The sequence below is a fragment of the Salmo salar genome, chromosome ssa21, assembly GCF_905237065.1.
Source record: "Salmo salar chromosome ssa21, Ssal_v3.1, whole genome shotgun sequence".
NCBI lineage: Eukaryota > Metazoa > Chordata > Actinopteri > Salmoniformes > Salmonidae > Salmo > Salmo salar.
The window spans coordinates 10625226-10697314 of record NC_059462.1 but is presented as its reverse complement, the minus strand read 5'-3'; the positions used below and the strand labels follow the sequence as shown (position 1 = coordinate 10697314).

General features: G+C 42.0%; 1 protein-coding gene across 1 annotated transcript; it reads right to left on the bottom strand.

The window, feature by feature from the left end:
- Nucleotides 1-29453: 29453 nt before the first annotated feature.
- LOC106581870 (ATP-dependent RNA helicase DDX18) lies at nucleotides 29454-44124 on the bottom strand. Its single transcript, XM_014164304.2, has 14 exons — nucleotides 43924-44124; nucleotides 43209-43397; nucleotides 42880-43074; nucleotides 41672-41807; nucleotides 41338-41438; nucleotides 40114-40313; nucleotides 35236-35350; nucleotides 34973-35112; nucleotides 34492-34653; nucleotides 32931-33083; nucleotides 32674-32787; nucleotides 32483-32539; nucleotides 30209-30386; nucleotides 29454-30000 (listed from the first exon to the last, which is right to left on the bottom strand). The coding sequence occupies exons 1-14, from the start codon at nucleotides 44027-44029 to the stop codon at nucleotides 29855-29857; spliced, it is 1992 nt and encodes a 663-aa protein (XP_014019779.1). The 5' UTR covers nucleotides 44030-44124; the 3' UTR covers nucleotides 29454-29854.
- Between the last annotated feature and the right edge of the window lie 27965 nt (nucleotides 44125-72089).

Sequence of the window (72089 nt, the reverse complement as noted above, 5' to 3'; positions counted from 1 at the left end):
TGTAGTTTGTTTGGTGGATAGTGTAGTTTGTTTGGTGGACAGTGTAGTTTGTTTGGTGGATAGTGTAGTTTGTTTGGTGGATAGTGTAGTTTGTTTGGTGGATAGTGTAATTTGTTTGGTGTATAGTGTAGTTTGTTTGGTGGATAGAGTAGTTTGTTTGGTGGATAGTGTAATTTGTTTGGTGGATAGTGTAGGTTGTTTGGTGGATAGTGTAGTTTGTTTGGTGGGCTCTTTTTAAGGTGAAACAAATTTTAGAACGCAATAGGATGCAAATGGGGACACTGTCCTGCAGTCATGCACACCCCACTACTGGGGAGACAAGGCAACCGATTCCCACCTAGTAGCACCTCAGCTCAGTGTATTGGGTCATAGGGGTCGGGACACACAGGTTGGCCTGGTGGGCTTTTGAGGGTTTAAGACATCAGCATGCTTCAGTTCAGCTGGCGCCTAGCCAAACTTGGCTAGCCGAACAGAACAAGTGTGCTCACATATTCTTTTAAAAGACCTTCGCTTGAAAAATTAGAAAAAGCGGCAATAGTACTGTTTGTCCATTTTGAGACACCGTAGCCTCAAAATAGTAATTTATTTTGACGTTTTTGCTAAAGAGATCTTAGTCATGCAATTTTACATTTCATTTTTCAAAGAAAAATGTGCATGAAAACGTGTCGTCTCTCGTTGAATGTCCCTACTGTTGACCAATCACCGACAAAGGGGCGTAGACTTCGACTCCGAACTTCGGCTTGCCTTCAGATATTTTTTTGTGTGCCTGAAGAGCCGGAAAAACCCACACCGAAGTCCAAAACGAACAAAAACATCCCAAAATGTCATCATAATATATGCACAAACTGTTTCAGCTGGGAAGCATGCGGACACCTTTGGGGGATGGGTGGGCGCCTAGGCGGGCTTTGTGAGGGGGGATGGGGGTGTTGGTGGTAGTCAGCTGGGGGGGGGTTGATGTTTCTCCTATTTCAGTCCAGGCTCCTTTGCATCATCACCGTGTGCACGCAGGCATGCAAGCACACACACACACCAATCATTGTGGGGTTACACTCGGAATAGTGCATGGTGGGGCACACAAAAGAACCCACAACCCATATAGGAAAGAGGGGTACTGGGTTGCCATGGAAACAGGCGGCTCTACCCCGGAACAGATGGTAGGAGGTGAGGGGGATCAGGTTGGTTAAAGTGGCGGGAGCTAAAGATGATTATTTTCCCCCTAAACTTGAGCTTCTAAGCTGGAATTTCTTTAAAGTGTGCCTGCCAAAAACATACGGTAGTCATACAGTAGTTCCCTGAAATTACAAGAGGATCCTAATTTGCTGTTGTTAATACATGATAATCCTAATTGGCAATAATGTTGTTGATTGACCCAGGCAGCTTTTCAGTGCATATGTCACTCTGACCCAAACTAGACTGAGAATGAATTAAGAACTGGAACAAGGGACTTGAGAATGATTTGTCCTGACCCCAATATGAAAGTATTGTAGGCGACATGGACACTTGGCAATTTGTATTTGTTATGTAACCTTTATTTAACTAGGCAAGTCAGTTAAGAACAAATTCTTATTTACAATGACGGCCTACCTCGGCCAAACCTTAACCCGGACGATGCTGTGCCAATTGTGCGCAGCCCTATGGGACTCCCAATCACGGCCGGTTGTGATACAGCCTGGAATCGAACCAGGGTCTGTAGTGACTCCTCTGACACTGAGATGCAGTGCCTTAGACTGCTGCTTTAGTTGCCCTACCCTCTGCTCTGACATATAGGCCCCCCTAATGAACTGTATGTTATTTATAGATTTAGTAACGGTTACTTGTTTTTTCTTTAACCTATTGTGTCTTTACTTCAGATCACCCTCACACAACACAAACATGGTTGTGAAGAACAAGGACAGCTACTATTGGAATGGAGTAGCCTACACTTCAAGGATCAGAAAACTTGGGACACCCTCCCCCACTAGATCCCCCCTCTAGATCCCATCTGGTCTCAGATGAGCTTTGTAGAATCACTGCTTTGCTTTGCAAACAGCACTCCCCCAGTAGCTACTCCTACAGAAGCTAGTTTGTGTACTTTCTAATGTTTGCTAACTCCCTCAACACAGTCATTCCTTCATAGGGTGGAAACATAACTTTAAACCTGTGTTTAACTTATATATACAAAAGTATGTGGACACCCCTTCAAATGACTGGATTTGGCTATATCAACCACACCTGTTGCTGACAGGTGTATAAAATCGAGCACACAGCCATGCAATTGCCATAGACAAACATTGGCAGTATAATGGCCTTACTGAAGAGCTCAGTGACTTTCAACGTGGAACCGTCATAGTATGCCACCTTTCCAGCAAGTCAGTTTGTCAAATTCTGCCCTGCTAGAGCTGCCCCGGTCAACTGTAAGTGCTGTTAATGTGAAGTGGAAACTTCTAGGAGCAACTATGATCTCAGCTGCTAAGTGGTAGGCCACACAAGCTCACAGAACGGGACCACTGAGTGCTGAAGCGCATGGTACGTAAAAATCGTCTGTCCTTGGTTGCAACACTCTCTACCGACTTCCAAACTGCCTCTGGAAGCAACATCAGGACAAGAACTGTTAGTCGGGAGCTTCATGAAATGGGTGTCCATGGACAAGCAGCCGCACACAAGCCTAAGGTCACCATGAGCAATGCCAAGCATCAGCTGGAGTGCTGTAAAGCTTGCCGCCATTGGAGTCTGGAGATGTGGAAACTTGTTCTCTGGAGTGATGAATCACGGTTCACCATCTGGCAGTTCAACGGACCAATCTGGGTTTGGCGCATGCCAGGAGAATGCTACCTGCCGTAATGCATAGTGCCAACTGTAAAGTTTGGTGGAGGAGAAATAATGGTCTGGGGCTGTTTTTCATGGTTTGGGCTAGGCCCTTTACTTCAAGTGAAGGGAAATCTTAACATTACAGCATACAATGACATTTTAGACGATTCTGTGCTTCCAACTTTGTGGCAACAGTTTGGGAAGGCTCTTTTGTTTCAGCATGACAATGCCCCCGTGTATTCAGAAATGGTTTTATCCAGATTGGTGTTGAACTTGACTGGCCTGCACAGAGCCCTGACCTCAAACCCATCGAACACTTTCGGGATGATTTGGAATGCCGACTGCGAGCCAGGCCTAATCGCCCAATATCAGTGCCCGACCTCACTAATGCTCTTGTCGCTGAATGGAAGTAAGTCCCCACAGCAATGTTCCAACATCTAGTGGAAAGCCTTCCCAGAAGAGTGGAGGCTGTTATAGCAGCTAAGGGAGGACCAACTCCATATTAATGCCCATGATTTTGGAATGAGATGTTTGACGAGCACATACTTTTGATCATGTAGTGTATCTCTAATTTCAATATGAGTAGAGATTAATATAAAACTGAGGTTGCTAATTCAACAATTTTTTTTATAACCATGTACCATGTATGGGCAGCTTATTAAATTCATGATTTAACATTTTCAGCAGATGACAAATAAACACTTGTTTTTGTGACCTTGTATTCTACCTTTTCAGAGCCTTGGTGTATTTTTTTGCACATTTTTTTTGCTAAATAAATGTTGGGTTTTGAAGAAGTGATTAAAGTTTTGAGAAATATGCTCGAGCATTGGAGAAAAACGTCAGCATGACATAGACATAAAAATAATGTGAGGCTTGGCTGCCTTGGTGACTGGGACGGATGCCAAAGAGCTACATCAGCCCACGTATTTTGGAATTACTTTTCACAATGAACAATGAGATGGTCTAAAAAACACTATTCAGAGAATAAGCATGAATGGGAGAACACATCACATCTGTTCTCAGAATAGTGAATACTGAGGAAACTCACAGATGGGCAATCACTCACTTTTTTTTACATGCTGAGTGTCACGTCCTGACCAGTAAAAGGGGTTATTTGTCATTGTAGTTTGGTCAGGGCGTGGCAGGGGGTGTTTGTTTGTGTGTTTCGGTGTTTTTGGTTTATGTTCTATGTTATCTATTTCTATGTGTTTATCTAGTTTTCTATTTCTATGTTGGGTTTTGGCAATGACCTCCAATTAGAGTCAGCTGGTTGTCGTTGTCTCTAATTGGAGGCCATATTTAGTGGGGTTTGTTTTCACTTGTGTTTTGTGGGTGGTTGTTTACCTGTATAGCCTGTGTTGCCTTACGGAACTGTTTCGTTGTTTGTTTATTTTGTTTAAGTGTTTTTCTTTAATAAATTAAGAAGATGAGCACTTTACCCGCTGCGCCTTGGTCCAATCCTTACGACGCCCTTGACACTGAGGAGAGGACAGGGGCCAGAAGTGAGAGTGTGAAATTAACTTTAAGCTTTGGTTATTTGGTTATTTATACACTACCAGTCAAAAGTTTTAGAACACCTACTCATTCAAGGATTTTTCTTTATTGTTACTGTTCTCTACATTGTAGAATAATAGTGAAGACATCAAAACTGTGAAAAAACACATGGAATCACATAGTAACCAAGAAAATGTTAAACAAATCAAAATATATTTTATATTTGAGATTATTCAAATAGCCACCCTTTGCCTTGATGACAGCTTTGCACACTCTTGGCATTCTCTCAACCAGCTTCATGAGGTAGTCACCTGGAAAGCATTTCAATTAACAGGTGTGCATTCTTAAAGGTTAATTTGTGTAATTTATTTCTTTCCTTAATGCATTTGGGCCAATCAGTTGTGTTGTGACAAGGTAGAGGGGGTATACAGAAGATAGCCCTATTTGGTGAAAGACCAAGTGTATATTTAGGCAAGAACAGCTCAAATAAGCAAACAGAAATGACCGTGCATCATTACTTTAAGACATGAAAGTCAGTCAATATGGAACCTATCAAAATTCTTGAAATGTTCCATATTGACTGACTTTCATGTCTTAAAGTCGCAAAAACCATCAAGCGCTATGATGAAACTGGCTCTCATGAGGACTGCCACAGGAATGGAAGACCCAGAGTTACCTCTGCTGCAGAGGATAAGTTCATTTGATTTTTTTATTTATTTATTTTTATTTCACCTTTATTTAACCAGGTAGGCAAGTTGAGAACAAGTTCTCATTTACAATTGCGACCTGGCCAAGATAAAGCAAAGCAGTTCGACAACATACAAAAACACAGAGTTACACATGGAGTAAAACAACATACAATCAATGATGCAGTAGAAGAAAAAAAATAAGACTATATACAATGTGAGCAAATGATGTGAGATAAGGGAGGTAAAGGCAAAAAAATGCCATGGTGGCAAAGTAAATAAAGTATAGCAAGAAGAACACTGGAATGGTAGATTTGTAGTTTGAAGAAAGTTCAAAGATAAAATATAAATAATATGGTGCAAAGGAGCAAAATAAATTAAATAAATAAATACAGTAGGGGAAGAGGTAGTAGTTTGGGCTAAATTATAGATACGCTATGTACAGGTGCAGTGATCTGTGAGCTGCTCTGACAGCTGGTGCTTAAAGCTAGTGAGGGAGATAAGTGTTTCCAGTTTCAGAGATTTTTGTAGTTCATTCCAGTCATTGGCAGCAGAGAACTGGAAGGAGAGACGACCAAAGGAGGAGTTGGCTTTAGGGGTGACCAGAGAGATATACCTGCTGGAGCGCGTGCTACAGGTGGGTGCTGCTATGGTGACCAGTGAGCGGAGATAAGGGGGGACTTTACCTAGCAGAGTCTTGTAGATGACCTGGAGCCAATGTGTTTGGCGACGATTATGAAGCGAAGGCCAGCCAACGAGAGCGTACAGGTCGCAGTGGTGGGTAGTATATGGGGCTTTGGTGACAAAACGGATGGCACTGTGATAGACTGCATCCAGCTTGTTGAGTAGGGTATTGGAAGCTATTTTGTAAATGACATCGCCGAAGTCGAGGATTGGTAGGATGGTCAGTTTTACGAGGGTATGTTTGGCAGCATGAGTGAAGGATGCTTTGTTGCGAAATAGGAAGCCAATTCGAGATTTCACTTTGGATTGGAGATGATTGATGTGAGTCTGGAAGGAGAGTTTACAGTCTAACCAGACACCTAGGTATTTGTAGTTGTCCACAAATTCTAAGTTAGAACCGTCCAGAGAAGTGATGCTGGACAGGCGGGCAGGTGCAGGCAGCGATCGGTTGAAGAGCATGCATTTAGTTTTACTTGTGTCCAAAGAAGGGCCAGAAGTGTACAGAATGGTGTCGTCTGCGTAGAGGTGGATCAGAGATTCACCAGCAGCAAGAGCGACATCATTTATGTATACAGAGAAAAGAGTTGGCCCAAGAATTGAACCCTGTGGTACCCCCATAGAGACTGCCAGAGGTCCAGACAGTAGGCCCTCCGATTTGACACACTGAACTCTGTCAGAGAAGTAGTTGGTGAACCAGGCGACGCAATCGTTTGAGAAACCAAGGCTACTGAGTCTGCCGATGAGGATGTGGTGATTAACAGAGTCAAAAGCTTTGGCCAGGTCAATGAATACGGCAGCACAGTATTGTTTCTTATCGATGGCCGTTACGATGTCGTTTAGGACCTTGAGCGTGGCTGAGGTGCACCCATGACCAGCTCTGAAACCAGATTGCATAGCGGAGAGGGTGCAGTGGGATTTGAAATGGTCGGTAATCTGTTTGTTGACTTGGCTTTCGAAGACTTTAGAAAGGCAGGGTAGGATGGATATAGGTCTGTAGCAATTAGGGTCAAGAGTGTCACCTCCTTTGAAGAGGGGGATGACAGCAGCTGCTTTCCAATCTATGGGAATCTCAGACGACACGAAAGAGAGGTTGAACAGGCTAGTAATAGGGGTTGCAATAATTTCGGCAGATAATTTTAGAAAGAAAGGGTCCAGATTGTCAAGCCCAGCTGATTTGTAGGGGTCCAGATTTTGCAGCTCTTTCAGAACATCAGCTGAATGGATTTGGGAGAAGGAGAAATGGGGGAGGCTTGGGCGAGTAGCTGTGGGGGGTGCAGTGCTGTTGAATGCAGTAGGGGTAGTTAGGTGGAAAGCATGGCCAGCCGTAGAAAAATGCTTATTGAAATTCTCAATTATAGTGGGCTTATCGGTGGTGACAGAGTTTCCTATCCTCAGTGCAGTGGGCAGTTGGGAGGAGGTGTTCTTATTCTCCATGGACTTTACAATGTCCCAGAACTTTTTAGAGTTGGAGTTGCACGAAGCGAATTTCTGTTTGAAAAAGCTAGCCTTGGCGTTTCTAACTGCCTGTGTGTATTGGTTTCTAACTTCCCTAAAAAGTTGCTTATCGCGGGGGCAGTTGAATGCTAATGCAGAACGCCACAGGATATTTTTGTGTTGGTTAAGGGCAGTCAGGTCTGGGGAGAACCAAGGGTTATATCTGTTCCTGGTTCTAAATTTCTTGAAAGGGGCATGCTTATTTAAGATGGAGAGGAAGGCATTTAAAAAAAATAACCAGGCATCCTCTACTGACGGGATGAGGTCAATATCCTTCCAGGATACCAGGGCCAGGTCGATTAGAAAGGCTTGCTCGTTGAAATGTTTCAGGGAGCGTTTGACAGTGATGAGTGGAGGTCGTTTGACCGCTGACCCATTACGGGTGCAGGCAATGAGGCAGTGATCGCTGAGATCTTGGTTGAAAACAGCAGAGGTGTATTTAGAGGGCACGTTGGTTAGGATGATATCTATGAGGGTGCCAGTGTTTGCGGCTTTGGGGTTGTACCTGGTGGGTTCATTAATAATTTGTGTGAGATTGAGGGCATCAAGCTTGGATTGTAGGATGGCTGGGGTGTTAAGCATGTCCCAGTTTAGGTCACCTAGTAGCACGAGCTCTGAAGATAGATGGGGGGCAATCAGTTCACATATGGTGTCCAGAGCACAACTAGGGGCCGAGGGGGGTCTATAGCAGGCGGCAACGGTGAGAGACTTGTTTTTGGAGAGGTGGATTTTTAAAAGTAGAAGTTCAAATTGTTTGGGTACAGACCTGGATAGCAGGACAGAACTCTGCAGGCTATCTCTGCAGTAGATTGCAACACCGCCCCCTTTGGTCGTTCTATCTTGTCTGAAAACGTTGTAGTTAGGGATGAAGATTTCAGAGTTTTTGGTGGACTTCCTAAGCCAAGATTCAGACACAGCTAGGACATCCGGGTTGGCGGAGTGTGCTAAAGCAGTGAATAAAACAAACTTAGGGAGGAGGCTTCTAATGTTAACATGCATGAAACCAAGGTTATTACGGTTACAGAAGTCATCAAAAGAGAGCGCCTGGGGAGTAGGCGTGGAGCCAGGCACTGCAGGGCCTGGATTCACCTCTACATCCCCAGAGGAGTAGAGAAGAATAAGTATGAGGGTACGGCTAAAAGCTATAAGAATTGGTCGTCTGTGACGTCCAGAATAGAGAGAAAAAGGAGCAGGTTTCTGGGGGCGATAAAATAGCTTCAAGGTATAATGTGCAGACAAAGGTATGGTGGGATGTGAGTACAGAGGAGGTAAATCTAGGCATTTAGTGATAGTGAGAGAGATATTGTCTCTAGAAACATCATTGAAACCAGAAGATGTCATAGCATGTGTGGGTGGAGGAACTGAGAGGTTGGATAAGGTATAATGAGCAGGGCTAGAGGCTCTACAGTGATTAACATACACATCTCAACATCAACTGTTCAGAGGAGACTGTATGAATCAGTCCTTCATGATCGAATTGCTGCAAAGAAACCACTACTAAAGGACACCAATAAGAAGAAGAGACTTGCTTGGGCCAAGAAACACCAGTGTCCTGTGGTCTGGAGTCCAAATTGGAGATTTTTGGTTCCAACCCGCCGTGTCTTTGTGAGACGCGGTGTGGGTGAATGGATGATCTCTGCACGTGTATTTCCCACCGTAAAGGTAAAGACTGCTTCGACATGTTGTCTCATGGTTGTAATGAAGTAATTAGATGTGCTCAGAGACAATATGTGGTTGTGATTAGATATAATAATCATAATATAGTCTGAATGTAATTTCTATTGCGACCTCAAGAATGCAGCGCAATATTCCTTTGTCAGAATGTTCCTGCTTCTGTCTGCTTCTCTGTCCATCATCATTTGGGAGCTTTGCATTGCCTGGCTTGGCGGAGATGTTTTCTCCAGACTCCTGGAGAGAAAACAACCACCACACATTCTAGGTCCTTAAGTAGTCCTTTCTTATGAATGTGACACACTTAGTCTGAGTCAAAAATGGCATCCTATTCCCTATATAGTGCAATACCTTTGGGAATAAGGTGTAATTTGGGATGCATACTTATTATTATTATTATTATTATATAATTATTAGTACCCTTTGCCTTGATGACAGCTTTGCACATGCTTGGCATTCTCTCAACCAGCTTCACCTGGAATGCTTTTCCAACAGTCTTGAAGGAGTTCCCAGATATGCTGATCACTTGTTGGTTGCTTTTCCTTCACTCTGCGATTCAACTCATCCCAAACCATCTCAATTGGGTTGTGGTCGGGTGATTGTGGAGGCCAGGTCATCTGATGCAGCACTCCATCACTCTCCTTCTTGGTCAAATAGCCCTTACACAGCCTGAAAGTTTGTTGGGTCATTGTCCATTTGGCCACTTTGAACAATCTAAAACATAAATATATTTTGATTTGTTTAACACTTTTTTGGTTACTACATGATTCCATACAGTTGAAGTCAGAAGTTTACATACACTTAGGTTGGAGTCATTAAAAGTAGTTTTTCAACCACTCCACAAATTTCTTGTTTACAAACTCTAGTTTTGGCAAGTCGGTTAGGACATCTACTTTGTGCATGACACAAGTAATTCTTCCAACAATTGTTTACAGACAGATTATTTCACTTTTCCAGTGGGTCAGAGTTTACATACACTAAGTTGACTGTGCCTTTAAACAGCTTGACATTTTCATAGTGTATTATCTTAAACCAAGTAAAGTGATACAGGATGGTAATAATGCTTCTTGGCAGTGTCATGGAGTGTTTTTTTCTACAAGTTATTTAAAATGTGATGGGGAAAAAACATGACTAAATAATTATTTACAAAGGATTTAAGAAACAAACTTTCAAACAAAAGGGAACTTCTTGGGAGGGAAAAAAATGATTTGACTAAATGTGGGTTTTGACACTTCTGTAGGTGTCAAAACCAGCCATACAACTTACACAGGTGTAAATTTATGGGTTGTGACCGTGTTATGACCATATTATGACAGGTTATGACACAGGGTGTCAAAGTGTTAGCACAATATTACATGGTCAGGATATAGGTAAATAATTGTAGTATATGCTAGCATATTAGCAAGCAGAGCCGTGATCTCTAACAAGTTTTTATGGAGGTGCCAGTGGCACACGTCATATCCACCAACAAGTTATATTACACTATTCATGGTAATGTCTGAAAAACATTCAATGAAGATTTTCCATTGTGCAAGCCTGTTAGTCCAGGAAGAAACGTAGTCTGTGTCTGAGTAATAGAAGATGTTATGATGACTTATGCCCTCGTTTCTAACTGGTTGTTCCTGTTTCTTGGCACAAGTTTCATTACATTAGGTCTGACTTTTCCCCTAAAGGTTACACTCCCATCCCCCTCTACAGTATACTCTTGTCACGAGGGCAGCTCATCTTCATCAATGCCATGAACTTGTCATAACCTGTCAAGTCATTTGTGTTTGATGGAACATCAGTAATTTTTACATCTTTGTTACAGTGAGCCTGTGGCATGCACGTGCACAGATAGGAGTAAAGCTGTGGCCAGCACATGTCCCTTTGCCCTCTCACTTGCCAAGTCCATTTTTTTGGTAGTGTGTGTGTGTGTGTGTGTGTGTGTGTGTGTGTGTGTGTGTGTGTGTGTGTGTGTGTGTGTGTGTGTGTGTGTGTGTGTGTGTGTGTGTGTGTATATATGCACAGTTGAAGTCGGAAGTTTAAATACACTTAGGTTGGAGTCATTAAAACTAGTTTTTCAACCACTCCACAAATTTCTTGTTAACAAACTACAGTTTTGGCATGTCGGTTAGGACATCTACTTTGTGCATGACACAAGTAATTTTTCCAACAATTGTTTACAGACAGATTATTTCACTTAAAATTCACTGTATCACAATTCCAGTGGGTCAGAAGTTTACATACACTAAGTTGACTGTGCCTTTAAACAGCTTATAAAATTCCAGAAAATGATGTCATGGCTTTAGAAACTTCTGATAGGCTAATTGACATCATTTGAGTCAATTGGAGGTGTACCTGTGGATGTATCTCAAGGCTTGACATCATGGGAAAATCAAACGTAATCAGCCAAGACCTCTGAAAGAAAACTGTAGACCTCCACAAGTCTGGTTCATCCTTGGGAGCAATTTCCAAACGCCTGAAGGTACCACATTCATCTGTACAAACAATAGTACCCAAGTATAAACACCATGGGACCACGCAGCCGTCATACCGCTCAGGAAGGAGACGCGTTTTGTCTCCTAGAGATGAACGTACTTTGGTTACTAAAAGTGCAAATCAATCCCAGAACAACAGCAAAGGACCTTGTGAAGATGCTGGAGGTGTCACGTCCTGACCAGTAAAGGGGTTATTTGTTATTATAGTTTGGTCAGGACGTGGCAGGGGGTATTTGTTTTATATGGTTTTGAGTGTGTGTTTATGTAGAAGGGCGTTTTATTTATGTTTCAGGGGTTTTTGGTTTAGTTCTATGTTGTACAGTTCTATGTCTGTTTCTAGGGTGTTTTATTTCTATGTTTAGTATTTGGGATTGGGGCCTTCAATTGGAGGCAGCTGGTTATCGTTGCCTCTGATTGAAGGTCCTATAATTAGGAGTTTGTTTGTTTTGGGGGATTGTGGGAGATTGTTCTTTGTACTGCTGTGTGAGCCTACAAGGCTGTTTGTCGGCCGTTTTCGTGTTTTGTTTTGTTTCGTGTTAAATAAAATGAGCATTCACATACCCGCTGCGCCTTGGTCCATCCATTACGACGACCGTGACTGGAGGAAACAGGTACAAAGTATCTATATCCACAGTAAAATGAGTCCTATATCGACATAACCTGAAAGGCCACACAGCAAGGAAGAATCCGCTGCTCAAAAACTGCCATAAAAAAGCCAGACTCCCGTTTGCAACTGCACAGGGGACAAAGATCGTAATTTTTGTAGAAATATAATTCTAGGTTCTTCAGCAGTCCTTCCTTATGAATGTGGGTTGTGGTCAGATGAAACAAAAATGAACTGTTTGGCCATAATTATGTTTGGAGGAAAAAGGGGTAGGCTTGCAAGCTGAAGAACAGCATCCCAACCGTGAAGCACGAGGGTGGCAGCATCATGTTGTGGGGGTGCTTTGCTGCAGGAGGGACTGGTGCACTTCACAAAATAGATGGCATCATGAGGCAGAAAAATTATGTAGATATATTGAAGCAACATCTCAAGACATCAGTCAGGAAGTTAAAGCTTGGTCGCAAATGGGTCTTCCAAATGGACATTGACCCCAAGCATACTTCCAAAATTGTGGCAGAACTCTACCAAATACTAATTGAGTGTATGTAAACTTCTGACCCACTGGGAATGTGATGAAAGAAATAAAAGCTGAATCCTTATCTCTTCTATTATTCTGACATTTCACATTCTTAAAATAAAGTGGTGATCCTAACTGACCTAAAACAGGGAATTTTTACTTGTATTAAATTCAGGAATTGTGAAAAACTGAGTTTAAATGTATTTGGCTAATTTGTATGTAAACTTCCGACTTCAACTGTATGTGTTATTTCATAGTTTTGATTTATTCACTATTATTCTACAATGTAGCAAATAGTAAAAATAAAGAAAAACCCTTGAATGAGTAGGTGTTCTAAAACGTTTGACTTGTAGTTTATCTCTCTGTGCGTCTAAGTAATTTAGGGAATCATATCCCAACACCCCCTGAGACACCCTTGGAGAGAGATCAGCCATTTTCGACTGTGACCCTGGAGCAATAAGGGCTAAGTGCCTTGCTCAAGGTCAGATCAGCCTATTTTTTACCTTGTCGGCACAGGAATTTGAACTAGAAACCTTTCGGTTACTGGCCCAAAGCTCCATCCACTAGGCTACCTGCCGCCCCGGTGTGTGTGTGGTCGCGTGTTTAGAGGGGATGTTCTCTCCTGCATCTGGTGTGTGTCTATTCCATCCGGCTCTCCTCTCATGCTTAGGCAGTGGTATCAACTATTTAACGGAGGGGCTCAGAGAAGCTTAACAGTGTGAGTCAACTTACAGTGGTAGCAATGTCTTCCCAAACAAATGAGACAGCAGTCTTAGTCATGCGTTGTTGATATGTAGCTCGGAGTGGCAATTGCCTCAGATTGCTAAAATGCCCTGGAAAGAGAGAGCATGACTAGTTGTGTGGAAACATTGATGGTTTCTATCTGGCCCATGACAGGGGTGTGTGGGAGGGGGCGTTTGGGCTGGGGTTGAACAGTACTAGTGCCATTTTAGAAGAGCGGTTTAGCAGTGTACATACAAATGACGACGTAGACAGCAATTAGCAACTGTATCAACTTCTGTTTTATATTTTATAACAAATAAAAACGGTTATATTTGACTTAAAATTATAAGTAAGTAAGAACTTTGACAATGAATCAAAATATACTGTCTATTGCGTATTCTTACATGTTGCTTGATTTCTCACATCATCAGCTAACATACCATTGTGGTGCATCAACTATATTTCCTGCATATTGTTTTGCAATAAAATACGTTGGCCCCAAGTCAATCAATTGTTGATGAAGGTAACCCACACTGGTGTTAAAACCAGCCCTATCTGACCCCGCAAGCAGTTTCTTTCAGAAATATTGTAATTGGATATTGATGCGAAACCACACCTGTACTTCAAATACAGTGTTCATTAATATTATATGGGAACCTGTAGTGTGGTTTAATTTGATCTGCTTGTTGTCACTCATATCATGAAAGATTGAACAAACAGATCTCACGATAGCTGATAATCATCAACTGGTTTGAAAGTGAAAAGCACTCGTACATTTAGAGGTTGCTTGTACACTGCCCTTGCAGAGTATCACTTGTTTATTGTGCTAAAATTTCTGCCTTTTTCTGACTTTGGTCACATTGTGCAAGACTCCCTTTTCACGGTGCTTATCTGATAGAAGGCAGCCATTCTGTCCATTCTCAGACCCCAAAGGCGCTCACTGACATTGGTCATGAGAAATCCATAAATAATGTCAGTGCAGTGCTTTTGTGTTCGAGGGTTGCCACTCAGGACCGCTACCCCCTATTCCATGCAGTGATGGAAAAAGTACTGAATTGCCATACTTGAGTAAAAGTAATGACACCATAATAGAAAATCAAATCAAATCTACGGTATTTATAAAGCCCTTTTTACATAAGCAGGTGTCACAAAGTGCTTATACAGAAACCCCAAAACCCCAAAGCAAGCCTAAAACCCCTAACAGCAAGCATTGCAGATGTAGAAGCACAGTAGCTAGGAAAAACTCCCTAGAAAGGCAGGAACCTAGGAATAAACATGGAGAAGAACCAGGCTCTGAGGCGTGGCCATTCCTCTTCTGGCTTTGCCGGGTGGAGATTATAAGAGTACATGGCCATTAAGGCCCGATTTTTCTTCAATATGTTCATAAGTTCATAGATGACCAGCAGGGTCAAATAATCACAGTGGTTGTAGAGGGTGCAACAGGTCAGTACCGCAGGAGTAAATGTCATTTGGCTTTTCATAGCCAAGCATTCAGAGGTTGAGAAAGTAGTTGCGGTAGAGACAGGGAGAGGGAGAGAGAAACAATCAAAATGTTCCACTGTAATAGTGAAGGTGTAAACTTGACAGTAGAAAACCGAAACAGTATATTTGACCTCTCAGCTTCCATATCATAAATTAAAATTAAAAATTTGATTTGATTTGATCAAATCTAAACAAAAAACCGAAAGAAATTAACAGCAAAAACCTAAGAAATAAATTGAGAAACTATCCAGCCAAAAACACAGATACCCAGAAATCCTGAGTCTATGCCATCACTATGGTGAATCACTAAAACAATACACAAATACACTACGGAAAAATAACTAACAGCACATCAGAAATCAGCTCAATGTAATTGAAGAATCCATAGACTCTAACCACTTCTGGGAAAATTGGAAAACACTAAACAAACAACAACACAAAGAGTTATCTATACAAAACCAATATGTATGGGTAAACCACTTCTCCAATAGTTTTGACCCTATAACATAGAACAAAAAGCAAAAACATATACATGATCAAATACAAATCTTAGAATCAACTATTAAAGACTACCAGAACCCACTGGATTCTCCAATTACATTGAATGAACTACAGGACAAAATACAAACCCTCCAACCCAAAAAGGCCTGTGGTGTTGTGTGAAATTATAAAATATACAGACAACAAATTCCAACTGGCTTAAACTCTTTAACATCATCCTTAGCTCTGGCATCTTCCCCAATATTTGGAACCAAGGACTGATCACCCCAATCCACAAAAGTGAAGACACATTTGACCCCAATAACTACCGTTGGATAGGGCGTCGAAAGCAACCTTAGGAAAATACTCTGCATTATCATTAACAGCAGACTCATACATTTCCTCAGTGAAAACAATGTGCAAATGTCAAATTGGCTTCTTACCAAATTACCATAAGACAGACCACGTATTCACTCTTGCACACCCGAATTGACAAACAAACAAACCAAAACAAAGGCAAAGTCTTCTCATGCTTTGTTGATTTCAAAAAAGCCTTTGACTCAATTTGGCATGAGGGTCAGCTATACAAATTGATGGAAAGTCGTGTTGGTGGAAAAACATACAACATTATAAAATCCATGTACACAAACAACAAGTGTGCGGTTAAAATTGGCAAAAACCCCCCCCATTTCTTTCCACAGGGCCATGGGGTGAGACAGGGATGCAGCTTAAGCACCACCCTCTTCAACATATATATCAACGAATTGGCGAGGGCACTAGAACAGTCTGCAGCACCCGGCCTCACCCTACTAGAATCTGAAGTCCAATGCCTACTGTTTGCTGATGAGCTGGTGCTTCTGTCCCCAACCAAGGAGGGCCTACAGCAGTGCCTAGATCTTCTGCACATATTCTGTCAGACAAATACAAATGCAAATTCCATCTAGACACTGTTGCCCTAGAGCACATAACAAACTATACATACCTCGGCCTAAACATCAGCGCCACAGGTAACTTCCCCAAAGCTGTGAACGAGCTGAGAGACAAGGCAAGAAGGGCCTTCTATGCCATCAAAAGGAACATAAAATTCGACATAACAAAGAGGATCTGGCTAAAAGTTATAGAACCCATTGTCCTTTATGGTTGTGAGGTCTGGGTTCCGCTCACCAACCAAGAATTCACAAAATGGGACAAACACCAAATTGAGAATTCTGCAAACATATCCTCAGTGTACAACGTAAAACACCAAATAATGCATGCAGAGCAGAATTATGCCGATACCCTCTAATTATCAAAATCCTGAAAAGAGACGTTAAATTCTACAACCACCTAAAAGGAAGCGATTCCCAAACCTTCCATAACAAAGCCATCAACCTGGAGAAGAGTTCCCTAAGCAAGCTCGTCCTGGGGCTCTGTTCACAAACAAACCCCACAGAGTCCCAGGACAGCAACACAATTAGACCCAACCAAATCATGAGAAAGCAAAAAGTGAATTACTTGACACCTTGGAAAGAATCACCAAAATAACTGTGCAAACAAGAATGCTATTTGGCCCTAAACAGAGAGTACACAGTGGCAGAACACCTGACCACTGTGACTGACCCAAACTTATGGAAAGCTTTGACTACAGCGAGGGAAAAAAGTATTTGATACCCTGCTGATTTTGTACGTTTGCCCACTGACAAAGAAATTATCAGTCTATAATTTTAATGGTAGGTTTATGTGAACAGTGAGAGACAGAATAACAACAAAAAAATCCAGAAAAACGCATGTCAAAAATGTTATAAATTGATTAGCATTTTAATGAGGGAAATAAGTATTTGACCCCTTTGCAAAACATGACTTAGTACTTGGTGGCAAAACCCTGTTTGGCAATCACAGAGATCAGACGTTTCTTGTAGTTGGCCACCAGGTTTGCACACATCTCAGGAGGGATTTTGTCCCACTCCTCTTTGCAGATCTTCTCCAAATCATTAAGGTTTTGAGGCTGACGTTTGGCAACTCGAACCTTCAACTCCCACCACAGATTTTCTATGGGATTAAGGTCTGGAGACTGGCTAGGCCACTCCAGGACCTTAATGTGCTTCTTCTTGAGCCACTCCTTTGTTGCCTTGGCCATGTGTTTTGGGTCATTGTCATGCTGGAATACCCATCCACGACCCATTTTCAATGCCCTGGCTGAGGGATGGAGGTCCTCACCCAAGATTTGATGGTACACGGCCCCGTCCATCATCCCTTTGATGCGGTGAAGTTGTCCTGTCCCCTTAGAAGAAAAACACCCCCAAAGCATAATGTTTCCACCTCCATGTTAGACGGTGGGGATGGTGTTCTTGGGGTCATAGGCAGCATTCCTCCTCCTCCAAACACAGCGAGTTGAGTTGATGCCAAAGAGCTCCATTTTGGTCTCATCTGACCACAACACTTTCACCCAGTTGTCCTCTGAATCATTCAGATGTTCATTGGCAAACTTCAGACGGGCATGTATATGTGCTTTCTTGAGCAGGGTGACCTTGCGGGTGCTGCAGGATTTCAGTCCTTCACGGCGTAGTGTGTTACCAATTGTTTTCTTGGTGACTATGGTCCCAGCTGCCTTGAGATCATTGACAAGATCCTCCCGTGTAGTTCTGGGCTGATTCCTCACCGTTCTCATGATCATTGCAACTCCACGAGGTGAGATCTTGCATGGAGCCCCAGGCCGAGGGAGATTGACAGTTCTTTTGTGTTACTTCCATTTGCGAATAATCGCACCAACTGTTGTCACCTTCTCACCAAGCTGCTTGGCGATGGTCTTGTAGTCCATTCCAGCCTTGTGTAGGTCTACAATCTTGTCCCTGACATACTTTGGTCTTGGCCATGGTGGAGAGTTTGGAATCTGATTGATTGATTGCTTCTGTGGACAGGTGTCTTTTATACAGGTAACAAGCTGAGATAAGGAGCACTCCCTTTAAGAGTGTGCTCCTAATCTCAGCTCGTTACATGTAGAAAAGACACCTGGGAGCCAGATATCTTTCTGATTGAGAGGGGGTCAAATACTTATTTCCCTCATTAAAATGCAAATCAATTTATAACATTTTTGACATGCGTTTTTCTGGATTTTTTTGTTGTTCAAATAAACCTACCATTAAAATTATAGACTGATCATTTCTTTGTCAGTGAGCAAACGTACAAAATCAGCAGGGGATCAAATACCTTTTTCCCTCACTGTATGTACAGACTCACTGAACAAGGCCGCCGTAGGCAGACCTGCTTCTCAAGAGAAGACAGGCTATGTGTACACTGACCATAAAATGAGGTGGAAACTGAGCTTCACGTCCTAACCTTCTGCCAAATGTATGACCATATTAGAGACACATATTTCCCTCAGATTACACAGATCCATAAAGAATTCGAAAACAAACCCAATTTTGATTAAACTCCCATATCTACTGTGTGAAATACCACATTGTGCCATGACACCAGCAAGATTCGTGACCTGTTGTCACAAGGAAAGGGCAACCAGTGAAGAACAAACACCATTGTAAATACAACCCATTTTTATGTTTATTTATTTTCCCTTTTGTACTTGAACTATTTGCGCATCGTTACAACACTGTATATAGAAATAACTGTGGCCCCGTCCGACGATACCCCCGGACAGGGCCAACCAGGCAGGATATAACCCCACCCACTTTGCCAAAGCACAGCCCCCACCACAAGAGGGATATCAACAGACCACCAACTTACTACCCTGAGACAAGGCTGAGTATAGCCCATGAAGATCTCCTCCACCGCAGGAGCCTGAAATCAGACAGGAAGATCACGTCAGTGACTCAACCCACTCAAGTGACGCACCCCTCCTAGGGAAGGCATGGAAGAGCACTAGTAAGCCAGTGACTCAGTCCCCGTATTACGGTCAGAGGCAGAGAATCCCAGTGGAGAGAGGGGAGCTGGCCAGGCAGTGACGGCAAGGGCGGTTCATCGCTCCAGTGTCTTGCCATTCATCGTCGCACCCCTGGACCAGATTACACTTAAAATGACTCAAGTAAAAGGGAAAGTCACCCAGTATAATACTACTTCAGTAAAAGTCTAAAAGTATTTGGTTTTAAATATACTGAAGTTTCAAAAGTAAATGGAATTTGCCCAATATACTTAAGTATCAAAAGTAAAAGTATAAATAACTTAATTTTCCTTATATTAACCAGACGTCACAATTTTCACGTTTTTATTTATTTACGGATAGCCAGGGGCACACTCCAACACTCAGACATCATTTACAAACAAAGCACTTATGTTTAGTGAGTCTGTCAGATCAGAGGTAGTATGAATGACCAGGGATGTTCTCTTGATAAGTGCGCAAATTGGACCATTTTCCTGTCAAAATGTAACGAGTACTTTTGGGTTTCTGGGAAAATGTATGGAGTACGAAGTACATTATTTTCTTTAGGAATGTAGTGAAGTAAAATTAAAAGTTGTCAAAAATATAAATAGTAAAGTACAGATACCCCCCAAAACATACTTATGTACTTTACACCACTGATTCCATGTCACCCTATCCTATTAAAGACAAGAAAGAGTGTGGTAGGGTTGACAAATAGGACCCAGAGTCCTCAGGGCAGGTCATCAAATCAAATTTGGGCGGTGAGAGGGGGGACCTGACCTAGGGCTGTGGCGGTCATGAAATGTTGTCAGAATGTAACTGTCATGCAAATGATGACCGGTCTCAATGTAACTGACCGTTAAGTAACATAAACACTTTAGCATCTCCAGGCCTCCACGCATAGGCCTACAAGCCACTGATGCTCGACTTTGGAACATCTACATTTTCAAAAAGTATAAATAATCTAATTGAATATATATGGCCAATATACCACGACTAAGGGCTGTATCCAGGCACTCCGCGTTGCGTTGTGCGAAAGAACAGCCCTTAGACGTGGTATATTGGTCATATACTGCACCGCCTCAGGCCTTATTGCTTAATGATATGATTTTACAGTAAGAAGAATATAATTGAACTTAGCTGAAAAAAAATAGAAAGGATATTTTTCCCATTCCTAAGCAAGTGCGCATATGAGCTAAATTGAGCGACCTATCCACTAGATTTAGAGTTATTTGGCAAGTTTAGTTGTGAATCATACAAACTTTAGAATGTCTTAGAAATAAAAACATATATGGGCTGCATGATTTTGCTATATTGATAATTTGGAAAAAGTCGCAAAAAAACCTATCACACAGTTCCTTGCTTCAGGCTTCACATGCTGTGCTGTTCTCTCATCAAGTGATAATATTCTCGCCCATCAGACTATTCTCAATTGAATCTCGTCTTTACAAATAAGTGAAATTAGTTTAAATTTAGAATGGGCCATTATCAAATGGGCAGGAACAGGAAAAAATACTTGTAATCCGTATGCACTTGAATAGCAAATGGAGGCTGCGCTTTCCTGCGGTTCTTTTTTCAGTCATGCTGGTAATCTACTCCGGTTTTACAGCAGAGCAATGTGCTGAATATTAGCAGCTGAGAAATAAATATAGTAGCAGTAGAAAGATGGGATCATCCTCTTTTTAGTAGAAAGCTGGGATCATCCTCTTTTTAGTGGAAACCAGGTAATTGCCTATTAATTATGAAAATATTTAAAAAGCTATTCAAAATCAAATCAAAATATACCATAATTGTAGGCTAACTATACTCTGTAAGCCGCCCTGCACAATCAATGAACCAACAGCATCGCCTAGGCCTATACCAGGGTTCCCCAACTGCCGGCCTGCATGCCGAATTTGGCCCACAGGAGTTTTTATTTGGCCCCCCAAGTTTTCTGAGAACAAAACCAAAACATTTCGTTGGAAATAAAAAAGTGATTTTAATTTTGGAAATCTGTTCCTAAGTGTTCCCATGCATAATAGAGAGACGTGATCATATACAAATGTAAGCCAGGTTCGAAATGATTCTGTTTTAGTCAAATATTATATCTGTTTGGGCTAATTCCTTCCAAACCACTCATTGTTGAATTCGTGATTTCCTTCTTGTTGTGTAATGTTTATAAGTTTTATCAAAAATGTATCTTATTTATTTTCTTCATATAACAAGGATTGAAAAGGATTTCCCATTAGATTGTTGACTTGATTCATGATGATGACTGCTAGCTAAGATTGTGAAAGTATGATGTCCGATCAAAGCTACTGTAGATATAACGTGATTTGATGTAATTTTATCTATGGCAAATTACCTTTTTTAATTTTTTTATTTAACAAGGCAAGTCAGTTAAGAACAAACTCTTATTTCACAATGACGGCCTACCTGACCTTTAGCCTTCTTGGACAGGCACTTCTAATGTAATTGTATGGCAGCACCCAAGGGGCTTGAATTTTTTAGCTCTACCCATAGATTTTGTAGCGACATAGTGTCTCCATGAGTGACAAAACACTGAGCCAATCACGGCACAACTAGAGAACATTACCAAACCCTACGCTCCAAATTTTGTGCTGGCTGCCCCACCACCACCACAGAATTGTTTTATTTTTTGGGGTTTTTAACTTAACTTTTATTTAACTATGCAAGTAAGTTAAGAACAAATTCGTATTTACAATGATGGCCTACCCTGGCCAAACCCGGACAATGCTGGGCCAATTGTGTGCCGCCCTATGGGACTCCCAATCATGGCTGGATGTGACGCAGCCTGGATCACTGAGCTAGGCTGAAACACTTGCATTTAGGAGATGCCTTACTCTAAAAAGCAAAAAAGGTTCATATGCAGCTTTATTAACTCAATGATTTATTTATTTGTTTTACCGCCCCAATAGATCCACAGGCGATGCCATTGCTCTGCACACTGGCCTATCCCATCTGTACAAGAGAAATACCTACGTAAAAAGCACAGGCTTCAACACCATAGTAATCTCCAAGCTCATCATTAAGCTCAGGGCCCTGGGTCTGAACCCCGCCCTGTGCCACAGGGTCCTGGACTTCCTGACGGGCTGCCCCCAGGTGGTGGAGGTAAGAAACAACACCTCCACTTCACTGATCCTCAACACAGGGGCCCCACAAGGGTGTCTGCTCAGACCCCTACTGTGCTCCCTGTTCACCCATGCCTGCGTGGCCACGCATGCCTCCAACTCGTTCAAAAAGTTTGCAGACGACACAACAGTAGTAGGCCTGATTACCAACAATGACGAGCCAGCCTATAGGGAGGAGGTGAGGGCTCTGGTGGTGTGGTGCCAGGAAAATAACCTCTCCCTCAACGTCAACAAAACGAAGGAGCTGATCGTGGACTTCAGGAAACAGCAGAGGGAGCACGGCCCCATCCACATCGACGGGACTACAGTGGAGAAGGTGGAAATCTTCAAGTTCCTCGGCGTACACATCACTGACAATCTGAAATGGTCTACGCACACAGATAGTGTGGTGAAGAAGGCGCAACAGCACCTCTTCAACCTCAGGAGGCTGAAGAAATTTGGCTTGGCCCATAAGACCCTCACAAACTTTTACAGATGCACAATTGAGAGCATCCTGTCGGGCTATATCACCCCCTGTACAGCAACTGCACCGCCCGCAACCACAGGGCTCTCCAGAGGGTCTGCCCAACGCATCACCGGGGGCACACTGCCTGCCCTCCAGGACACCTACAGCACCCGATGTCACAAGAAGGCCAAAAAGATCATCAAGGACATCAAACACCGGAGCCACAGCCTGTTCACCCTGCTATCATCCAGAAGGCAAGGTCAGTACAGGTGCATCAAAGCTGGGACTGAGAGACTGAAAAACAGCTTCTATCTAAGGCCATCAGACTGTTAAAAAGCCATCACTAGCTGGCTACCACCCGGTTACTCAACCTTGCACCTTAGAGGCTGCTGCCCTATACACATAGACATGGAATATATCATGCAAAACAGGTGGGGCTTTGGCTCACCTTCCCTCAATGAGGGGTTGCTACTTAAAGAGATACACCATTAGGTTGTCATGCAACCGGTCAAAGATTTGAAATGGTTAACTTTACAGTATTTTTAACCTTCATTTAACAAGTCAGTTAAGAACAAATTCTTATTTACAATGACGGCCTACACCGGCCAAACCCGGCCGACGCTGGGCCAATTGTGCGCCGCCCTATGGAACTCCCAATCACGGCCGGTTGTGATACAGCCTGGATCTACAGTATCTTATCTATTCCACTACGAGTCTGCCCCACTCACCTACCTGATAGGGTCCTTAATACTGTCTTAAATCACGTTAAGGACGAGCTATAAACCTAATGTGTGGTCAGTTTTCAGAAGCCACGTCAGGAGTGTAACACACAATGTAAGCAGATGTGTAAAGTGTCTACTGCCTTCTTTAGATGGCGGCTGCCATGGGTTTCAACTCATTGTCCCATATTGACATGGGAACCCCTCTAAAAACTATAAAGTGAATACATTCCTTCAGACCTACCTCAATATAAAGTTGTATTACTCAATCTGGGGACAACTGACTGGAACAGATGGATTGTGCTGATGGAGCTGAATGCCTGTGCCTTTATGGTTGTTCTCTATTGGCTGCCTCTGCAGAACTGGTGCAGCAACTGCAGAATTGTCTATGCCACCTGTTATAAAAACTGGCACAAAAGGAAGAGGAACTTTACTCTTCAGCTCTTTGTGGAACAGCTGATTACTTGCATTAGCCAAGAACATGATTTGACTTGGTGTTTGCACTTTTAGGACAAATGTACGGGTTGCAATGTGTCACGCCATATAAAAGTATTGTGGGGCGGCAGGTAGCCTAGTGGTTAGAGCGTTGGACTAGTAACTGGAAGTTTGCAAGATCGAATTCCCGAGCTGACAAGGTAAAAATCTGTCGTTCTGCCCCTGAACATGGCAGTTAACCCGCTGTTCCTAGGCCGTCATTGAAAATAAGAATTTGTTGACTTGCCTAGTTAAATAAAGGTTAAAAAAAATTAATAAATGGACATACAGGTATGTATGAGACCTGGTATAATGTTGTACAATGACACTTGGTAAAAGGTTTTACTTGTAATACTACATCCCAACTCTTCCTTTTATGAATTTCTCAGTGTTCAAATTACACAATGTTCTTCAATCTTTTGGGTTGGCATGAACTGAACTTAAGTGGTGTCGAAATGGCTTAAGATAGGTCCATACATGTCTTTGCCAGTATGAGAGAATTACGACATGAAACAAAATCTGTGATTGTGACAGACTGGGCCTGAAGTATGTTCTTTTGAGAAACAGTATCCACTTTAGCATGCATTTTTTTCAGAAAGCCTTGTATGGCAGATACTGACAGGCTGAGCTTACATCTCATGATTGGGCTGGCAGCTGCATGGTGGAGAGAGTGCGCACTATCAGAAATATTATAAATATTATGTTTCCTGCCCAACGGCATCCTTCGTGGTACTGTAATCTGAACTAACCAGACCGGTGGTAGACAACATTAGTAGGTCTATTATGACGTCACCCTTATCGGTCCCACTTTAAACAAACAACAATTTATAAAGGCTTTATATAGCATAGTCTTCAAAAGCACTCCCCAATAAACATGTTATTTAAGCTTTTCCACTCACAGCAACATAGTGTTAATTAAAAAATGTTCTCTTCCAGCAACTACTCAGTCAATAGAAACTCAATCTGACATGGAAGTAATTATGTTGTAGGTATAATGTTAAACATGTATGCCACAGGCCGGGGCCGTGCACAGACCTTTCAGAGGGCAGGTGCTCCAACTGAAATAAGGGCACCCCAGCCCGCTTGAAAAAAAAATTGTTTTAATGGTGATGGTTTTAAAATAAAGTGTTCAAAAAAGTGTTAATCAAATGTTATGTTGCTGTGACAGTACTGTTGATATTAAAACTAGGTAGCTAGCCACATACACATTCGACCAGTGACTGCATCTCAAGCCATGCATGTTTGGATAACGGGCAAGCGTAATTTCAGTACAGGGCATGCTGGGAAACAGTGGCAATTGGCGCGCACAACCTCCGTACAGGGCAGACCAACAGATGCAACCAACGAATGGGGTGGGGGGTAGCAAACTTGACTTCAAGATGACTTGCGGGCAATGGGTTCAGCAGACCCAAAACATTATATACACTGAACAAAAATATAAACGCAACATGTAAAGTGTTTCATGAGCTGAAATAAAATATCCCAAAGTTTTACATGCGCACAAAAAGGTTATTTCTCTAAATTTTTTGAGGGAGCGCACAATTGGCATGCTGACTGTAGGAATGTCCCTTGAGCTGTTGCCAGATAGTTTCATGTTTATTTATCGACCATAAGCCGACTCCAATGTAGTTTTAGACAATTTGGCAGTATGTCCAACCGGCCTCACAGCCGCGGACCACGTGTATGGCGTCCCGCAGTGAGGGGTTTGCTGTCAACGTTGTGAACAGATTGCCCCATGGTGGCGATGGGGTTATGGTATGGGCAGGCATAAGCTATGAACAACGAACACAATTGCATTTTATCGATGGCAATTTGAATGCACAGAGATACCGTGACGAGATCCTGAGGCCCATTGTCGTGCCGTTCATCCGCCACCATCACCTCATGTTTCAGTATGATAATGCAAAAGGCCCCATGTTGCAAGGATCTGTACACAATTCCTGGAAGCTGAAAATGTTCCAGTTCTGCCATGGTCTGCATACTCACCAGACATGTCACCCATTGAGCATGCTTCGGATGCTCTGAATCGACATGTACGTCAGCGTGTTTCAGTTCACACCAATATCCAGCAACTTCATACAGCCATTGAAGAGGAGTGGGACAACATTCCACAGGCCACAATCAACAGCCTGATCAACTCTATGCGAAGAAGATGTTGCACAGCATGAGGCAAATGGTGGTCACACCAGATACTGACTGTATCCGTTTATTTTTTAAATTGTATTTGTGACCAACAGATGCATATCTGTATTCCCAGTAATGTGAAATCCATAGATTAGCTATGCAACTCATGAAACATGGGACCAACACTTCACATGTTGTGTTTATATTGTTCTGAGCCAAAATATAAACTGAACATGCAAGAATTTTGAAGATTTTACTGAGTTACAGTTCATATTAGGAAATACGTCAATTTAAATAAATAAATACACTATATGACCAAAAGTATGTGGACACCTGCTCGTCGAACATCTCATTCCAAAATCATGGGCATTAATATGGAGTTCATGCCCCCTTTGCTGCTACAACATTCTCCACTCTTCTGGGAAGGCTTTCCACTAGATGTTGGAACATTGCTGCAGGGACTTGCTTCCATTCAGCCACAAGAGCATTAGTGAGGTCGGGCACTGATGTTGGGCGATTAGGCCTGGCTCGCAGTCGGCGTTCCAATTCATCCCAAAGGTGTTCGATGGGGTTGAGGTCAGAACTTTGTGCAGGCCAGTCAAGTTCTAAGACACCAATCTTGACGAACAATTTCTGTATGGACCTCGATTTGTGCACAGGGGCATTGTCATACTTAAACAGGAAAGGGTCTTACCCCAACTTGTGCCACAAAGTTGGAAGCACAGAATCGTCTAGAATGTCATTGTATGCTGTGGCATTAAGATTTCCCTTCACTAAGGGGCCTAGCCCGAACCACGAAAAACAGCCCCAGACCATTATTCCTCCTCCACCAAACTTTACAGTTGGCACTATGCATTCGGGCAGGTAGCGTTCTCCTGGCATCCGCCAAACCCATATTCTTCCGTCTGACTGCTAGATAGTGAAGTGCGATTAATCACGCCAGAGAATACATTTCCACTGCTCCAGAGTCCAGTTTTACACCACACCACTCCAGCCAATGCTTGGCATTGTGCACGGCTGCTCGGCCACGGAATCCCATTTCATGAAGCTCCCAACGAACAGTTCTTGTGCCGATGTTGCTTCCAGAGGCAGTTTGGAACTCGGTAGTGAGTGTTGCAACCAAGGACTAACGATTTTTACGCACTACAGCACTCAGCGGTCCCGTTCTGTGAGCTTGTGTGGCCTACCACTTCACGGCTGAGCCATTGTTCCTCCTAGAAGTATCCATTTCACAATAACAGCACGTACAGTTGACTGGGGCAGCTCTAGCAGGTCAGAAATTTGACTGACTTAGCATACTATGACGGTGCCACATTGAAAGTCACTGAGCTCTTCAGTAAGGCCATTATACTGCCAGTGTTTGTCTCTGGAGATTGTATGGCTTGATTTTATACACCTGTCAGCAATGGGTGTGGCTGAAATAGCCAAATCAACTAATTTGAAGGGGTGTCCACATACGTTTGCGTTTATACAGTGTGTATGTGTATGTATGTATGTACAGTTGAAGTCAGAAGTTTACATACACCTTAGCCAAATACATTTAAACTCAGTTTTTCACAATTCCTGACATTTAATCCTAGTAAAAAGTCCCTGTTTTAGGTCAGTTAAGATCACCACAATTTAAGAATGTGAAACCTCAGAATAACAGTAGAGAAACTGTTTTATTTCAGCTTTTATTTCTTTCATCACATTCCCAGTGGGTCAGAAGTTTACATACACTCAATTAGTATTTGGTAGCATTGCCTTTAAATTGTTTAACTTGGGTCAAACGTTTCGGGTAGTCTTCCACAAGCTTCCCACAATAAGTTGGGTGAATTTTGGCCCATTCCTCCTGACAGAGCTGGTGTTAACTGAGTCAGGTTTGTAGGCCTCCTTGCTTGCACACACTGTTTCAGTTCTGCCCACAAATGTTCTATAGGAATGAGGTCAGTGCTTTGTGATGGCCACTCCAATACCTTGACTTTGTTGTCCTTAAGCCATTTTGCCACAACTTTGGAAGTATGCTTGGGGTCATTGCCCATTTGGAAGACACATTTGCGACCAAGCTTTAACTTCCTGACTGATGTCTTGAGATGTTGCTTCAATATATCCACATCATTTTTCGTCCTCATGATGTCATCTATTTTGTGAAGTGCACCAGTCCCTCCTGCAGCAAAGCACACCCACAACATGATGCTGCCACCCCCGTGCTTCACGGTTTGGATGGTGTTCTTCGGCTTGCAAGCCTCCCCCTTTTTCCTCCAAACATAACAATGGTCATTATGGCCAAACAGTTATATTTTTGTTTCATCAGACCAGAGGACATTTCTCCAAAAAGTACGATCTTTGTGCCCATGTGCAGTTGGCAAACCGTAGTCTGGAATTTTTTTATGGCGGTTTTGGAGCAGTGGCTTCTTCCTTGCTGAGCGGCCTTTCAGGTTATGTCGATATAGAACTCGTTTTACTGTTGATATAGATACTTTTGTACCTGTTTCCTCCAGCATCTTCACAAGGTTCTTTGCTGTTGTTCTGGGACTGATTTGCACTTTTCGCACCAAAGTACATTAATCTCTAGGAGACAGAACGCCTCTCCTTCCTGAGCGGTATGATGGCTGAGTGGTCCCATTGTGTTTATACAGATGAACGTGGTACCTTCAGGCGTTTGGAAATTGCTCCCAAGTATCGACCAGACTTGTGGTCTACAATTTTTTTCCCTGCGGTCTTGGCTGATTTCTTTTGATTTTCCCATGATGTCAAGCAAAGAGGCACCGAGTTTGAAGGTAGGCCTTGAAATATATCCACAGGTACACCTCCAATTGACTCAAATTATGCCATTTAGCATATTAGAAGCTTCTAAAGCCATGACAATTTTCTGGAATTTTCCAAGCTGTTTAAAGGCAGTCAATTTAGTGTATGTAAACTTTTGACCCACTGGAATTGTGACAGTGAATTATGAGTGAAATAATCTGACAATGTCCTAACAGACTTGCCAAAACTATAGTTTATTAACAAGACATTTGTGGAGTGGTTAAAAAACTAGTTTGAATGACTCCAGCCTAAGTGTATCTAAACTTCCGACTGCAACATGGTGAAGTAAATATTGTTGACACTTAGGCCATGGTGTAATGCAATGTTTTGCCTTGTGTGGTAGGTTTTGTGGATTGACACTTATGTAGGTGTCATAACACGTCTAAATATACGCGTCATGACAGTATTACGACCATATAACAGGTTGACAAGTCACTGCATGTCAGCTGTTATAACTATGTCATAACGTGTTGAGATGCTAGGTGTCAAGTGTTAGCAATATTATTGTGCACAACTGGACTGTCTTCAGCCCCATAACTTGAATACACCGCCCCCATGTGGAACTTATGTCACTACAACCACTTGCTCAGAGGATCTCTACAATGGTGATCAGTTCTTCAAATTACAGAAACTGTTCAGAAAACAGCATGCCATTGGTTGCAATACCCTACCTAGAATTATGAAGGACGCAAGTGCACTAACACTTAGGCACAATTTGTATCACCAACTGAAAAGGCTTTTTATTTATATATAAGTGTACTATAAAATGGGAATACGATGGTTGCAATGCTCTGAAATTCTGTGTGCCAACAACAGCGTGAGTTTATATAAATGTTTTAATTGGCCAGTAAAGTAGAAGGATGAAAATACATTTATCATTGTACAGTTCTGCATAATTAAATCAAAGATAGTCCATGGTAAAATCCACACCTGCTGTGAGTAAAGGACTGCAGGGGCTGTCCTCAACAGTTATTAGCCCACAGAGTCCTGTCACTACAGATAGAAAATATTTGTCCAGAAAGACACAGGTGGAGGCATTGAAGCGGAAATTGGGCCTCCTACAGGTGGCAAGAGACTGTTCTAACACATACAAATAGGGAGCGAGACACGATGCCCATTACAGGGTCATAGATAGGTCTCTAGATAAGAGAGAGCGAGAGGGGAGTGTGTGTGTCCAGGTCAGGAAGCCATTTTGAAGTGGTCCCCCAAGGATTGCAGGTCAGCGTGAGAATTGCCTCTTGTCCCCCTTGCCTTTGTTGACGTGCTTGAAGATTTTGGCTTTGTGAGCGGGCTTGCCCTTCTGGTAGCCGAAGCCGCCGCCTCCACCCCTCTTCGTCATCTTCAGTCCTCCTTTGCTGTGAACGTCTGGAGAGGAGTGCTGGGTTAAGGGAAACACAGTACTGCACTGAATTGACCAGTTGAGAAGGCTTTTATCGTTACAACCTGTGTGTGTGTGGGGGGGGATGGGATAAAGGACGTTTGACAACAGCCATTGACAAAAAAAGGCGATGTAACACTTCAGAAACGACATTGGTGAAAATATGCCCAGGCACTTGGACGTAGAAAAGGATACTGAGGTCGACGTAGGGAGGCACATTAAAGCCGAAAGACTGTGCCACCATGGGGAGGTTGAGCGTGTTGACACTGTAGATCGCTTTGAGGGAATGAGAGTCGTACGCCCGCACATAGGACTTGTAGGCCTCCTGGGCTGACTTGTGCAGGTAGTAGTTCTTCTCAATCAGCTTATTCAGCTGCAAATAACAAATTGAGGAAACTACATTTTAGTCATTTAGCAGACGCTCTTATCCAGAGCGACTTACAGTAGTGAGTGCATACATTTCTTCCCATACTGGTCCCCCGTGGGAATCAAACCCACAACCCTGGCGTTGCAAACATCATGCTCTACCAACCTTTCTGTGGATTTGTCATTGAGATTTCAAGGCTTGTCAGATAATTGCATACAGTCCACTGCGTATTTATTTGGACAGTGAAGCTAAAACTTTATATTTGGTTCTATACCACAGCATTTTGGAAGAGAGATCAAATGTTTATGAGGCGACAGTATAGAATGTCAAGTTTTATTTGGGGGTATTTTCAAATACACACAACACACTTTGAAAACTTTGCACACCTGGATTGTAAAATATTTCAATAATTTTTTTAATAATAATTAGCAAGCTCTGTGAAGTTGGTTGTTGATAGACAGCCATTTTCAAGTCTTGCCATAGATTTAAGATGATTTAAGTCAACTGTAAAAATCCTATGTAGTCTTTGTTAGCAATTCCAGTGTAGATTTTGCCTTGTGTTCAAGGTTATTGTCCTGCTGAAATGTGAATTTGTCTCCGTGGCTGTTGGAAAGCAGACTGAACATGGTTTTCCTCTAGGATTTTGCCTGCTGCATTCCGTTTCTTTTTATCCTAACAAACTCCCTAGTACTTGCCGATTACGAGCATACCCATAACATGATGCAGCCACCACCATGCCTGAAAATATGAAGAGTGGTACTCAGTGATGTGTTGGATTCACCCCAAACATAACACTTTGTATTCAGGACAAAAAGTGAATTTCTATGCCACATATTTTTGCAGTACTATTTAAGTGCCTTGTTGCAAACAGGATGCATGTTTTGTAATATTTTTTTTCCCTGTACAGGCTTCCTTTTTCCTCTAATCTAGGTTAGTATTGTGGAGTAACTACAATATTGTTGATCCATCCTCAGTTCTCATATCACAACCATTAAAACTGAAATCCCTGAGCAGTTTCCTTCCAGAGTTAAAGACGCCTGTATCTTTGTAGTGACTGGCTGTATTGATACACCATCCAAAGTGTAATTAATAACTTCACCATGCTCAAATGGAATTATTAGTATTTTTTTACACTACCAATCGGTGCCCTTGGTGTCCCCCCCGGTTTTTGTGATTGATTCTGTGCTTGACAATCACAACTCGATTGAGGGACCTTACAGATAATTCTATGGGGTGCAGAGATGGAGTAGTCATTCAAAAACCATGTTAACCACTATTATTGAACACGGAATTAGTCCAAGCAACTTGTGAGATTTGTTAAGCACATTTTTACTCCTGGAATTATTTAGCTTGCCATACCAAAGGGGCTGAATACTTATTGACTCAAAACATCTCAGCGGTAAATGTATTCATTTCAAAAATGTTCTACAAACAAATTTCCACTGACATTCTGGGGTATTGTGTGTAGATCTGTGATAAAATCTCAATTTAAATCCTTTTAAATTCAGGCTGTAACAAAATGTGGAAAAAGTAAAGGGGTGTGAATAATTTCTGAAGGCACCATATATATGTTCAACCTTTTAGAAATGAAAGCACTATGTATCTAGTCCCCTCATTTGTGTATTGAAGTGGCCAAAAGTTTAGTATTCGGTCCCATATTCTTAGCAACGCAATGATTACATCAAGCGTGGATACAAACTTGTTAGATGCATTTGCAGTTTGTTTTGGTAGTGTGATTATCAATTGAATCAATTTTGAATTCTGGCTGTAACACAAAACATGGAATAAGGGGTGTGAATACTTTCTGAAGGCACTGCATATGAAAATACCCTCAAATAAAAGATGTTCTTTACTGTCGCCTCAAAACATTTTATCTCCAATCCAAAATGCTGGAGTACAGAGCCAAATTAAAAGTTTTAGCTTCATTGTCCAAATAAATACATTGGGGAGTGTATGTAACAGAAGTTAACTCCTGTTCAAAGGAAGAAGTTGCTTATGACTTGACCAGACCAATGAATTAGCCATTGCAGTCCACATGTGACAGATGGAATGTGAGTTAGCTCTGATTCACATGCAGAAATAAATGTGGATGAATATCTTACCTGACCCTGGATATCAGAGATCTTTGCCCAAGAGAATTCAAACTCACTCAAAGGAACCTGAGGCAAGATGAAAACACAATCTAAAATGTCATTTTATAACATATCACTGTTGAAAGACTTAATCTTTTGCATGTTTTTCTTGGTTTTGCTGGGTTGAGGTAAGGTCAGAGATGGTTGGGTTAGGGTCTTACCTTGGCTTGTTTGAGGAAGCGCAGGAAGCCCAGCTCCTCTGGCCTGAGGATTAGGAGGGCATGACCTATGCCGTTGATCCCGCGAGCCGTTCTGCCCACCCTGTGGATGTATTCCTAGGAAAAGAGGGAAGAAGTAAGGAAGAGGGAAGACAATGTGAATGCTTCACTGATGCATTGGCTAGAGATGCCTATAGGCTAGGCATTATTTCTGGCTAGTGTCAAAGCTGCATGAAAGTGTCTCAAACTTCACTAGGTACCTTGGGGTCATCTGGGGGGTCATATTGAACAATCCAGTCCACCTCAGGGATGTCCAGGCCTCTGGCCGCCACGTCTGTACAAAGCAGGATGCCTGAGTCGGCGTTACAGAACTGGAAGAAGGTGGTGGTACGCTTGGTCTGCTTTTGCTTCCCCTGAGAGATCAAAGCAAAAGGAGATTAGACGTCAGCCACAGACAGCATTGACCACAGAGGATGCCTGCTAAAGGCTTCCGCATGCTTCGGTTCGGTTGGCTAGGCGAACTGAACGTGCATGCTAGCATACTCCCTTAAAAAAGACCTTCGCAATGCTAGCTGTGCCACTAGAGATTCTGGGTTCGAGTCCAGGCTCTGTCGCAGCCGGCCGCAACCGGGAGACCCATGGGGCGGTGCACAATTGGCCCAGCATCGTTAGGGGAGGGTTTGGCCGGCAGGGATGCCTTGCCCCATCACGCACTAGCAACTCCTGTGGCGGGCCAGGCGCATGCACGCCGACACAGTCGCCAGGTGTACTGCGTTTCCTCCGACACATTGGTGCGGCTGGCTTCCAGGTTAAGTGGGCATTGTGACAAGAAGCAGTGCAGCTTGGCTAGGTTGTGTTTCGGAAGATGCATGGCTATCGACCTTCGCCTCTCCCGTTTCCCTGCGGGAGTTGCAGCGATGAGACCAGACTGTAACTACCAATTGGATACCACGAAATTAGGGAGAAAAAGGGGCATTTTTTTAAATAGAAAAGACCATCGCTTGAAAAATGAGAAAAAGCGTCAATAGTAATGTTTCTCCTTCTTGAGACACCGTAGCCAAAATAGTCCGAATTAATCTAACTCAAGAAATCTGTCATTGATTTTGACATTTTTGCCAAGCATATTACAGCATATGTTAATGTTTAATGCCACAGCACAATATTTCTTCATATCATATTATAGCACATATCATTGTGCTATAACGGTTTAAGGCCTATAGACCCAATTGTGGATGATAGAGAATGCCTTGTGGAGTCAGACTGGGGTTCACTGTAAGCAAAGCTCAAATTGAGTCAGATAATAGCCTGAAAACTTCAGACACAGAGTGTAGCCTGCAATATGTTGCTAGTCTTGGAACTACCTTGCTGTTACTCGAGACACAGATTCATTATATTTTAATTTGGGCGTAATTATCACCTGTGGTGTATATGGCTGGAGTGTCTTTTAGACTCAAAAGGGCTTAGAATAACTTCCTGAGACAAGTGAATAAAGTGAGTTGGGTCATGTTCAGCAGGCACTAAACAGATAAACCGTCAGAAACGGGAAGGTACTATCTGAACTTGTCCTATAGAACACACATTTCTGTTTTCTTTTGCAAAACGCTTTGCTATGGTGTGCCCTAATATTTACAACCCTGAGGGGTATACTACAAAGCAGGATCAAGGAGTTAGCCAGGTAACTTGCCTAAATGTTATAAAATACACTTTTTATTTTTTTTAAATAAATATAAAGATAAGCATGAAATGAACATGGTCTAATTGACTCAAGAACCCAACACGCATAATAGTTTAGCTTTCTTAATGACAGAGGTGACAACTCACGTGGATGGCCATGACAGGCAGGTCAATGTAGTTGAGCAGCTCATAGTGGAACTTGACCGACATGCAGGAGGAGAAGAACACCATCAGCTTCTTCTTGCGGTTCTTCTTCAGGAAGGTGAAGAGCAGCATGAAGCGCTTCTCTGAGGGACACACCACATAGCCCTGAAAACCAAGACAATGTTTACATATCAGACCACGCATCCCTGAAGCACCAGAGACAACCAGAGAACCACATCCCTGTCCGAAGTATATATTAACTGATGTGAGGTTTACCTATAACCTTGCTGTGGATGAGACACGGTAAGGTCTCAAACGCCCCAATACTCTAACCAAAAACATTAAAGCTTTGCTACTTTCAGATACTTTGAGTCTTGGGACAAGTGACAACTAACCGCTTAACTTAACTAGCTACAACAAGCGGACCCCCTGGCACATCATGCATGAGTATCGTCACTCTGCAGCAGTGAGTCGTTTTGTTTACCTGCTCCAGGCCGTCCACGGTTGCGTTGTCCTTGTTGTCGTCCACACCCACGTAGAGGGGCTCCTTCTTCAGGGAGATACGGGCCAGGTCCTCCACCTTGCGGGTCTGGGTGGCCGAGAACAGCATTGTCTGCCTCCGCTCTGAGGAAGAATGCACGTTGAACATGTTAAACACTGGGAGTTATACATAAAGACAAATAGCCTCATCAAACTCCATGGTACAGTATGTTCAAGGACTGTTATAGCCATGAGGTGGGTACATACTTGGCAGGAGTTTGATGATCTGCTTCAGCTCCTCCTCAAAGCCGACCTCCAGGATACGGTCAGCTTCGTCAATAATCAGACACTGGAGGTTCTTATACATGAAGCCGGCAGTATTCTACAGAGAGCAAGGGGGTGGAGAGAAACGAATGAAGAGTCCAGTACTGAATGTGTGCATAAATCTAGGTCCGACCCCATTTAGTCGACTGGTCCATTATTTGGTCGACAGATTTGTGTTGTCGAGTGGTCGCAAATTAATTGTATTTATTTTATGGCAGACACACTTGTCTCAGTGTCCATTGTGGAGGCTGCGGGGATGGCACAGTCTAGCACAGGCATCGCAAGCAAGGGTATTTGCCTTGGTATGCCAAGCAATTTGATAACATTTTGGAAATAAGTGAAATTGCATTAGTTTCAAAATTGCATTGGTTTCCATAAATGGCTACTACTTTGGACGCATTGGTTTCCATAAATGGCTACTACTTTGGACCTGACACCGTTTGAGAGAGTATTCCTTAGGTCTACAGTATGTGAAGATGTGTCTTTGGTATAATTAAAAAATGTTGAGTCGAGGAGGGGCAGTGTGGCTAAGATGCACAAGGCGCGTCTCTCCCCAGAATGTGCTCTGCTGCCAATTTTTGAACATTCATTGTTTCATAACTTCATTGTATGAATTGTTTGAGTGTTAGTGTCTATCAATTCCCCATTACATATATCACCAGTAGTACATTTACTGTTAATCCCCATTATTTTTTATCTACAATGTTTGTTTGGTTATTGTAACTTCTGTTAACGCATTCAATATATTACAGTCGTTTACCGTTCTCATTGTCGGAGTGGACATGTTATTTGCAGAGCTCAAAACGTATTTAATTTCAGAGTTTTGTCAATTTATGAATCGTCTTTTGTTTGGAGCGCTCCTGTCAATGTTGATGACTACGAGTCGGAGTAGGCAACCTGGCCTGCGAGCAAATGTAGAAATGTGCCCATTTGGGGATGTCTGATAGTATTTCTGATTGTCGTAACTCACCACCAAAGTGGAGCTTCTCAAAAAAAAAAATTTTTTTATTTATTCGCCTCAAAAAGAAAGCTGGCAAGGTGTTTTTACTTGCATTGAATGACAATTAGGGCTGTCCGACAATTTCTGTGTGTTGTGGACTGAGTGTGATTTGTTCTTTCGACCAATCAATTGGTCAACATTTTAAAACGTGTATTTTTCCATACATATACACACACACATACATATATACATATATACATATATATACATACATATACACACACCCTTTGTTTGAATAAAATAAATGATATGTAGGCGACTGAACTTGGCAGCAGAGATCAATATAGCCTAATCAGAAAGGGGGGGGGACTGTTCCCGATCATCCTCCTCCCACTGTCATTACGCTCCTAAAGTTTCCGTCAACCTTTTCCAATTGGAGTGCCAAGTTATCGTACCATTTCTACTAATCTGCGTGCCAGTTACGATTTTCATGGAACAGTTTAATTTATAATAAAGCCTTCATATCTCAAAATCAATGTCATGTGGTTCATCAAAATTCTATCTTAAAGTAACATATTGCTATTGCCAACTCTATGCGCTGCATGAGGCAAATGATCACACCAGATACTGACTGGTTTTCTGATCCACACCCTACCTTTTTTGGGAGGAGGATCTGATCAGATGCATATCTGTATTCCCAGTCATGTGAAAGCCATAGATTAGGGCCTAATGAATTTATTTTAATTGACCAATTTCCTTATATGAACTAACACAGTAGAACCTTTGAAATTGTTGCGTTTATACACTGCTCAAAAAAATAAAGGGAACACTTAAACAACACAATGTAACTCCAAGTCAATCACACTTCTGTGAAATCAAACTGTCCACTTAGGAAGCAACACTGATTGACCATAAATTTCACATGCTGTTGTGCAAATGGAATAGACAACAGGTGGAAATTATAGGCAATTAGCAAGACACCCTCAATAAAGGAGTGGTTCTGCAGGTGGGGACCACAGACCACTTCTCAGTTCCTATGCTTCCTGGCTGATGTTTTGGTCACTTTTTAATGCTGGCGGTGCTTTCACTCTAGTGGTAGCATGAGACGGAGTCTACAACCCACACAAGTGGCTCAGGTAGTGCAGCTCATCCAGGATGGCATATCAATGCGAGCTGTGGCAAGAAGGTTTGCTGTGTGTCAGCGTAGTGTCCAGAGCATGGAGGCGCTACCAGGAGACAGACCAGTACATCAGGAGACGTGGAGGAGGTCGTAGGAGGGCAACAACCCAGCAGCAGGACCGCTACCTCCGCCTTTGTGCAAGGAGGAGCACTGCCAGAGCCCTGCAAAATGACCTCCAGCAGGCCACAAATGTGCATGCGTCTGCTCAAACGGTCAGAAACAGACTCCATGAGGGTGGTATGAGGGCCCGACGTCCACAGGTGGGGGTTGTGCTTACAGCCCAACACCGTGCAGGACGTTTGGCATTTGCCAGAGAACACCAAGATTGGCAAATTCGCCACTGGCGCCCTGTGCTCTTCACAGATGAAAGCAGGTTCACACTGAGCACGTGACAGAGTCTGGAGACGCCGTGGAGAACGTTCTGCTGCCTGCAACATCCTCCAGCATGACCGGTTTGGCGGTGGGTCAGTCATGGTGTGGGGTGGCATTTCTTTGGGGTGGCCGCACAGCCCTCCATGTGCTCGCCAGAGGTAGCCTGACTGCCATTAGGTACCGAGAAGAGATCCTCAGACCCCTTGAGACCATATGCTGCTGTGGTTGGCCCTGGGTTCCTCCTAATGCAAGACAATGCTAGACCTCATGTGGCTGGAATGTGTCAGCAGTTCCTGCAAGAGGAAGGCATTGATGCTATGGACTGGCCCGCCCGTTCCCCAGACCTGAATCCATTTGAGCACATCATGTCTCGCTCCATCCACCAACGCCACGTTGCACCACAGACTGTCCAGGAGTTGGCGGATGCTTTAGTCCAGGTCTGGGAGGAGATCCCTCAGGAGACCATCCGCCACCTCATCAGGAGCATGCCCAGGCGTTGTAGGGAGGTCATACAGGCACGTGGAGGCCACACACACTACTGAGCCTAATTTTGACTTGTTTTAAGGACATTACATCAAAGTTGGATCAGCCTGTAGTGTAGTTTTCCACTTTAATTTTGAGTGTGACTCCAAATCCAGACCTCCATGGGTTGATAAATTGGATTTCCATTGATTATTTTTGTGGGATTTTGTTGTCAGCAAATTCAACTATGTAAAGAAAAAAGTATTTAATAAGATTATTTATTTCATTCAGATCTAGCATGTGTTGTTTAACCTGTTAGGGCTAGGGGGCAGTATTGACACGGCTGGATAAAAAAACATACCCGATTTAATCTGGTTACCACTCCTACCCAGTAACTAGAATATGCATATACTTATTACATATGGATAGAAAACACCCTAAATTTTCTAAAACTGTTTGAATGGTGTCTGTGAGTATAACAGAACTCATTTGGCAGGCAAAACCCTGAGACATTTTCTGACAGGAAGTGGATACCTGATGTGTTGTATTACCTTTAAACCTATCCCATTGAAAAACACAGGGGCTGAGGAATATTTTGGCACTTCCTATTGCTTCCACTAGATGTCACCAGCCTTTACAAAGTGTTTTGAGTCTTCTGGAGGGAGATCTGACCGAACAAGAGCCATGGAACGATGATGTCCCATTAGACACCTGGCGCGCGAGTTCATGTTGGGTACCCTCGTTCCAATACGTTATAAAAGAGTATGCATTCGTCCACCTTGAATATTATTCATGTTCTGGTTAAAAAGGCCCTAATGATTTATGCTATACAACGTTTGACATGTTTGAACGAACGTAAATATATTTTTCCCCTCGTTCATGACGAGAAGTCCGGCTGGCTTAGATCATGTGCTAACAAGACGGAGATTTTTGGACATAAATGATGAGCTTTTTTGAACAAAACTACATTCGTTATGGACCTGTGATACCTGGAAGTGACATCTGATGAAGAGAATCAAAGGTAATGGATTATTTACATAGTATTTTCGATTTTAGATCTCCCCAACATGACGACTAGTCTGTATCGCAACGCGTATTTTTCTGGGCGCAGTGCTCAGATTATTGCAAAGTGTGATTTCCCAGTAAGGTTATTTTTAAATCTGGCAAGTTGATTGCGTTCAAGAGATGTAAATCTATAATTCTTTAAATGACAATATAATATTTTACCAATGTTTTCTAATTTTAATTATTTAATTTGTGGTGTTGACTTGACTGCCGGTTATTGGAGGGAAACGATTTCCTCAACATCAATGCCATAGTAAAACGCTGTTTTTGGATATAAATATGAACTTGATAGAACTAAAAATGCATGCATTGTCTAACATAATGTCCTAGGAGTGTCATCTGATGGAGATTGTAAAAGGTTAGTGCATCATTTTAGCTGGTTTTATGGTTTTGGTGACCCTGTCTTTGAATTGACAAAACATTACACACAACTCTTGTAAATGTACTGTCCTAACATACTCTAAATTTATGCTTTCGCCGTAAAACCTTTTTGAAATCGTAAAACATGGTTAGATTAAGGAGATGTTTATCTTTCAAAGGGTGTAAAATAGTTGTATGTTTGAAAAATTTGAATTTTGACATTTATTTGGATTCAAATTTGCCGCTCTTGAAATGCACCTGCTGTTGATGGAGTGCACCACGGGTGGCACGCTAGCGTCCCACCTAGCCCATAGAGGTTAAGTGTTCCCTTTATTTTTTTGAGCAGTATATATTTTTTCAGTGTAAACATCTGATCCTTAGTCAACATTGCGGTGCTCAGAGGTTACCTGGTCACAACTTCGATGTAAATGAATACAGTTACCTGGAGGTGGTCAAGCAGTCTGCCGGGTGTGGCCACCAGGATGTTGACGCCATTGGCCAGCCTCTGGGCCTCGGCCGTGCGGTTGCTGCCGCCCATGATCAAGCCGAAGGTGTGCACGTGGTGGGTCATCAGCTCCTTCATCACGCCGTATGTCTGCATGGCCAACTCGCGCGTTGGGGACAAGATCACCACGCCTGTACCTTAGGATAGTGGGGAGCAGGGCTGCGTCTCAGGCACATTTCAGTTCAGTTCCTAGGCCCTTTCTTTAGACCCTACACCTTTGATGTTAGCAGAGCTAGTAAGACTGGATGGGTGAAAGGTAGAGGGAAACTGTGCCAGTCCTTTCATATCTGTGAACACCCCCAAAAAAAAAAAAAAAGGGGTCTACACACTCTACGGAGACAATAGATACAGAGCCTAGCGCAGTGTTGAAATGTCGTTTTTAGTCACAAAGGGGGCGGCTCCTTGTAATATGTTTCGCCATTCAACATACTTTTCGTGCTACCTGAAAATTGAAATGGACCTTATTCCTCGTGGAGCCGTGGGGGCAGTGTTGTCGCTTGGTTCCTTGATCTGATCAACAGGCTACGCACGAAAGTAGCATTGATAACCAAATATAACCTCAGCAACTGCTCAAACAATAAACCAAACACTGTAGCCTTATTAGAATCTACCCAAAAAGGTATTTTGTTGTGAAGTAATAACTACTGCTACACGGTAAAAACAGCTGGTAGCCATGTGCCATCTCTATTTTTTTTAGCTGATATGGGAGCGAATACATTGAAGATGCATATTAAATTGGGATAATGTTTTAAGTTACACGCACAAGTAGGCTAAAAAAATATCTGCCAGGACAAATTATTTCACATGGGTGACATGCTAAGTAACCTACACCTTACTGGCAGGCACAAAACATGATCATGTAAATCAAAACATTAACTTTCATTACATGTAGGCGTAGCTATTATTTAAATATGCAGTTAGTTCTTTCGAATTAGCTTACAGTTAGGATGATGTTTTCAACAGAAAAATCTCTGCCATCACCCAGTTGTGAACTTTGCGATTTGGGAGAAATGCATGGACCGGCGAGGTATCACGGTACCAAAATGTGTCCACGGCTCCAAAAATCCATAGATATAAGCACGTGAAGCTTGTAGCATGATGATGCAGAATGTTTATAACATTGAACCAATATAGACGGTTGAAGCAATCTACTAATCTTACCATTTCTGGGCATGAATTTAAGTTTGTAGATGAGCTCGATGGAGGGGATGAGGAAGGCCAGAGTTTTACCACTGCCAGTCTTAGCAGCAGCCAGGATATCTCTAGAAGAGTCAAAAGATTAAAAAAACAAACAAAGGGAGTCATCTATCAAGTCAAAACAATATTAGCCTACTCAGTCCTTTATCAGTCCTGTAGGGCTGATTCTAGGATGCAAGTCACCAACTTTTGGTGGTCCTGGATGGATTTTACAGAGCTCTGCTTTAGAGATGCAGGGACACATGAGCAGATGGTGATTCTGCCTAACATGAAACTTGGACATAAACTGTAGGCGTACCTTCCCTCCAGTAGGGGCTGTATACTTTTGTGTTGGATCTCAGTCATGTGCTCAAAGCCCATCTCCTTCACAGCCTTTAGAGTGTTCTCACTCACCAGAGGCGCTAGAGAGGCAAATGACGTGTCCTCAAACGCACCTGAGATACAGAAACCACAGTTAACAGTTCCCACCTTTGTGGGTTTTGGCATATCACCTCCCCTGTCTGATATCTTGACTTTCTCTACGCCACAAAATCTAAAAAGGTAGAAATGTCATGTTTCACTAATTCTCTGTTTGAGAGAGCGGGAGGTTTTACCGACATAGCAGAGCCCACATGGACATTTAATAATGTAAATAACATGGGTGGTGGAACACGTAATAATATCATTTAGCGAATGTGGAGCCCATCGATGTTCCATTCGTTTGGAGGTAGTATTCATCATCAAACCTAAAATAGTTATAATTCGGTCCCAAATAAATGATATCATTACGTGTTCCACCACCTATGTTATTTACATTATTAAATGTCCATGTGGGCTCTGCTATGTCGGTAAAACCTCCCGCTCTCTCAAACAGAGAATTAGTGAACATAAAAGTTCAATCAGGCGAAACGACAGATTATCCAGTCAACTTTTGAAAGTCATTTTCAAGACATGCGCCCAATAAAAAGACAGAGGCTTCCATATAGCCTACACAAGTTTCACACGTTGCGTGTAGCTTGTTGGCACTACAGTCAGAGGCTCGTGAACTGGGAGATCACTAATCAATGAAAAATGCAGTAGAGACAGGCACTGCCAGATGGGATGATAGATAACCTATGCCATTTACAAGTTTGTCTAACTAGCGTGAGTCAGTGGCTACTTTTTTTCCACTCTCCCTCTGGTGTCTCACACACCGCTGGCCCCTGCCCAACTTGCTTAAAGTTACACACAAAAAAAATACGAACTATTATTGTAAATAGTGAAATGATTTTAACACTAACACAGAACACGGCAAGTAGACTGACTGGGGATTACCTACAGTAAAGGACCATGGTTACCAGGAAGATAAAACACAGACAGATTATACATGTGTGTATGCTGGCAGAGGCTCAATTGTAAATAGTTCCTGGCCCATATCTAAGACTGAGAAATGATTGCTACACATAACATGCACAACTGCCAAGGCTAACATTTGGTTGTGTAAAGGCCTCTGATTGACCAATGTCTATATCATTGAACATGGAATACCTGTCAAGCCAGATGGGAGCTCTGGTTCATCTTCCTCCTCAAACTTCTCTCCTTCCCCCCTTTCCGCCTCATCCTCACTTCCCTCTTCATCATCCTCCCCCTCAACTCCCTGTTCAAGAGGCTGTGTGGGTTTGTCTGTGGTCTGATCAGCATCCTCCTCTGTCACATCCTCCTCCTTCTTCGCTTTTTTCACACCTACATTAGAAACATGAAATATTCTTTGACATGGACAACATTCACTAACTTGGGAAACTGACACTTTTAGCCATTTACCCCTTGAATGGTTCAACAACCATTCTAATAAATGACGGAGTGGCACACAACATTACCTTGCTGTTCAGTGGTGCCGAGCTTTCTTTTATTTTTCTTCTTGACAAAATGTTCTGTGTCCACCTTCGCCGACACATTCTTCTCTTTTTGCTGCTTATTCGTGGGTTTGACATTCTGTGGCTTTGATATTGCTGTGGCCACCTGACTCCTTTCATCACAACACTCCTCTGGAAGTCCGCTTGCGTCGTCTGTGAATAACGTAAGTTACACAGAATAACATATATGTTTTTAAATCACATCAACTAGGCTATCATTCAACGAACTAGCTAGGTGGCAGCAAACCTTAGCTAGCTAACTGACTGACTGGCAACTTCATTCAAATATGGCAGATATCAGTAACGGGAAGAGAGCAACGTCTCAAAACCAACAATGTACAACAATGTTTCGCTTATGTCTAAGGTTAGCAACACATTTTTTAAAAAAAGCAGTACTGTAGTAGCTAGCTATAAAAACACCACAAGCTAACCGAATGGGGATCATGTTCATTCACTCGTTACAATCGTTGGTTTAGCTACGTGTATTAACTAAAATACTGTCTTTAATGCGTGATTTCCGATATAGACAACTCTGCAGAAACATCCATCAGAGACATACTAGCTAGTTAAGGTAGCTAACATAAGCAATAGCTACTTAGCCTTGCTTCGAGGTGGGCTAGCGCGATAAAGTGTCAATACAACTTGTCGACAATGATTTCGATACTGGAAAAACAGTTACCATTATCTTCCTCCTGTTTGCGTTTATGAAGTAGCTTTCGCTCTTTGTTCTTTTCGCTTCTTTTCTGGATTTTCTGCCGAAGAAGCCTCATCTGAAGATCTGCCATGATTGCAGCTGAGCACTCACACGTGGAACTCTTCTTCTTCGGTGGCGTTTATCGGTGATTGGCATCCAACGTTATGGTGCATTACCGCCACCTACTGTACTGGAGTCTGGGCCAGGGCTAAACTCAATTTTACCTGCCAGCCCCGTTGCTCTTAATTAAAAAAGAGAACAAAAGTTACCCCTTGACTTATTCCACATTTTTGTTGTGCTACAGCCTGAATTGAAAATCGAATGAATATGTTTTTCTCAGCCATCAATACACAATACCCCATAATGACAGTGAAAATGTTTTTAGAAATGTTTGCAAATGTATTGAAAATGAAATACAGAGAAAGCAATATCTCAACTGAAAGTAAACAAGTCTCCAGGCACTGATGGCTTCCCTTCAGAATGGTTCAAGACCTTCAGAGAACAACTAACACCTCTACTTAAGGCCTGTTTTAACTGGACTCTGCGGGAGGAGGGTCTCCCACCGTCATGGAGAGAGGCCATCATATCTGTAATCCCAAACGAGGGTTAAGATAAGAAGGAATGCAGTTCATATAGACCTATCGCAATTATTAACATGAATTATAAACTATATGCATCAATAATAGCCAAAAGAATGAAGAACATAATCCCAGAATTGATTGACGGAGATCAAACTGGTTTCATACAAAATAGGCAGACACAGGACAATATAAGGAGAACACTACATGGGGTGGGATTACCTATTCCAAGTTATGGAAAGATTTGGTTTCAACAAAGAAGTGATACAGTGCATCAAAACACTGTATTCATGTCTGACCGCTAGAATAAAGATAAATGGACATTTGTCACGAACTATAAAATTAGAGCGAGGGGCAAGACAACGCTGTAATATTTCACCCACTCTCTTCTCCTTGTACCTCAAACCATTAGCACAGGCAATAAGACAGGACCCAACCTTAGAGGGAAAAACAATAAGAGGCAGTGAACATAAGATGTGCATGTATGCTGATGACGTTCTGTTATTCCTTAAAGACCCAGGCTCAAGTGTACCTAGATTGATGGATGTTTTACAAACATTTGGAACATATTCAGGGTATGTGCTTAACGTACACAAGACCCAAGCCCTAGTATATCATTATACCCCACAGAAAGAGCTGAAGAGTAGGTATAACTTCCACTGGACTTCTTCATCCATTAAATATCTTGGAGTATATCTACCAAAAGATACACCCAAACTTTATTGCATGAATTACGATCACATCAACAAGAAAATATATGATGACCTAGACAGGTGGAATTCACTTCCCTTAGATCTTAGAAGTAGAATTGAAACAATCAAAATGAACATCCTGCCGAGGTTACTGTATTTGTTCCAATCACTGCCCATAGAAATCCCGCCTAAACAGTTTAGAGAATGGGATAAACGGATATCAAGGTTTATCTGGAACAGTAAGAGACCAAGAATTAGATATACAACATTACAATTACCAAAAAACTGTGGGGGTATGGCCTTACCAAACCTAAAATATTATTATGTGTCAGCCCAATTGAGACCTCTGGTGTGTTGGTGCAATTCAGAATTCGAATCCAAATGGATTGACATTGAGACTACTTTGACAGAGACACCCATACAGTCAGTTTTGGGAAATAAGGACATGGTAATAGAAATATACAGTAGACAAAATCAGTGGATTCATTTCTCTCTGAAGACATGGTTTAGGGTAGTTAAGCAAAATAAATTAGACAGAGAGATCAAACTGCTGAGTTGGCCCACATACGACACCAGCTTCATCCCTGCAACTCAGGACAGCAGATTTAAACAATGGACGCAGAAAGGCATCACATCATTCAGTACAATTATAAAGAATGGGGACCTAGATAACGTCCAGGACCTAAGTAAAAAACATGGCTTGGATAAACAAGATTTTTACAGATACCTACAAGTTCGACACTATTTCTTAAGGGAGATAAAAGTGACTGACCCTCGAGCACCTCCAAAATTAATCCAAGTATTCACTAACGCATACAACTTGGGGAGTAACAAAAAAAATATCTCAAATCTCTACTTGGGTATTCAATTCTCAAAGAAACATTCTACAAAGTATATTAAAAAGGAATGGGAGGAGGAACTTAACATTGAAATAACTGATGAAACATGGTTGAACATATTAGAGACTCAACAAAGCGCCACCAACTCAAGGTCATAGAGAGAATTCTGATGGAAGAATGTTGTACGTTTCTTCATAACACCTAAACTGAAATCAAAACAGACTGGCTCCCTACATCCTTGTTGGAGAGAATACGGCCTATCGAGGGTGGATCTCTCTCATATCTTTTGGACTTGCCCCGCAATCGAAACCTACTGGGGAGAAATAAGATCTAACATTGGAAAAATTATGGGATTTGACAGAACAAACATTAATTTCTTTGTACTTGGGTGAAATACCTGATAAGAAAAGTACCTCTTGAAGGTCGTACTGGCAGCCAGTAAAAAGGCTATCACTAGGAAATGGCTACAAAAAGACCCTCCCACAGTGACACAATGAATAGACATTGTAAAAGAAATATACCTCATGGAGCGTATGACCTTTGCTTTAAGAACACAAGAGGAGAGGGGTCAGGAATACTGGGAAAAATGGGTTTCGTACTTGGAAAAGGTCTAATTCAAAGATGTCAATGTAACCAATATGATGAAGGTATGACGTGCACTATAACTGCCAGATCTTTTTTGTTGTTCTTTTATTTGACTTTATTTGTACTTTCTTTGTGTTCCTACAATAAAAACAAAGTATAAAAAAAGAAAAAGAAAATGAAATATAGAAACATCTCATTTACATAAGTATTCACACAATATTTTGTAGAAGCACCTGTGTAAGCCTCTAAGAGCTTTCAATACCAGGATTGTGCAATATTTTCCCATTCATATTTTAACAATTCCTCAAGGTCTGTCAAAATTGGTTGTTGATTATTGCTAGACAACCATTTTCAGGTCTTGCCCACCACCAACAGGTGCCCTTCTTTGCGAGATCAGAGATAAAACGACCTAGTTTTCGAATGTGTTGTACAACAGCTGACTAAAGACGGGGCATTAAAGAACACGTGATGTGCAGTTGAAAACGTTTCCACGATAATGGTGCCGCTTAACAATTCCATGACGAAACTTTGAAACAAAGTTGCCACTTGTTGTAGCAAACGAGTGTCATGAAATACATGCACCAGAAACAAGGTAAAATGTTTGACTTGTCAGAATTGTCAGCAAGCCAGGCTAGTTGCAGTAACTTCAAAAAGTATTCACACTGCTTGATTTCCCCCACGTTTTGTTGTGTTACAGCCTGAATTTAAAATGTATTAAATTCAGATTTTTTAGTCACTGGCCTACACACAGTACCCCATAATGTCAAAGTGGAATTATGTTTGTCTAATTTTTTATGAATTAATAAAAAATGAAAAGCTGAAATGTCTTGAGTCTGTAAGTATTAAACCCCTTAAGTTCAGGAGTAACAATTTGCTTAACAAGTTACATAAGTTTCATGGACTCACTCCGTGTTCAATAATAGTGTTTAACATGATTTTTGAATGACTACCTCATCTCTGTAACCCACACATATAGTTATTTGTAAGGTCCCTCAGTTGAGCAGTGAATTTCAAACCACAAAGACCAGGGAGGTTTTACATTGCTAGGTCAGGGATGGTCAACTCCAATCCTCGGGGGCTTGATTGGTGACATACTTTTGCCCCAGCCCCAGCTAACACGAGTCCAATAATCAACTAATCATGATTTTCAGTTTAGAATGCAATTAGTTTAATCAGGTGTGATAGTTAATTCTATAGACAAAATACTTATGAAATTGTATTCTATCTTTCAGCGAAAGGAGGTTACAATAACAATGTCAAAGGTGAAGTATCAACGCATTGAAAACTGCAAAGGACTACACCGAAATCCCAGAACTTCAGGAGAGCGGTGTTTAGAAGACTGGGTTCTCAAATCGGACTACCAAAGAGATTGATCCTGTCATCAGATGTCCCAAGACTTCCTGAAGTGCCACCACCAACAACGGCTGAGCAGCTACAACTTCGAGGAGATGTCGCCACGCAACACAGGGTGCAGTAAGCACACCTTTGAGCTGGGAAGGACCTGAGCTTCCTTGTTGTCAGACTTGGTCATTCCCGGGCAGTGAGAACCTACAGAGTACTCTGAATTATTGATGAAAGAGGTGACCTAGAGCCAAGCATATAAATCATAGAAATAAGGGAAGTTTGTGTGGGCAACAATACTTGTGAATTTTTTTAATCATTATTGTACTTTTGGAATGGTTTTTAAATGATTTACTAAACTGTTCTCTCACCAGACAAAATTAAATGGGCCTATTTATATAATGAATATGAATTCGGAGGGCAGAAATTATTCAATATTTAGGCATTAGACCTCTCACTAAAGGCTTCAGTCATACAAAAGTTATACTGAAATCCAAACTGGTTCTCTAGCAAATTAGTAAGAATGTCTCACTCTGTGTTCAAGAAAGGTCTTTTTCCCTTTATTCAGATTACAACCTCTCACTTTCAGTTATTTTAAAAGGAAATAATCTCCCAAATATCGCTATTTTTAAAACAAGCCATTGCAATTTCAGTTTAATCCACCAGAAAAGACAGAAAAAATAATACAACAAATAATGTGGTTAAACTCAAATATACTAATTGATAAATAAAACATTTTATTTATTTTTTAACAAAGGTATAATCTTCGTAAATGATATCATAAATACGACTGGTGGAGTTATGTCACACATGCAGTTAAGGACCAAACAATTGACAGCCGTGCCATATAGATTGTAAAATAGTTGGGAAGAGATTTTTGATGTATCAATTCCATGGCACATGGTTTATGAACTGATACGCAAAACGACGCTGGTGTTGTGCCGAAAATCTCCCCCCTGCCAGAATCTCCCCCCTTCGCGTGAACGCGCACATAGTCAATTCTTCATTGCTGCGACTTGCTTGCTAGTTGAGATTTACATACACTCAATTAGTATTTGGTAGCATTGCCTTTAAATTGTTTAATTTGGGTCAAACGTTTTGGGTAGTCTTCCACAAGCTTCCCACAATAAGTTGGGTGAATTTTGGCCCATTCCTCCTGACAGAGCTGGTGTAACTGAGTCAGGTTTGTAGGCCTCCTTGCTCGCACACACTTTTTCAGTACTGCCCACAAATGTTCTATAGGATTGAGGTCAGGGCTTTGTGATGGCCACTCCAATACCTTGACTTTGTTGTCCTTAAGCCATTTTGCCACAACTTTGGAAGTATGCTTGTGGTCATTATCCATTTGGAAGACCCATTTGCGACCAAGCTTTAACTTCCTGACTGATGTTTTGAGATGTTGCGTCAATATATCCACATAATTTTCCGTCCTCATGATGCTATCTATTTTGTGAAGTGCACCAGTCCCTCCTGCAGCACAGCACCCCCACAACATGATGCTGCCACCCTTGTTTTTTTCACGGTTGGGATGGTGTTCTTCGGGTTGCAAGCCTCCCCCTTTTCCCTCCAAACAGTTGCAAACCATAGTCTGGCTTTTTTATGGCGGATTTGGAGCAGTGGCTTCTTCCTTGCTGAGCGGACTTTCACGTTATGTCGATATAGGACTCGTTTTACTGTGGATATAGATACTTTTGTACCTGTTTCCTCCAGCATCTTCACAAGGTCCTTTGGAAGCACAGTCAACTTAGTGTATGTAAACTTCTGACCCACTGCAATTGTGATACAGTGATTTATAAGTTAAATAAACTGTTTGTAATCAATTGTTGGAAAAATTACTTGTGTCATGCACAAAGTAGATGTCCTAACCGACTTGCCAAAACTATAGTTTGTTAACAAGAAATTTGTGGGCTGTTTGAAAAACGAGTTTTAATGACTCCAACCTAAGTGTATGTAAACTTCCGACTTGAACTGTATGTATGTATGTGTATTTTAACAAAGGTATAATCTTCGTAAATGATATCATAAATACGACTGGTGGAGTTATGTCATACATGCAGCTAACTAAAACATAAGGAAATGTCTGCTCTACCCAAAATTACAACCAACCAATTGCGGCATTACCACAAAAAACATATATGGGGGATTGGAAGTGATGCAGACATTTTAATTTGTAACTTTTTTTTAAATTGTAATTTTTTTTTCACCTTCATTTAACCAGGTAGGCAAGTTGAGAACAAGTTCTCATTTACAATTGCGACCTGGCCAAGATAAAGCAAAGCAGTTCGACAACATACAAAAACACAGAGTTACACATGGAGTAAAACAACATACAATCAATGATACAGTAGAAAAATATTGATGGAAGCTACAATCTATATTCAATATTAAAGCTGATCTACCCCCTAAAAAATGTATTAAAATCTTCTTCCTAGATAACAATGCTCCTGACGGTTTACACTTAAATTTCAGACCAACAGGTGGGTAGATATCCAGAAAGACGGATGGACTACCCTGGTGTAAATATAGTACAAAACAAGTCCCTCTGATTACACAGATCAGGTCAAATAGATTTATTAGGGAGATAAACAAGAATACAAGGTAGTCTCTGTAACCTACCTCAAATAACAAAAGCACAGTGTAAGGGAAACATTCTGATTAAGTACCGAACTAATATCATCCAGACAAGGAAAAATGAACAGAAAATGACACAATGTTATCACCAAATTGAATATTTTTCTTAATTGGGATCCAAATTTAAAATAAAGTACAGTGTAGTCATGGAAAGTGTTAAACAGTTATGTAAACATACTTGATGACTTACAGTGAGTGCATACATTTAGTGAGTGCACACATTTTCATATTATTGTTTTTTGTACTGGGGAGTGCTGGCATTGCAAGCGCCATGCTCTACCAACTGAGCCACTGAGTGTGTTGTCAAGTTCAGGAATCTCCCTGCAATTCATGCAGGTGCACCAGCAAGTTTATCCAGAGACCCTGGGATAGCTCTTTGGTACTCCATGATGTAAAAAATGACTCCAGTAGATGGGAAGCGGCCAGCTCCAACACCTCTCTGTCACATGGAATGATGCTCGAGAGACGAAGCAGGTACAGGGAGTAAAACATTTAATAAATAACGGACATGGAATGAGACAGGATCAGCGTCAGCAAACAGGTGACACAAACAAAAGACAATCAATGCAGAAGCGGGGAACAGAGCTGAGGAACTGACAAATATAGGGGAGGTAATAACATGTGAAGAGTGAGTCCAGGTGAGTCCAATATCGCTGATGCGCATGACGAGGGAAGGCAGGTGTGCTTAATGGATGATAGGAGTGCGTGATGCAGGGCAGCCTGGCACCCTCAAGCTCCGGCGCCCTCAACTAATGTACAAAACTATCATCATATTGCTATCTTGTACCAGGCAGGGAAATTCACAGTAGATATCATCAACCATGTAGCTAGCTAGCGAGCTAGCTAATTTGACATTGCTAGTGTTAGCTACCTTTCTGGCTGACAACGTGAATATTAAATGTAAACTCAACAAAAAAAGAAACGTCCTCTCACTGTCAACTGCGTTTATTTTCAGCAAACTTAACATGTGTAAATATTTGTATGAACATAACAAGATTCAACAACTGAGACATAAACTGAACAAGTTCCACAGACATGTGACTAACAGAAATGGAATAATGTGTCCCTGAACAAAGGGAGGTCAAAATCAAAAGTAACAGTCAGTATCTGGTGTGGCCACTAGCTGCATTAAGTACTGCAGTGCATCTCCTCCTCATGAACTGCACCAGATTTGCCAGTTCTTGCTGTGAGATGTTAGCCCACTCTTCCACCAAGGCACCTGCAAGTTCCCGGACATTTCTGGGGGGAAATGGCCCTAGCCCTCACCCTCCGATCCAACGGGTCCCAGACGTGCTCAATGGTATTGAGATCCGGGCTCTTCGCTGGCCATGGCAGAACACTAACACTCCTGTCTTGCAGGAAATCACGCACAGAACGAGCAGTATGGCTGGTGGCATTGTCATGCTGGAGGGTCATGTCAGGATGAGCCTGCAGGAAGGGTACTACATGAGGGAGGAGGATGTCTTCCCTGTAACGCACAGCGTTGAGATTGCCTGCAATGACAACAAGCTCAGTCTGATGATGCTGTGACACACCGCCCCAGACCATGATGGACCCTCCACCTCCAAATCGATCCCACTCCAGAGTCCAGGCCTCGGTGTAACGCTCATTCCTTGGATGATAAACGCGAACCCGACCATCACCCCTGGTGATGAGCAGGGACCCTGGGCATTTAGAAAGGCCTCTTTCTACTGACCCTGAGTCAGTAGAAAGGCCTCTTTAGTGTCCTAAGCTTTCATAACTGTGACCTTAATTGCCTACCGTCTGTAAGCTGTTAGTGTCTTAACGACTGTTCCACACGTGCATGTTCATTAATTGTTTATGGTTCATTGAACAAGCATGGGAAACAGTGTTTAAACCCTTTACAATGAAGATCTGTGAAGTTATTTGGATTTTTACGAATTATCTTTGAAAGACAGGGTCCTGAAAAAGGTACGATTCATTTTTTGCAGAGTTTTTAACATTTTTAGTACATGTTCAAATGGAATTCAGTTATCTTCAATTACCACAGCCACACAGTCAAAATTGTGTACACTGGGTTTCCACTAGATAACACAGCCACAAAGTCTCAGCGCGGATGTTGATGCCATGTCAACTAAGCAGCAACAACCAATGAGAGCTGGAGTTTCTGGGATAGCGTGTTCAAATCTTGAAAGAAAACTGCATTCTTGCCAAAGGGCTCTCCAAAATCACCTGTACACACATAGTTATGCAGTGGAGGTTTAAAGGCCCAATGCAGCCGTTTTTATATCAATATCAAACCATTTCTGGGTAACAATTAAGCACCTTACTGTAATACATTTCCATTAAATAGGCAAAAGTGGCTTTTTAGCAAGAAACTATTTATCAACCAATAATTTTGCTAGGACACCATGGAAAGCCGAAACTCCCACCCTAGCAAACCTGCTGATTAGAAGGTCCTGTGTAGATTGTATTATCAACCAGTACATTTCAGGAAATAACACTGCCCCCCCAAATAAGCACAATTTTGCAGTGTTAGTTTAATCAGTTGTAAAATATGATATAAACTATTTGTGTTTTGAAGGACTCTGTTGCTGTATATGACAAAACTGAAATGCTGAATTGTTTCAATGAGCACTTTGTATCATCTGGTAGGCTGTTTGATTCAGTGTCCTCTGTCTCTGTACAACCTTGTGTGGATCAACCAGTGAGAGCTGGTCAAACTTTTAGCTTTTTGCCATTCTCAGTGCAGGTGGTACATAAAGCCCTAAAATCCTTAGGTCAGAGAAAGCCTGCAGGTCCTGATCTTTTGGATCCCTGCTTTTTAAATCTGGCAGCTGATTTCATAGCTGAACCACTTACATATCTGTTTAATCTAACCCTGGAATGTAATGAAATTCCAAAGATCTGGAAATCAGCATTTGTCCTGCCACTTTTAAAAGGGGGAGATCCAACTATTTTAAATAATTATAGGCCAATCTCAAAGCTGTCACCCCTGGTGAAAATACTTGAAACCCTTGTGAGTGAACAGCTAAAAGAGTTTTTATTTACTAACTCTATTTTTATCAATGTACCAATCGGGTTTCAGGAAGAAGCATAGCACAATTACAGCAGCCATGAAGGTTTTAAATGATATCACTGAAGCTCTTGACAAAAAACAGCATTGTGTCTCACTTTTTATTGATCTTTCTAAGGCTTTTGATACAGTTGATCATGCTATACTAAGGCAGAGATTGTCGAGTGTAGGTCATTCAGAGCATGCAGTTGCATGGTTTGTTAACTATCTGTCTGATAGAACTCAGTGCACTCAATTTGATGGGCTTAGGTCTGTTAAATTGTCTGTCTTTAATGGTGTGCCCCAAGGCTCTGTACTTGGTCCTCTCTTATTCACTATTTATATAAATAATTTAGACAAAAATGTCCAAAATGCACAACTTCATTTTTATGCTGATGATACTGTTATTTACTGTTGTGCCTCATCTCTTACAAAAGCTTTCCAGAACTTGCAAACTGCTTTTTATACTGTTCAACATACCTTGTGTCAATTGAAGCTTATCCTCAATACTGACAAAACTAAACTAATGGTGTTTTTTAAAGCAAGAAATAGACCTCTGAACCTTTCACCTATTACTACCTGTCAGGGCAAGGAGATTGAGGTTGTAACTTCAAATAAATATCTTGGAATTTTGATTGATGATGGCCTCTCTTTTAAAATGCATATTCAACAACTTACAAAAAAATTGAAGCTGAATTTAGGATTTTATTTTAGGAATAAGGCTTGTTTTTCTTTTGAAGCCAGAAGGAGGCTAGTATCAGCTACATTTATGCCTTTACTAGACTATGGGGATATTTTATCCGCTCAGTGTTTGAGATCAATTGACACCCTTTACCATGGCACTTTGAGATTTATTTTAAACTGCAAAACCCTTACGCACCACTGCAATTTGTATACCAGGGTTGGCTGGCCTTCTCTAGTCACTCGTAGGCTCAGTCACTGGTATACTTTTATTTACAAAGCCATTTTGGGTTTACTACCTTTTTATTTGGGCATTTTTATTGTTCAGAAATGTGGTGGGTAATCTCTTCGTTCGCGGGACTTTATCCTGCTAACTGTTCCAAATGTCCGAACTGAATTTGGTAAAAGGGCTTTTATGTACTCTGCGCCATCGTCTTGGAACGCCTTACAAAATACTTTTAAACTGGAAGAACTTGTCCCGATTGGTATTTTTAAATCACTGATGAATGATCTTGAGACTGATTCCCTGACATGTCAATGTTTTTAATTTCCTGTTTTTGATTTTGTTATACTCTTGTGAATTCTATGGTTTTTACTAGATTACTTGTAGTTTTTCATGTTGTTTGTCTGCCTATCTTGGCTAGGAAGCTCTTGAAAAAGAGATTTTAAATCTCAATGAGCCCTTCCTGGTTAAATAAAGGTTAAATAAATAAAAAAATAAAAAAATAAATGAAACAGGAAAAAAACAAATTTTGACTGCACTTGGCCTTTAAACATAATCTGTGTTGTATGTTTAATGTTTAACCATTGATATGTTCGACTCCATTGTTTTTCAAACCTCCTTGTTTCACAATTTTGTTGTTGCTCTGAACTAGCACACCTGATTCACCTAGTCAAGGGCTTGATGATTAGTTGACAAGTTGAATCAGGTGTGCTATCTCTGGAATGGCTGGGGGTCCCCGAGGAGAATTTTGAAAAAGGCTGTTCTACTTCAGGTAATGCTGAAATGTTTATTGTCTACCCATGGTATGTCCATCTTTTTTTGAAAACTTCCACTGGTCAAAATATATATAATGTATAAAGTATAAATAGTCCTCAATTTAGATTAGACCCTGCAAAAATACTTTACTAATGATTAGTAAATGGTTTATAAGGATATATATTAAACATTTTATTAATCATTATTACATACTTTAAAAGTGGTTATACATTTGTGAGTAACGATCTTACTAACATTTACACATGTGGGAATAATGATTAATACAGAATGAATAAACTATTTACTAATTCATTATAATGCTTTATTTCAAGGTGTTATTTTAAAGTGTTACCATAACTTTTAGTTTTTCAGAAAGATAAGCTTAAAATGGGCATGGTTTAATTCACTCAACAACCAAAAACATCAACAGTTATTTCTGGTTGTTTATTGAAGTTAGCTGAATGTTTTTACGAATTTGTTTCTCTGGTTTGAGGGGGTCTTGTGTGAAGCCTGGTCTTGGGGAACATCAGGAGGAGGCCAAAGTCAGAGGAGCGTAGGGAGCAGCCAGGTCAGTGGTAGCTGTGAGAGGTAGGAGGGAGGCAGAGTCATGTAGGGCCTTGAAAGCGTGAAGTTGAACTTTGAAGTTTATCCTCTCCTGGAGGATTTAATTACAGTACACTACTGGGAAATATCAGTTTTTTTGTTTTCATACAATGAAATGTTCTTAGTTACTATTTATTAAGAGCTTTAGTAATATTACCACTACATTGCAAACATTTTGTACTAGCCCAATGCCTATCTACTTCAGTTCAACAAACACATGGGGGCAGCAAACCTTTATTGTCAGGGAGCTGGCCAGTGAAATGCATGCTCCTTACCATTGAACCTCATATTGAAAGGATCACTGATGTGGCAGTGATTTGGGAGGGAGAATTCACATTTTCCACCATTCTACTTTGCACCTATCCAATTACATATTATCTTGTGGAGGAAAGGAAGGAATAATACAAGAAAAATACAATGACAATGGAATAATTCTCAATTATTTGAACAAATACCTGCTATTACAAAATACTGGAGGCTGAAAACAGATGTGCTAAGCAATTACTGAGGCAAGATTTCTGATCTTAATGTGTTACTTTATTTATAAGTGTCCCACTTCGTCATAATACTCAGAAAATCATTTGTTGTAAATTAAGCAATAAGGCACGAGGGGGTGTGGTATATGGCCAATATATCACGGCTAAGGGCTGTTCTTATGCACGATGCATCGCGGAGTGCCTGGACACAGCCATTAGCCGTGGTATATTGGCCATATACCACAAATCCCGAGGTTCCTTATTGCTTAATTATACCCCAAATGTTTATAATAATATACATACAGAAATAATGTACTGTACTGGTCGTCGTAGTAAGTGGACCAAAGCGCAGCGGGTTGAGTGCTCATTCTATAATTATTTTGAACACTTAAGGAAAACAAAACAAGAAACCGTACGAACGAACAGGATTACAGGCTAAACACAGCTATGCAATCACAACTTCCCACAAAACCCAAACAAAACACACCCCTTTATATAGGACCTTCAATCAGAGGCAGGGAGGAACAGCTGCCTCCAATTGAAGGCCAAATCAATAAACTAAACATAGAACTAAAAAGACTAGACTAGAACATAGAAATATACTAACATAGAACATAGCCCAAAACCCCCGGAAAACACTAACCAAACACCCCTCTACATAAACACACACCCCGAACCACATAAAACAAATACCCCCCTGCCACGTACTGACCAAACTACAATAACAAATAACCCCTTTACTGGTCAGAACGTGACATGTACAGTGCCTTCAGAAAGTATTTATTCCCATTGACTTACACATTTTGTTGTGTTACAGCCAGAATTCAAAATGGATTAAATAGATTATTTTCTCACACCCATCTACACAAAATACCCCATGAAGACAAAGTGAAAACAGGTTTTTAGAACATTTTGCTAATTTATTAAAAATGAAATACAGAAATGCCTAATTTACATAAGTATTCACACAGCGATTACAGCGGTGAGTTTTTCTGGGTAAGACTAAGAACTTACCACACCTGGATTGTACAATATTATTCTTTAAAAAATTCTTCAAGCTCTGTCAAGTCAGTTGATGATCATTGCTAAACAGTCATTTTCAAGTCTTGCCACAGATTTTCAAGCCGATTTAAGTCAAAACTGTAACCAAGCCAACATTCAATGTTGTCTTGGTAAGCAACTCCAGTGTATATTTGGCCTTGTGTTTTAGGTTATTGTCCTGCTGAAAGGGGAATTTTCTCCCAGTGTCTGGTGGAAAGCAGACTGAACCAGGTGTTCCTCTAGGATTTTGCCTGTGCTAAGCTCTATTTAGTTTCTTTTTATCTTAAAAAACTCCATAGTCCTTGCCGATGACAAGCAAGCTCATAACATTATGCAGCCACCAACCATGCTTGAAAATATGCTTGAAAATATAAAGAATGGTACTAGTGATGTGTTGTGTAGGATTTGGCCCAAACATAACACTTTGTATTCAGGATATAAAGTTAACTTCTTTGCTACATTTTTATTTTATGTTATATTTTATTGCCTTACCGCAAATAGGATGCATGTTTTGGAATATTTGTATTCTGTACAGGTTTTCTTCTTTTCACTATTTCATCCATTGTTGATCCATCCTTAGTTTTTTCCTATCACAGCCATTAAACTCTGTAACTGTTTTAAAGTCACCATTGATCTCATGTGAAATCCCTTAGCAGTTTCCTTCCTCTCCGGCAACTGTGTTAGGAAGGACACCTGTATATTTGTAGTGACTGGGTGTATTTATACACCATCCAAAGTTTAATGAATAACCATGCTCAAAGGGATATTCATTGTCTGCTTTTTTTTAACCCATCTACCAATAGGCGCCCTTCTTTGCAAGGCATTGGAAAGCCTCCCTGGTCTTTGTGGTTGAATCTGTGTTTGAAATTCACTGCTCGACTAAGGGATCTTATATATAATTGTATTTGTGGAGTACAGAGATGAGGTAGTCATTCAAAAATCATGTTAATCTTAAACACACTTATTGCACTCAGTGAGTCCATGCAAATTATTATGTGACTTGTTAAGCAATGTTTTTCTCCTGAACTTAACAAAGGGTTTGAATACTTATCGACTGAAGACATTTAATCTTTTCATTGTTTATTAATTAATTTGTAAATCCATAATTCTACTTTGACATTATGGGGTCTTGTGTCTAGGCCAGTGACACTAAATCAAAATGTGAATTTCAGGCTGTAATGCAACAAAATGTGGACAAATTCAAGGGGTGTGAATACTGTACACAACACAATGAAAACAAATATATCTGTTTGGATTCTTATGAGAAATGCGCCATTTGCATAATGAAAATGTATGTTTTTAAAATCTAAATATATATAGTGTAGTGTACTATGCCTGCATACTGTAGTGTACTATGCCTATTATGATTTTACTTCACAGTAAGTAAAACTGAGCAACACAGGACCACTACAATACTGTAAAATACAATCCATGATAAGAATACAGTGTCATGACTCTCTCTTCTTGGTAAGAATCAAAGGTGCCAGATCAGGGAGTTAGGCCGGTTTTATGACTTAACAGCCGGTCATAAATAGTTTGCAGAAACTCTCCCTCTGGCTCTCTAGTATGGGAAGCTAAAAATCCCTTTGTTACAGAGAGATTTTTGCCGCCAAAAACTCTAACATTCAAAAGTGGACAATGGAACAATATTACAACATCAATGTGGAAAATGATCAGTGGGGACCTAAAGAATAATCCGGTGACATTGTTTTTTATTTTGTGATGTCATTAAGGATGGTATATCAAGGTAACTCTGAAAGTGTACGTGTCCTATGTATCAGGTTTACATCTAAATCTTGTGAAAAAGTGGTCCTAGAACTTTGACTAAAAACATAAGGGGGAATGAAGACAATCCCCTCTGATACAACTGTTGCTAGATCGGAAGTATCTATTCTAACGAACACTCCAAGACCAGAGAAGCTCTACTACTAAAAAGGACATTATGACCTCTGGTGGACAACCAGAGCCTTACATCGAGTCACTACCCATAGACGGATCAATTGGTTTCAAGAGAGACGACAGAGAAAGACATCTACGCATAAATATATATTCCATTTCTAATCCGAATTAGCGGTGGTTAGGGTGCTAAGTATTCTGTTAACTGTGAGCGTAGTTTCCAAATGTATGTATGATAAGTTGACTCTTGTTTGTCTCTCCCTCTCTTTATCTTTCCCAACCCCTTTCCATTGTGTAACAAGCCGCCATATCATGTCAGTCCACTAGGGACTTTTAGCTCATGTAAGTGTGTATGGGTATTCTGTGTTATTATTTAGTTAGTTAGTAAATACATAATTAAGCCAACTTGTGTATTGGGTGATTCATCAATAAGGGATAGGGTTCTTGCAGATCCAAGGATTATGCGACATTCAGAATGAGACTGATGCGGTAATAATTAATAATTGACTGTTATTGATGTAAGAGATATCTATATATATTTTGAGTTTAATTTGGGTGATGGTAACTCGTTAAACAACTTCTTCCGTGGTGCCCCCAAATTCCTAATGAGTTAATTGTTATATGATTAATTTAATAGAGTAAAAATTAAACATAATTAGTTGCTCAAATAAATAACAGTCATCAGATTATTGATAGTCACATCACAACAACAGGTGGAAGGTGTACGATTGCCATCCCCATTAGTGTGCCACCCTTCTCCGGGCCATGGATGAGGCCAGGCCACGCAATGACATCAATCTAAACCTATGTGAGGCTTGGATTTGCAAGCGAAAAGGTTTTTCCCCAGGTGCATGAACAATAAGGACATTTACTGCGATGTCGATGAGAACCTATGGCAAAATGATCTAGACAGGCTTGATGCAAACTAGTGCCTGCAAATCGTTATGTTTCTTTCATTTCATTCATTTTCTACATTTGATTACAGTGACCTAAAGTACCAGTCAAAAGTTTTGACACACCTACTCATTCAAGGGTTTTCTTTATTTTTACTATTTTCTATAACCTAGAATACTAGTGAAGTCATCACAACTATGAAGTAACACATGGAATCATGTAGAAAGCAAGAAAGTGTTAAACAAATCAAAATATATTTTATATTTCACATTCTTCAAAGTAGCCATCCTTTGCCTTGATGACAGCTTTGCACACTCTTGGAATTCTCTCAACCAGCTTCATGTGGTAGTCAGCTGGAATGCATTTCCATTAACAGGTGTGCCGTGCTAAAAGTTAATTTGTGGAATTTCTTTCCTTCTTAATGCGTTTGAGCCAGTCAGTTGTATCGCAACAAGGCAGGGGTGATATACAGAAGATAGCCCTATTTGGTAAAAGACCAAGTCCATCTTATGGCAAGAACAGCTCAAATAAGCAAAGAGAAATGACAGTCCATCATTACTTTAAGACATGAAGGTCTTAAAGAACTCTGAAAGTTTCTTCAAATGCAGTCTCAAAAACCATCAAGTGCTGTGATGAAACTGGCTCTCATGAGGACCACCACAGGAAAGGAAGACCCAGAATTACCTCTGCTGCAGAGGACAAGTTCATTAGAGTTACCAGCCTCAGAAATTACAGCCCAAATAAATGCTTCACAGAGTTCAAGTAACAGACACATCTCAACATCAGCTGTTCAGAGGCGACTGCATGAATCAGTTGTTCATGGTCGAATTGCTTCAAAGAAACCACTACTAAAGGACACCAATAATAAGAAGAGAATCAAGAAACACGAGCAATGGACACTTGAGCAGTGGAAATCTGTCCTTTGGTCTGATGAGTCCAAATTTGAGATTTTTGGTTCCAACTGCCGTGTCTTTGTGAGACGCAGATAGGTGAACCGATGATCTCTGCATGTGTGGTTGCCACAGTGAAGCATGGAGGAGGTGTGATGGTGGGGGTGCTTTGCTGGTGACACTGTCTGTGATTTATTTAGAATTTAAGGCACACTTAACCAGCATGGCTACCACAGCATTCTTCAGCGATACGCCATCCCATCTGGTTTGCACTTAGTGAGACTATCATTTGTTTTTCAACAGGACAATGACCCTAAACACACCTCCAGGCTGTGTAAGGACTATTTGACCAAGAAGAAGAGTGATGGTGCTGCATCAGATGACCTGGCCTCCACAATCACCCAACCTCAACCCAATTGAGATGGTTTAGGATGAGTTGGACCGCAGAGTGAAGGAAAAGCAGCCAACAAGTGCTCAGCATATGTGGAAACTCCTTCAAGACTGTTGAAAAAGCATTCCTCATGAAGCTGTTTGAGAGAATGCCAAGTGTGTACAAAGCTGTCATCAAGGCAAAGGGTGGCTACTTTGAACAATCTCAAATATAAAATATATATTTTTTGGTTACTACATGATTCCATATGTATTATTTCATAGTGTTGATGTCTTCACTATTATTCTACACTGAAGAAAATAGAAAAACCTTTAAATGAGTAGGTGTTTCCAAACTTCTGACTGGTACTGTATGTTGTAATTATATCTGCACAATATATTTTTTTGCATCAATGATTGTGAAAAATATCCTCAATGATCACACATTGGATAGAAATTTACATTTTATTTTACATTTTTGTCAATTCTAATGTGTAATGGAAGCGTATTGCCTAATGTAAAAAACAGGGTAATGCACTGTAATTTACAGTACTGTAGCATATTACATTCAAAGGGCAATTTTGAAACATGTATCTTGCATTTCTCTGCTATTGGATTAACTGGTTGTTAAAACAACTCCATTGAGAAAATATAATGATGTTGTGTTTTGGTGATTAAATCAATGTTCTCATGGTATTTCACAGTTTTGGATCAATGGTTGTGTGGTGAAAGATGTTTCCATACAAAATGAATGCACAATAAAAGCTTTTGTATATAAGACTTGCTGTGTTACAAGTGTTACCAGTTTGAAGTTTTGTACTTTTGAAAATTCACCACATTCTTGAGAAAATAGCACCAAAGCTGTGTTTACTGTTCATCAGCTGTGAACATCCCTGAACGTGCATCTACAGCTGTGGAAATCCATCTCACTAAGATGCCAACTTCAATAGAATTCATAATGATTGATGGCATCCTTTATATAGAAGACCCACCATCTCCTTCACTGGGAACTCAGATGAAGTGCTCTTGAGTCTGATCATGTATGTGTGTGTGTCTCTCTCTCCTCACTGTGTGTGTGTGTGTGCATGAGGGAGGGAGTTATCTGTGTGTTGTTAGCCTAGGTATGCATGTTTGAGTGAAACATCTTCAATTGTTGATGAGGGTATACAATATACGCAAGGATGTCATAGTTTACAGTGTGCACTTCTGAATTCTATGGGGTGGATGGTGTGTTCTAAAAATACACTTAACCTGACGTAATGTGTTTTATTTACACTGGATTTTCTATGCCCGTCGTTTATGATTAGACTTCATTCATTATAAGGAAGTCAACTTTTCTGTCACGACTTCCATCGAAGTCGGTCCATCTCCTTGTTTGGGCAGCGTTCAACCTCACCGGCCTTCTAGCCATCGCTGATCCACTTTTCATTTTCCATTTGTTTTGTCTTACACACCTGGTTTCAATTCCCCAATTACATGTTCATTATTTAAACCTCTGTGAGTAATTGTTTGTATGTAATACAGTCCATTATTGTGGGCTCACATTATTGCATTGTATTTGTTTGTATTTTGAGAAAATACATTTTTTTACTCATATCTGCTGTCCTGCGCTTGACTATATCGACGATATACTCCACTACACGCGCCAAGCATGTTTCCCTGGTGCGCAGGGTGCTTGGTCGACTGCTGGAGCATGACATTTACATTTTAGTCATTTAGCAGACGCTCTTTTTCCAGAGCGACTTACAGTAGTGAATGCATACATTTAATTAAATTTTTCATGCATGTTTTGTACTGGCCCCCCATGGGAATCAAACCCACAACCCTGGCGTTGCACACACCATGCTGGCGTTGCAAACACCATGCTCTACCAACTGAGCCACAGGGAAGTATGTCAAGGCTGAGAAAGGTCTGTTCTTCCAACAGTCCGTATCCTTCCTAGGGTACCGCATTTCCACTTCAGGGGTGGAGATGGAGAGTGACTGCATTTGAGCCGTGCGTAATTGGCCGACTCCCACCACGGTAAAGGAAGTGCAGCGGTTTCTAGAGTTTACCAATTACTACTGGAGGTTCATCCAGGGTTTTGGTCACCTGAAGGCTCTGTTTACCTCGGCTCCCGTGCTGGCTCATCCGGATCCCTCTTTGGCGTTCATAGTGGAGTTGGACGCGTCCGAGGCTGGGATAGGAGGCGTGCTATCTCAGCGCTCGGGTACGCCACCGAAGCTCCGCCCCTGGGCCTTCTTTTCGAAGAAGCTCAGCCCGGCGGAGCAAAACTATGATGTGGGGATCGGGAGCTGTTGGCTGTCGTCAAGGCTCTGAAGGCGTGGAGACATTGGCTTGAGGGGGCGAGACACCCTTTTCTCATCTGGACTGACCACCACAATTTGGAGTGCGTCCGGGTGACAAAGAGACTGAACCCTCGCCAGGCAAATTGGGCCATGTTTTTTACCCGTTTTGTGTTCACCCTGTCCTACCGACCAGGTTCCCAGAACGCTAAGGCGGACGCACTGTCCCGGATGTATGACACAGAGGAGCGGTCCATGGATCACACTCCCATACTCCCGGCCTCTTGCCTAGTGGCACCGGTAGTGTGGGAGCTGGATGCGGATATCGAGTGTGGCGTTACGTACAGAGCCCACTCCTCTCCAGTGTCCAGCTGGGCGTCTGTACGTTCCGTCTGCTGTCCGCGACCGTTTGATTTATTGGGCCCACACGTCACCCTCCTCTGGTCATCCTGGCATCGGTCGGACAGTGCGTTGTCTTAGTGGGAAGTACTGGTGGTCCACCTTGGCCAAGGACGTGAGGGTTTATGTTTCCTCCTGCTCGGTGTGCGCCTAGTGCAAGGCTCCCTGGCACCTGCCCAGAGGGAAGTTACAACCCCTACCCGTTCCACAACGGCCGTGGTCGCACCTGTTGGTGGACTTCCTGACGGATCTTCCTCCCTCACAGGGCAACACCACGATCCTGGTCGTTGTGGCTCGGTTTTCTAAGTCCTGCCGTCTCCTCCCTTTGCCCGGTCTCCCTACGGCCCTACAGACTGCAGAGGCCCTGTTCACTCACGTCTTCCGGCACTACGGGGTGCCTGAGGACATAGTCTCTGATCGGGGTCCCCAGTTCACGTCCAGGGTCTGGAGAGCGTTCATGGAACGTCTGGTGGTCTCGGTCAGCCTCACCTCAGGTTTTCACCCTGAGAGTAACGGGCAGGTGGAGAGAGTAAACCAGGATGTAGGTAGGTTTCTGCGGTCATATTGCCAGGACCGGCCGGGAGAGTGGGCGGGGTTCACCCCCTGGGCAGAGGTGGCCCAAAACTCACTCCGCCACTCCTCCACTAACCTCTCTCCCTTCCAGTGCGTTCTGGGGTATCAGCCGGTTCTGGCACCTTGGCATCAGAGCCAGATCGAAGCTCCTGCAGTGGACGAATGGTTTAAGCGCTCGGAGGAGACCTGGGACGCCGCCCATGTGCACCTGCAATGGGTCGTGAGGCGGCAGAAGGCGAGCGCCGACCATCACCGCAGTGAGGTCCCGGTGTTCGCACCAGGGGACCGGGTCTGGCTCTCGACCCGAAACCTGCCCCCCCGCCTGCCTTGCCGGAAGCTGGGTCTGCAGTTTGTGGGGCCATTCAAAGTCCTGAGGAGACTGAACGAGGTATGCTACAGGTTACAGCTTCCCTCAGATTATCGTATTAATCCCTCATTCCATGTGTCTCTCCTCAGGCCGGTGGTGGCTGGTCCACTCCAGGAGTCTGAGGTGCGGGAGGTTCCTCCGTCCCCTCTGGACATCGAGGGGGCCACGGCATATGCTGTTTGAACCATCCTGGACTCGAGGCGTTGGGCGAGGGGCCTTCAGTACCTCGTGGAGTGGGAGGGGTATGGTCCGGAGGAGAGATGCTGGGTGCCGGTGGAGGACATCTTGGACCCTTCATTGCTGCGGGAGTTCCACCGTCTCCATCCGGATCGCCCTGCGCCTTGTCCTCTGGGTCGTCCCCGAGGTCGGTGTCGGCGCGCTGCTGGAGCCGCGTGTCAAGGGGGGGGTACTGTCACGACTTCCGCCGAAGTCGGTCCCTCTCCTTGTTCGGGCGGCGTTCGGCATCACTGGCCTTCTAGTCATCGCCGATCCACTTATCATTTTCCATTTGTTTTGTCTTACACACCTGGTTTCAATTCCCCAATTACTTGTTCATTATTTAAACCTCTGTTCCCCCATGTTTGTTTGTGAGTAATTGTTTGTTTGTAATACGGTCCGTTATTGTGGGCTCGCATTATTGCGTTGTATTTGTTTGTATTTTGAGTAAATACGTTTTTTACTCATATCTGCTGTCCTGCGCCTGACTCCTCCACACCAGCTCACACAGACTTTATTACATTTTCAATGTGTGATTGTATGTCACTACAACCTTTTCAAGAAACAATTAAAATATAGAACTAATATGTACCATTATGAGACAATTGCAGAGGTTTATTCATTCTAGTACGAGTGGAGTCAAGCTGCTATACTTGTATGTATAGCAGCTTGGGCCCAATCTATTGACTCTTCAAAGAATTCCCCTTTTAGCTATTCTGGGAGCATCTCCTTGCCAACAGTGCTTTTTCTCATCTAAAATTACATTCTTCATGCTGCTTTAAAGCAGAGCTGGTTGATTTATCTGATTTGTGTTTTTCACTGCCATCCTAACTATCTTTGTGAGATTAAAAGATGAAAGTACAATAATGTGTCTTCATTTAAGGGGACTTAGTAGACTTCATTAATGACACACACACACACACACACACACACACACACACACACACACACACACACACACACACACACACACACACACACACACACACACACACACACACACACACACAGTATACCATACTGTCCATATTGAAAATATAACCATTGATTAGGCTTTGGTGATCAATCTATGGCTGCTGAAAAACATTGACACTGTTTATAGCCACATATGGTCGACGTTATCTTTTACCAGTTAAAGGTTGCACTCTGCATTATACTATGCTTTTTAATTGATTGTTATTAATTCTCAAATAAATGCTTAATAAAATATGTTTATAGAAGTTGTTGTATGCTGTTGATTGAAAATAAAATATTCAAAACTTGAACCCTGTAGGGATTTCAACTATTGTAAATTATGTTTATTGCACTTTCATCTAGCCCAACTATGAGTATCATGGGCTTTGTGCATCTGGGAAGGGATGTAATCTCAAAGTATCCATGATGCGTTCAGGACTTACTACAGCCCCATTAAAGCCCATTTTAAGGAAGGACAAACAGCGCTAAAAACAAATCAAATCAAAGTGTATTGGTCGCGTACACAGTTTAGCAGATGTTGAAGCGGGTGCAGCGAAACGCTTACATTGCTAGCTCCTAACAATGCAGTAAAATGTCAAACAACCCAAATAGCATGTTAACAGTAATCCAAATGCAATCTATAAGTATACCGTATACAGCGGATGAATACAGACAATATATACTAAGAATGATATTTACAGCAGTAGTATGTGGACACATGCTCGTCGAACATCTCATTAAAAAATAATGGAGTTGGTCCCCCTTTGCTGCTATAACAGCCTCTACTCTTCTGGGAAGGCATTCCACTAAATGTTGGAACATTGCTGTGGGGACTTGCTTCCATTCAGCCACATGAGCATGTGAGGTTGGGCGATTAGGCCCGCAGTTGGCTTTCCAATTCATCCCAAAGGTGTTTGATGGGGTTGAGGTCGGGGCTCTGTGCAGGCTAGTCAAGTTCTTCCACATCGATCTCGACAAACCATTTCGGTATGGACCTGGCTTTGTGCACGGGGGCACTGTCATGCTTATTATGATAATGGGCATAATGCCAACACAGAGATGACACTAGTGGGGCACCTACTATAAACAGGTGCATTATGAGTGTCTGATTAGGATGTTGTGACCTGTAACATGTTATACCCGAGTAAAGGATTAGGCTTGAACTTTACCAAACTCCGATGTGAGTTATTCACATACACATAAAAACAGGAGTGCCAGAAAAAGTGATGCAAGTGACAAAAGCCTAAGGGCAGCGCTCCTGCAGAAGGGGCAGCCCATTGCATTTGCTTCAAGGACATTGACACCTATGGAGCAAGGATATGCCCAAATTCAAAACGACTGCCTAGCCATAGTGTTCGCCTGTGACCGTTTTGATCAATACCTTCATGGTAGGAACTTTATCACGGTGCACATTGATCACAAGCCGCTTGAGGTTATCTTAAAAAAAAAAAGTTCCGTCTGCCCCGAAGCAACTTCAAAGGATGATGTTAAAGCTTCAGCGTTATCAAGTACAGGTAGTATACAAGAAAGGAATAGAGCTTCACATTGCAGATTTCTTGTCTAGAGCAATGCTAACAGCAACTAGTCACTCGCATTATCAGACAAATGAGACTGTATATTTATTATTATTTTAATTTTTTTCCACCTTTATTTAACCAGGTAAGCTAGTTGAGAACAAGTTCTCATTTACAACTGCGACCTGGCCAAGATAAAGCAAAGCAGTGTGACAGAAACAACAACACAGAGTTACACATGGAATAAACAAGCGTACAGTCAATAACACAATAGAAAAAAAGAAAGTCTATATACAGTGTGTGCAAATGGCATGAGGAGGTAAGGCAATAAATAGGCCATAGTAGCAGAGTAATTACAATTTAGCAGATTAACACTGATAGATGAGCAGATGATGATGAGCAGATGATGGTGTGTAAGTAGTGATACTGGTGTGCAAAAGAGCAGCAACGTAAATAAAAACAATATGGGGATGAGGTAGGTAGATTGGGTGGGCTATTTACAGATCGGTTAACTGCTCAGATAGCTGATGTTTAAAGTTAGTGAGGGAAATGTAAGTCTCCAACTACAGCGATTTTTGCAATTCGTTCCAGTCACTGGCAGCAGAGAACTGGAAGGAAAGGTGGCCAAAGCAGTTGTTGGCTTTGGGGATGACCAGTGAGATATACCTGCTGGAACGCGTGCTACGGGTGGGTGTTGTTATCATGACCAGTGAGCTGAGATAAGGCGGAGCTTTACCTAGCATAGACTTATAGATGACCTGGAGCCAGTGGGTCTGGCGACAAATATGTAGCGAGGGCCAGCCGACTAGAGGGAATCACCCGCAGCAAGAGCGACATTGTTGATATATACAGAGAAAAGAGTCGGCCCGAGAATTGAACCCTGTGGTACCCCAGAGAGACTATAGGCTCTACAGGCTGAGTTGGAAGATGTGAACCATGCTACTGATCAAAACATCTCCCCGCAGACACGGGATGCTATTAAAGCTCATTCAGCAGAACTTCTCGAATGCTTCCGTCTTTTATCCTAAGAGGCTGGCCCAAGAAAGAGTACGCCCATCCTGGTGAGGGACTACTGGACATACAGAGACGAACTCACAATTCAGGAAGAGGTTGTCAAAGGCGACAGGGTGGTAGTGCCAGAAACTCTACGCCCAATGATTCTCTCTCGTATCCATGCAGGCACTCAGGGGTCGAAGCCAGTCTCAGGAAAGACTAATTATTCTGGCCCAGCATGACCCAAGAAATTAAATATTTTGTGGCTGTGTGAAGCATGCGTAATGCTAATCTACCTAAGCAGCAAAAGGAAACGCTGCAGCCACATGACATACCAACACATCCTTGGTCTAAAGTGGGAATGGATCTGTTCACCGTAAAGAACGTTCCTTTTCTGATTATAGTGGACTACTATTCAGATTTTTGTGAGGCGGAGAAAGTGAATGACACAACTGCATCATCGACTGTTGTAAACAGCAGTTTAGCAGATATGGCATACCTGACAGTGGTATAGTTATGGATAATGGGCCACAGTTCACGAGTCAAGACTTTGCTTTGTTTGCAAAAGCCTGGGAATTCCATCATGTGACCTCTTCACCATACCACAGTCAGAGTAATGGTAAGGCGGCAGTGACTCTCATCACAAAGGCAAGGCAGGAAGGCACAGATGTGTGCAGGGGCGGTTCTGGGGGGGGGGCAGTGCCCCTGTGACAACAATTTTGGACCCCCTTGTGGCCCCCCTAAATGTGGAGAATGAAATAATTTTTACATAACACATTTTTGCGATTGTTCTTTTTTTTTACATCCGTTATTAGACAGTGGCAACGCGGAACACTAATGATTATGAACATGGTCTTTTGCCTGCTAATGCCTGCAATGCAGTGAAGAAAACGATATGACAACAATAACATCTAATGTAACTGGCCCCTCTAACAGTACAACTGGCCCCAGCTTGGCCCCCATAGTTGAAATGGTCTAGAACCGCCACTGGATGTGTGGCAAGCCATTTTGGCGTGGAGAAATACTCCCACATGGAGTCTTGGCACATGCATAAGGCACATTAGCGCAAGGTCATATGAAATGGAAGTAAAGGGCCGAAAGTGTCGAAGGAACCGGAAGGACATACGCTCAGTTCATGAGAGTGTAGGGCACAGGAGGGACACATGGGAAGACTGGGAATATCTCCTGGATGGTGTGTGCAGGACACATAATGAGGAGACGGAGAAGACCCCCACCAGGGCAATTATCTCTGAGGACCGTGCATCCACAATTTCAGGAGGCTGTGGAGTGGAGAGGCCTTCAGGCTCCCAGAGGTGCCTAACATCCCAGGAGTGCCAGGAGAGGACTTGAGGATCCCAGAGGTGCCCAATATGCTACTAGTGCAACACACTAGGAGAAGGGCTAACATAAGACCGCCCCTGCTGTATGGGGACTATGTCCCTTAAGAGATGGACAATTACTTTTTGATCTTATAAAAAATAAAGAAAAAAGTGTGATGATAATGTAAATAGTTATTTTGGGGCGGCAGGTAGCCTAGTGGTTAGAGCGTTGGACTTGTAACCGAAAGGTTGCAAGATTGAATCCCCAAGCTGACAAGGAAATAATCTGTTGTTTGGCCCCTGAACAAGGCAGTTAACGCACTGTTCCTAGGCTGTCATTGAAAATAAGAATTTATTCTTCACTGAATTGCCTAGTTAAATGAAGGTAAAATAAATACAAAAATTCAATGTGGTATTAAAATGGTATGAAGTGCTCGGGCTAATTCTATATGAAAAGGAAGATGTTAAGATAATGAGTATAATAGCAACCCAGAGATGGCGCTAATGGGGCACCTATCTAGGATATATAAACAGGTGCATTATGAGTGTCTGATTAGGATGTTGTGACCTGTAACATGTTGTACCTGAGTAAAGGATTAGGCTTGAACTTTACCAAACTCTCCGACATGAGTTATTCACATACACGTTAAAAACAATGCTGAAACAGGAAAGGACCTTCCCCAAACTGTTGCCACAAAGTTGGAAGCACAGAATCGTCTAGAATGTCATTGTATGCTGTAGCGTTAAGATTTCCCTTCACTGGAACTAAGGGGCCTAGCCAGAACCATGAAAAACAGCCCCAGACCATTATTCCTCCTCCACCAAACTTTACAGTTGGCACTATGCATTCGGGCAGGTAGCGTTCTCCTGGCATTCGGTAACAGTCCAATGGCGGCGAGCTTTACACCCCTCCAGCCGATGCTTGGCATTGCCCATGGTGATCTTAGGTTTGTGTGCGGCTTCTCAGCCAAGGAAGCCCATTTCATGAAGCTCCCGATGAACAGTTCTTGTACTGACGTTGGTTCCAGAGGCAGTTTGGAACTCGGTAGTGAGTGTTGCAACCGAGGACAGACAATTTTTACTTGCTACACGCTTCAGCACTCGGCGGTCCTGTTCTGTGAGCTTGTGTGGCCTACCACTGCTGACATATTACTTCCATTTGTGTTATCAGATCAGTGTAGATGTGGGAGACAATCCAAGGATTTGGACTATTGAAACACACCCAAAGCTGTCTGATGACCCTATTTCACCTGTGTTAGGTTCCCTCTGAAACATTCATAGTGGCTCCCCAACTGCAGTCTGACTGAGCGGTGGGTGTGGGGCTGCTTTAAGGCACTGTCACGATGGAGTGCCTCACTCACTCCCTGTCACTCTAGGATGCATCACTGGACAGGTAAGGGGACCAGAACACCATTGTGACAAGAACACCATTTCTCGCTGATTACTTTCCTTTGGGTTACTACACAGACTAAGAACTGAACTGGTAAAATCAATCGTTATTTCATTAGATTTCATTGATTGCACTCAAACATACAAAACGTATACAATGGTAAATGCCCTTGGATTAGCCTGCATTTGTGACTGACAGGGATTTGAACCCAGTTCTACTCGGTCTCACTGAGCTAAATCCAAAACATTAGCTTAGGGAGCCTTCCAAGTCTCAGGCAAGGTTACTCATTACGGGAGCTTGGTTTCAAACTAACCCCGTATATATTCGGGTTTTTTTTTGCGTCCATTCTGTGAGCTTGATAACACTGGATTTTGTACACATTAACTGACAACCCAGAAATAGAAGTATGCGTTCATTGATACAACAAGAGCACTGGCGCTGTGAATGTCTTTGTTGGATTTGCAACACAAAAGACTATAGCCTGCACATTTGCAACACAAGACTGCCTTGCCAAGTTACAGTTCATATTACGCTCTTCATAGACATGTCAGACTGCAGTTGGGTTTCATATGCTAATACACAGATTGTTTTTATGATCCCTGTGTGATTAGAGTTTATCATCGATGGATA

Excerpts from the sequence above, each read along its gene's own strand:
- LOC106581870 (XM_014164304.2), bottom strand. The coding sequence starts at position 44,029 with ATGGCAGATCTTCAGATGAGGCTTCTTCGGCAGAAAATCCAGAAAAGA. Across the intron at positions 43,075-43,208 it reads CGGCACCACTGAACAGCAAG|GTGTGAAAAAAGCGAAGAAG; the intron begins GTAATGTTGTGT and ends TTTCTAATGTAG. Across the intron at positions 35,113-35,235 it reads GATCATCAAACTCCTGCCAA|AGCGGAGGCAGACAATGCTG; the intron begins GTATGTACCCAC and ends ATTCTTCCTCAG.